Source organism: Oryza glaberrima, chromosome 6, assembly GCF_000147395.1.
Source record: "Oryza glaberrima chromosome 6, OglaRS2, whole genome shotgun sequence".
NCBI lineage: Eukaryota > Viridiplantae > Streptophyta > Magnoliopsida > Poales > Poaceae > Oryza > Oryza glaberrima.
This window is the reverse complement of record NC_068331.1, coordinates 8,807,578-8,879,192: the sequence shown is the minus strand read 5'-3', so window position 1 is coordinate 8,879,192 and position 71,615 is coordinate 8,807,578. Positions and strand designations below refer to the sequence as shown.

General features: G+C 40.4%; 5 protein-coding genes, 2 long non-coding RNA genes and 1 pseudogene across 8 annotated transcripts in view; 5 read left to right on the top strand and 3 right to left on the bottom strand.

The window, feature by feature from the left end:
- LOC127776205 (aluminum-activated malate transporter 9-like) overlaps window positions 1-343 on the top strand; it is a 4,954-nt gene extending 4,611 nt beyond the window's left edge. Inside the window, exon 6 of the mRNA XM_052302564.1 lies at window positions 1-343. This exon is cut by the window's left edge and continues 483 nt beyond it. Coding sequence (XP_052158524.1) covers window positions 1-192 — 192 coding nt within the window. The 3' untranslated portion in view covers window positions 193-343.
- A 368-nt stretch (window positions 344-711) lies between these two features.
- Window positions 712-4,594, bottom strand: LOC127776206 (aspartyl protease APCB1-like). Its single transcript, XM_052302565.1, has 9 exons — window positions 4,059-4,594; window positions 3,264-3,381; window positions 2,872-3,095; window positions 2,537-2,773; window positions 1,888-2,041; window positions 1,726-1,808; window positions 1,479-1,593; window positions 1,257-1,329; window positions 712-1,160 (listed from the first exon to the last, which is right to left on the bottom strand). The coding sequence occupies exons 1-9, from the start codon at window positions 4,511-4,513 to the stop codon at window positions 1,018-1,020; spliced, it is 1,602 nt and encodes a 533-aa protein (XP_052158525.1). The 5' UTR covers window positions 4,514-4,594; the 3' UTR covers window positions 712-1,017.
- Window positions 4,595-18,174: 13,580 nt separating this feature from the next.
- Window positions 18,175-22,675, bottom strand: LOC127775731 (uncharacterized). Its single transcript, XR_008018029.1, has 4 exons — window positions 22,430-22,675; window positions 21,516-21,608; window positions 20,066-20,173; window positions 18,175-19,224 (listed from the first exon to the last, which is right to left on the bottom strand). It is a non-coding gene; the product is annotated as an uncharacterized LOC127775731 (long non-coding RNA).
- Window positions 22,676-22,951: 276 nt separating this feature from the next.
- LOC127776391 (putative disease resistance protein RGA3) lies at window positions 22,952-25,057 on the top strand. Its single transcript, XM_052302744.1, has 3 exons — window positions 22,952-23,218; window positions 23,410-24,969; window positions 25,046-25,057. Exons 1-3 carry the CDS (start codon window positions 22,952-22,954, stop codon window positions 25,055-25,057), a joined length of 1,839 nt encoding a protein of 612 aa, XP_052158704.1.
- A 116-nt stretch (window positions 25,058-25,173) lies between these two features.
- On the top strand, window positions 25,174-26,195 carry LOC127776390 (disease resistance protein RGA2-like; annotated as a pseudogene).
- Window positions 26,196-30,376: 4,181 nt separating this feature from the next.
- Window positions 30,377-33,717, top strand: LOC127777781 (uncharacterized). Its single transcript, XR_008018368.1, has 5 exons — window positions 30,377-30,645; window positions 31,539-31,639; window positions 32,462-32,541; window positions 33,095-33,237; window positions 33,423-33,717. It is a non-coding gene; the product is annotated as an uncharacterized LOC127777781 (long non-coding RNA).
- Window positions 33,718-42,294: 8,577 nt separating this feature from the next.
- Window positions 42,295-47,146, top strand: LOC127775908 (uncharacterized). Of its 2 annotated transcripts, none has more exons than XM_052302220.1 (2): window positions 42,295-42,710; window positions 46,706-47,146. In XM_052302220.1, exons 1-2 carry the CDS (start codon window positions 42,443-42,445, stop codon window positions 46,711-46,713), a joined length of 276 nt encoding a protein of 91 aa, XP_052158180.1. In that variant the 5' UTR covers window positions 42,295-42,442; the 3' UTR covers window positions 46,714-47,146. The 2 variants fall into 2 exon arrangements, 1 of the variants encoding a protein (XP_052158180.1); XR_008018072.1 differs by lacking the exon at window positions 42,295-42,710 and adding an exon at window positions 44,641-46,597.
- Window positions 47,147-57,400: 10,254 nt separating this feature from the next.
- Window positions 57,401-70,621, bottom strand: LOC127775418 (autophagy-related protein 2). The gene is made up of 13 exons (XM_052301663.1): window positions 69,328-70,621; window positions 67,434-68,470; window positions 66,844-66,992; window positions 65,740-65,993; window positions 62,625-65,645; window positions 62,423-62,535; window positions 61,260-61,449; window positions 60,912-61,025; window positions 60,726-60,833; window positions 60,353-60,485; window positions 60,018-60,220; window positions 59,604-59,800; window positions 57,401-57,998 (listed from the first exon to the last, which is right to left on the bottom strand). Exons 1-13 carry the CDS (start codon window positions 69,511-69,513, stop codon window positions 57,938-57,940), a joined length of 5,766 nt encoding a protein of 1,921 aa, XP_052157623.1. The 5' UTR covers window positions 69,514-70,621; the 3' UTR covers window positions 57,401-57,937.
- Between the last annotated feature and the right edge of the window lie 994 nt (window positions 70,622-71,615).

Sequence of the window (71,615 nt, the reverse complement as noted above, 5' to 3'; positions counted from 1 at the left end):
GCTCTGTCCTTGGCCACATTTGCCTCCCTTCTAATCGAATTTGTTGCCCGACTACAGAATGTTGTTAATGCATTTCAAGAGTTGAGTGATAAGGCTAACTTCAAAGAGCCTGTGCAGGAGCCTGTTGCAGTTAGTACTAGTGATGGCGGCTTTCTCCATAACATATGCAAATTCGTCGGAATCAAGAGTTAACATCGCAAATGACCCTACTAGTTTCATCTGAAACCTTGTTATTCTGTTTTTTTTTCAGTACAGTTTTGTTTAAGAATTACGAACCACGAAATGTGTATAAATTCTAAACTTGTGTATATGCAATGAGAATATTGCGAGCTTTATTTTTGAATGGAGCTCCAGTTTGCTACCACTAAAGTGATCCATCATGGTAAAAATGGCCATTGTACTACTAATGTGTTTAATCAACCTGCTAATAATTTGTTGCTCCTGGCTATAGATGCATGGACCGCTCAAGTACATTTGGTACAGTGTTTCTTGACCTACTCCACTGAGGAAGTTATAGTGTGTTCACAAGTCCTCTTCATCCTTTTGTTGTACTTTGCCCAAAGTTGAGATCTTTTTTTCACTTATTGATTGCTCTATTGCCCTTTGCTAAGTTTTGCTGTTGCCTGCAATATATTGTTGTGTGTTTTTTATGCTCCCTATGTACCATTCTCACTGTATTCCATCAGATAGCAATCACAATATAAACAGGAGTTATGAACGAGAAATGCCATGGCTTCACTGATATATGCTTCACCACTTAGTCTTACAAGTGGATGAGATATACTCTTCTACAAAATACATATACATAATTCTGCTTCTTTGTGTATACAGAAGAGACAAATTACTAAGTACAACATACTTACTGGCTATGTCTACTTACATCTTTCTTTTACCCTATGTCCTGTTTAATTACTTTCACTGATATTGATTATGGCAGCTTTGAACGTAGAATTTGCACGTCCAAAAGTAAAGCATGGTCAGTCGAGCTGGTGGTAAATTTCAATTTCTATGTGACATTTACAAAAGTTGATTTTGCAGCACTCTTTTAAAGAGGAAAGGAAATCCACTTTGTTTCTGTGGCTTGGAACAGTCTGACTGAACCCATCCTATCTGCTTCTCATCATTGTTATACACAACTAGCTTTCCTCGAAGGGAAACATCTGAAAAACATAGACAGCAAGAAAATGGAAGTTCAGAAACTACAGTGAGTGAGTGTGGCAACAGAAATGTGCCAAAGAAAAATGTCAGATGGATACCTCCGATTACTATCGCTGAGTCATGACCAATCTCTGTTCCATCCAATACTCCTAGGCAGATATTGTTCTTATCCTGTAAAAAGATTCCAGAGAAAAACATGATGAATGACTTATGGTATGGCTTTGCTCCCCTTGTTGAAAATTTTCGAGGGAATATTGCTGTAGATGTCCAAAATTGAATTGGACGTTTGATAAATATGAAAGTTGATCATGGAAACTTACACTGATGATTAAGTAGTCCTCAGGAGGGATAACGAATGTCCTTGGCAAGATGAACAATCTTTTTTTGAATACCAGACTCAAGGGTTTGAACAGGTGTTTCACATCATCCATAGACCTGAAAAATGCAGAGGACTGTTTAAGAACTGTGTTTATTTATCTGGAACTGGACAGTGGAAATTTGCCCGCTTTAGCACATCAGTAGTTTCAACACTTATTTTATTTTGGGCGTATAGTTTCAACACGTTACCTCACTGGAAAATCGGGTTTCATGCAGAACGGTAGTGTTCGATCCGACTCATCTTGTAAAAGGCTTGGAGAGAGACTTTTAAGCTGTTAAAATTACAAGTAAACATGAGTAAGATGAGATTGAATTGGCTCCATATGTAAGGGAATTAATAGAGGCACTCACTGAAGCAATCAGGTTTGCGTAGTCCTCATGTGGTAAATACGTATATGAACTCCCACTGTCAAAGATCACTTGAGTTAACTTCCCTGCCTTTCGTCGCACATTAAGCTGCTGATCTCCATAGTTCACTTTCTGGACTTCTGTGCTGTATAGGTTCCTGACAGAATGAAAAGGGGCAAGTTTCAGTTACATAGATCATATCAATGCTAAAAGGAAATACCAGCCTCGTATGGCATCATTTCTTTATTTTTGCTGGAACTTATGCTAATTTTCTGACATCTGAACATATAGGCTCGCCCCATCTTTTACAGCAAAAAGAGGTGAATTATAAGAGTGATAAGATGCAGAGCATTTTGCCAGTTTCATGACATTTATTGGAAGTATGATCGAATCATCAATGCGATTACTATTACTAGTGTAAAAAAAAAATCTATATGTAGCATCAGTGCAAAACTGCAAAAGTTAAAAATATTATATCAAAGAGCAGTTGGGCAAAATTTCCCCTGTACTTTCAGTCTTGAGGGTGACAGGAGTTGGTTAGGATTTCTCAAGATCTTTTGCAGACAGAGCATATTATATCTATAGTAAAAATGATGCATAGTATCCAAGGGAAAAGTAATGGAACTTTCACAAACAAAAGGATGGGACTTACTCTGGACCATTTCTGATAGGCATCCATGTCATTCCCCATCTAGGAACGTAATCGTCACCAAGAAACATATATCCACCATTGCTGGGATCTGCCGCGATGCAATGGCCAAAAACATTGGAAATTATCCCTTGGCTGGCTAGCTGGGTAGGAAGGCTTATTGCTGCATTGCTCAAGCCCAGGATCCCATCAGTGTTTGCTGGTGATGACAAAAGATTTCCTTGCTGATCATATCCACACCTGCAGATGGTACACAGATGGCAGATGGTTACTATTCAGAAAAGAGCATCCCATCTTCACAAATTTCAGAGAATTAGTTATCTGAAATCAAGTCTTACCCAAACACAAAATCCAAATTTTCCCTTTCACCATCTGCAGTGATCAGTTGCATGTTGTCCCGTGCAAGGATTCCCATAGAGGAGCTCCGATCGGCATAAGTGATCTCATAATCACATTGCTTGCTAGTATCACCATAGTTCTGGTTGCCCTGCAGTTCTTGACAATATGAGTCTCTCGGAGGAACCACATTTGGTTTCTCAGGCTTATACAGAGGATGAGGTCCCTGCAACAACGTTGGATGATCATTACACAAACACGATGAAATTGGGAAAATTAGACTCATAATAAGATGTTGAAATAAGATATATCCATGCTAAACTCATTCTAATAAAGCTGAAAAGCCAAATCAAAAACAGGACAAAAAAAGAAAGTGATTGAATTTGGAGCATACCTTTGCACAGTTTGTGCAGGGTGCATCACACTGTATCCATGTCAAGTCGCTTCCGGTATCAACATCAAGAAAATAAGGTCTTGGAGGATTCCCAATGTACATAGCAGTGTAATATTGCCTGCAGATTAAAAGCAGAATACCCAGAAGGGCAGAAATTCCATGTTAGTATTTGCAATTCACCGCATTCTGGTAGGTAACATCAATGAACACGAACTGCCAAAGATTAAACACATCATACAAAGAGAAAAGAGGAATATGAACATCAAACGTTGACCCATGAGCCAGCACATTAGAAGCCTTCCTACTTCAACTTAAACTAATCACAAATAAATACTAGTATAAACAGATAATTTGTATAGTCAAGACTTGTATGCAATTTGATATGACAGTCAAAACATCCCAATCAAAGTGACAGGACAGAGATGTAGGAAAGCAGGAATGTTTCCAAATTTATTTAAAAATTTCAACTGTTTCATGTGAAATCATTGTTGTAAAAGAACAGGTAATAAATCAAACCATCAACTTTTCCAATAAATCAAACCATCAACTTTTCCAATAAACTCGAGTCACTGTAGTTCTACCTTCTCCAAAGCCCAAGCAGGTTAAACCAAAAAAATCCACTTCAAATCAAACTCAAAAGAATCCGAAATTCTACATAAAGCAACAATAGATGAATAACCCCGCCCAATAAAAAAGAATCAAACTCCAATAATTTGTTCTTCGAAAGAGAGAAAGGATCAAAACTCTGCTGTTTCATACGAAATGGAATCGAGTTCTTGCACCGGCTGCACGCACCCGTCGGGGAACACATTGCCTCTGATCGGGAGCACCGCCGAAGAATTCTCCCTCGTCTCCGCGCCGGCGCTGTCTGGCTTGACGCCACCGGCCGACTCCCCCGCCGCGCCGGCGCCGGCTCCGCCGCCGCCGGACTTCGGGTACAGCGGCAGCAAGAACGACGACCTCACCTCCTCCCGCGAGAACGCCGCCGGGTCGTGGTACAGGCAGTAGTGCCCCGCCACCGCGAGCGCCGCGACCACCAGCAGCGCCCCCGCCACGCGCCACAGCGACGCCACCCGCCTCTCCCTCCACCTCACCTCCCCCTCCTCCTCCTCTTCCACCCCGAACCCCGCCTCGTCCCCGAAGGCGGCGGCGGCGAGACGCCACCCCTTCTTGCCGCTGTCGTCGTGGTGTTCCGGGGCGACCGCGATCACCACCACGCCATGGGCGCGCGGCGAGGAGGCGTGCTCCATCTCCGGCGAGGCGGTGGACTCGGACTCCGACTCCGACGAAGTCGAAGAGATGATCGAAAGGTTTGCGAGTAGCGGCGGCGAGGATGAGGGGGGTGGATTTGGTATATTTACGGGCGCGGGTTTGGGCTTTTTTTCGCGAATGGGCCCCGCCCGGTTTGACTTCTGCGATAGGGATGCCATAAGTGATATGCAAAAGGTAGAAAAATACTCAAAGAAATACTCCTAACTCCGTTTCTAAATATAAGTGATATGCTATTTCTTTCACCTCGAGAATAGGTGAAACTATCCATCTTCAAATTTTAACCACTCGGGTATTTTACAAAAAAGATATTTTAAACAAGCATATTACTGTATCGCTGCCAAAATATAAGAATCTATAACTGACTGAGACGTTTCCTATTACAACGTATCTAGACAGACTCATTGTCCAGATACATTCTACTAGAAAATGTCTCATTTAGTTTTAGATTTTCTTTTATATTTTGGGATGGAAGTAGTACCAAATTATATTGCATCTTAAATACATAAAAGTATCATGCAGTGGTGCTATACTTTTTGGCACAGAAATACTCAAATACTTCACATTCCTTTCTAAATACAAGGTAAACTATTTTTACTAAAGAAATAATAAGTGAAACTATTCATCTTCAAATTTTAGCCACTCGTGTTTTTTTAAGATCGATGCCACTTATTTTTTTAAAAAAAGTTTTCAATTATTCAGAGAAATACCATATTCTCATATTTTATAAGCTTGAATCTTTGTTTATCTTAATACAACCATGTAAGAAATTTTTAGTGGTGAAAACGAAATTAAAAATTGTCCAGCCGAATGCATGTCATCTTCATATCTTCTACTCCTTGGTGTTTAATATTTTCACAAATGGAGTAAGATACTACGTCGCACAATTTTGGAATCGGTTGTTGGAAATAATTTATTCTATTTTGGATGGCATTACCTTAATACTACCTCTATTTTTTAATAGATGACGCCGTTAACTTTTTCTCATATGTTTGACCATTCATCTTATTCAAAAAATTTACGTAATTATAATTTATTTTGTTATGAGTTGTTTTATCACTCATAGTATTTTAAGTGTGATTTATATCTTATACATTTGCAAAAAAAAATTTGAATAAAACGAATGGTCAAACATGTGAGAAAAAGTCAACGGCGTCATCTATTAAAAAACTGAGAGAGTACTTACATACTTTTATTGTAGAATTTACTAGTATATGATTTCTTTTTGATATTTCAGCTGGTTATCATTTGAGGGGATGGGGGAATTTATCCCATGTGACCTTAATTCCCCCCCCCCCCCCCCCCTAAATTTTTATAACTTATCGGCTGTCTTTTATATACCACAGATATGAATCAGTTTTCATCATTATTAAAAAAAATCAAGACAATTATTTTAAAACAATATATAGCGCGGAGATTCGTGCTGGGCCGTCCACGTATGCAGCATGGGTGTCGCTGTGGGGGGTTTGGTGATTGCTGGTCGTTGTCGTTTCGTGGCCGGTTGCAGTTTGTAGCCAAGGGTGGTGGCATCTGATATCTGGCCAGCCACACCACACACTTCGGTTATGGAATGCTGGTGATCAACCGGTGGGTGATTGGTTTGGGGGGTGTACACGCCTACACATCACCTATAATATACTAGTAATATATTTGGTCCCTTTGAAAATGAAACTTTTTTTATTGCCTTCCAACCTTTCACCACCTAGCTGTAACGTGGGTTGACATGTCTGGTGAGTTATTCTAAGAGACATAATAAAATGCTCGACCCAGATATTTAAAGTGGAATTTGTTCTTTTTTTTAATGTTGGTTTAAAGATACGTGTATCATTTTATAAGAGCAATGTCAATAATGCAGCTAACAACGGACGATAAAACGGCGCATGTCAGATAGTGCAGCTAATACTAAGAGCGAGTACAACGGTACAAGCTGGACTGACGATAGGAGAAACACGTCAGCTACAGTGTTGAGCTGGATGAGTGAGAAGAGGAGAGAGAGTGAGAGTGGGCGACAATTTTATCGCCGGCTCTAGCACCAGCTTCGAGAGAAAAGTGGTGAAAAGTGGTGAGCGCAGAGGTTGTGAGCTGCATGTGTGAGAGGAAGCTTAAGTTATTTTATTATGATGTGAAGTTGATGGGCCCAGCGTTGCAGGTCACTTATTGTATTCACAAGGTGCAAAGAGAGCTACTAGCTGAGTTGGATGGAATTAACGCCGGCTGCCTACGCTACTATTAACCTTGCTCTTAGCTAGTATGTACAGCAGTAGGCTGCACTCTATTTGTGCATAACTTCCGGTGTTAGTTTTTCATTTTCTAATCGTACTTTACTAGATCAGTCCATCACGTGATTGGGTGGTATTAGGTTGGCCCCATAAAATGTGTGAAAAGCTGCACTATAGCCGGGCGGTAAAATAAGCGTCGGCTTATTTCTCTCCTGAGTTCTCTCTCCTCCACATAGGAATTAAATCACGTGGCATATTTTGGAGCCTACCTAGTCAGCTTATTGTACCTGCTCTAAGGTGATCTTCTTGCATTCTAAAAAAATACATGTATTTAATTTGTAACATAATATTAAGATTTATAATCGTCATGTATCTATAGTTAGAGAAGCGTATAGTCCGACGGTCATTAGAGGTTTTTTTTTCTTATATGGGTTATGAGCTAGTATGAGTTGTTTGTTTTTCTCAATGACTGTCATGATCAGTGGGGAAAAAAAAGCTTTGGTCGGCTTTTTTATCGAGCTTTCTTCAAATTACTTTTATATAATTTATTATTTTTTACCTTATCAGTTCAGCATATATTTATTCTTAACGAGCTAAGGAGAGCCATTGTAAAAACTACTTTCATTCAAAATTGAATAATTTTTATCCAAATCAATCAGGGCAATTTTAAACTGTTCCACTGAGCCAGCTAAGAGCATCTCCAACAACCTCTCTAAAACGGACTCTCTAAACACCTATATAGCCAACTCTCCAATTGATTTGGCAAGCCAAACTCATTCCTCACTCCAACAGTCTCTCCATCTACCCTCTCCATTACGAGCCTATGACAATTAGGACCCACATGTCAGCTTCTACTATCTATTCTTCTTCCTCTTTCTCCCCTTCTTCTCTTCTCCCACTGCAACCATCCCGATGATGTCCACACGATGCGCGGTGGCCGGCGTCTCGTCGATGCGCGGTGGCCGGCGTCGGTGGCAGCGGAACGTCCGCTGCAGAGGAGGGAGGTTGGGCGGAGCTTGCAGCGGAGGGAGGGAGGGAGGAGGCGCCGGCGTCGCCGCGGGCCTCCTCCGCGCCGTCGTCGCCGCGGGCCTCCGCGCCGTTGTCGCCGCCGGCGGACTCCACGTTGTCGTCGCTGGGGGACTCCGCGCCATCGTCGCCGCGGGCCTCCTCGCCGTCATCGCCACGGGCCTCCGCGCCGTCCTCCGCGCTGTCGTCGCCGGGGGACTCCGCGTCGTCGTTGCCCCGACCCCACCCTACCGCCATCGCCTTGAGGTCGGTGGCGCAGAATGCGTCGATGGAGACGGCATTGTGCGGGCGGAGGGCCAGCTCGTCGTCGCCGTTGCCGTCGTCGCCCCGCTCCAGATCCCGGAGGGTCGGGGGAAGACGAAGGGATGCGCCATCTCGCCGCGGATGACGGTGGCGGTGGAGCCAAAAGGACAACGAAGGCGGCGGCTCCGAGAGGACGACGGCGACAGCTCTGGGCAGAAGGATGCGGCGGACAGGGAGGGAGCTGGGATGGGATGGGGAAAGGGGGAGAGAGAGGAGAGAGGGGGTGGGACCCACACCAGATAGCCAGCCGTCCTGGCTGGCCAACTTTGGCTAGTGATGTGGGGAATTTAGCTAGCTGGATAGCTTGGAGAGCCATTTAGCTAGTCAGTTGGAGTAGATTTTTTTATCCAAGTTAACCAAATTTTAGCTTGGAGAGCTATTTGGCTAGTCTCTTAGAGATGCTCTCAATTAGCTCCCCCCCCCCCCCCCACCCCTAGTCAGGATTAAGATGTTCACCGATTTATTAGTTAGCTTTGTTTCCTAGGAGTACTTGTGATCATCCATCATATACTTTTTTATTATTGTTTTCTGGCTATATGTACAAAGTCCGGAGGTGTAAATTAATTCTCCGTTCTAAAAAGCAAATTTAAGTTTTGTTTGCCATGCATGATGCATGTACCTTCTCCTGCCCTATTTTGTCCCACATTTGTTGTGTGCTGGAATTTGGTTTTGCTGTTATTATGCCACTTGAGTTTGAATGAATATAGGCTGGCCGTCTTGCCTCCTGCTCCTCTTATTCCCATCAGATAAATTAGTATTTGTTATATTCCACCATCTTTGTCTCTATTATATCCCGTTTGTCATTTTTTTTCAACAATTAATTAGTAGTACTCTCAATTTGTACCAGCTATGACCATAAATGCACGATATAATTGCCATCATCTTTACATTTGCATTCTCGCAAGAACACAACGCAAGTACTTTCCAACCAAAACGGAAAACAACCACACACCTACAAGAAAACTAAATGACATGTACTGAATAAATGCTATAAAAAAGCTGGAGGTAATCCCTTTATTCAAAAAAAGTACTGTAGCACCAGTTGAGTTTTCTTGCTTTATGTAAAAGGACAGACAAATGATTTGCTATTTCAACTTTTCCGGAAATTAATTCGCTGTCAATTCGACCTGACTTTTTGTGAATAACATTATATGGTGGATGGCATTTTCATTTTCTTCGAAATTCTTTTCCGTCTTTTTCGTCTATCTCTTTTTTTCCTCCCTTTCACACTATATATAGACACATGATGAGCTCTCTTCAAGCAGAATTTAATTGGAAAATTACGACAAGAAAAAAAAAGCATTTTTCTTTCTCCAAATTAAGATGACACGGAAAAACTTGCTACTCTCTCATGACTAGCTCGTTGTTCTCTTATTATTACGATGTCTCTGCCTGTCCTTATCATTTGTGTCTCGTGGCGGCTTGTATCTTGGCCGTAATTGGGTTTGTGGCATGAGAGTTAGTAGCACAGGGTTGCGTGATGATGGCGTTTTGTCAGTTTTAAGCATGTAATTTATTCACAAAATGGTGGAATTAATACTCCCTCTGTCCCATAATATAAGAGATTTTGAGTTTTTGTTTGTATTGTTTGACTACTCGTCTTATTAAAAAAATTTGTGCAAATATAAAAAACGAAAAGTTGTGTTTAAAGTACTTTAGATAATAAAGTAAGTCAAAAAAAATAATTCTAAAATTTTTTTAATAAGACAAGTGGTTAAACAGTACAAGCAAAAACTCAAAATCCCTTATATTATGAGACGGAGGGAGTATATAATATGTCCATTTTCTTGACGAGCATATATGCATAGCCCTGTGCGTGGCCATGGATCTGTGATGCATTGAATATATCCATGGTTATTTCAGAGTACATCGTCGAAATTTTGGATTTTTCTTTGGGGGGGGGGGGGGGGGGGTGTGGGGATTCAGAAATCTACTAATATTTTTCAAGTTTTGGACAAATTTTGATAAATTTGAATTTTTTTTTGTTAAAATGAAAAAACATTCTATTTTTTTGGATGGTATAGAACATCCTCCCGGGATCCACCGAGGATTTCAAATGTTCTAATTTTTTTTCGAGAAGGCGGAAGTTTTGTTCTAATTGTTAATCAACCGGCTTTGTAATCGTACATTATTTCGGGTTGAGAGTCAATGTCAGAGAGAAATTCAACAAAAGTTTGCTATATTGGATTCCTTTGTTATTCCTTTTATTAAAAACTAGTCACCTAAAGCGAGTTGAACGCATAATCCAAAACGGGCTTGATTGCATGATTAGATGGTCTTTCTTGATGACATCGGTAGAGCAGAAGAAGCCAATGCAAATAATTAAAAGCTAACCTTTAGTTTCTAAGATAACTAAGCTAAATAAGCTTTTTGTAGAGGTCGCTAGCCGGCCGCCTAGCTATCGCGTTTGCCTGAGATTTGCATCCTAAGCAAGATGCAATCAACACATATCATTGTTAATTAATTCACTAAAATTTGTAGTTGCTCTATCTGACGGATATGTGTATATATAGTTAGCTATAGGCTTAGCTGACGGCGTTCTTAGCTGCTAGCTCTTGTCCTACCATTGTGTAGTTCTCCAGTTTTCATCCATCATCCACATAATGTATTGACCGTCGTCTAATAACTATGACACCTTTTAGGCTTTTAGGCTTTTTATACATCTACCTTTTCATAAGTTGATAAAAATATTTGGGGAATACACCTGATCTATCGATCGTTTTTTTACTGCTGACGGTAAGGAGTCGCCTGACCATGCAGTCGGAAGCAATTTTTTTAGCCGCGTCAATCCATGGTTTTGTATATCACTAAATTACTGATAATTTAGTAACGGGCATGTGTTACTCTGTGGGTATCTCTTGACCCGCCTTAGTCTCTGTTTTTTTATGGGTTGAAAACTAATCTCTGGTAAGTAAAACAGAGCGACTTATTAGCACATAATTAAATAAGTATTAGCTATTTTTTAAAAAGATTAATATGACATTTTTTTTAAAAAATACATCGTTTATAGTTTGAAAAAACATATACACGAAAAATGAGAGAAATGAGTTGGGAAAGTAAACAACCAAACTCAGCCTTTAGTTGAGTTAAACAAAGTGTGTGACCAATAAATGTCAAAGTCAGTTTTACTCACTATCAGTGGTAAGAATCTCGTGCATTTATGGTTGTCAAAATCTTGATTTTATTGTGTGACTATGATTTTACGATCCAACTCGATTGTAGGATTGTTTCTATGATTCTAGTCAAAAGAATCTACATGATTTTACGATTCAATAGTTAAGATCCTATCGTAAGCTTTCCGATCCGATTTAGAATCTGCGATTTTAACAACCTTGCATACATCATTGCACATTTTTTTATCTAAGAATAATTATTTGCACTCCAAATTGAGATCCTATAGTGCATTTATTTAGATCCTGCAGTACATTTTGTCTAAACAATATCCGAAAGTTGCAACGCACAAACGATGCTAGCTGAACTATAAGATCCTCGGACAGGATGCCTGCTGACAAAACGGTAGGATACAAGCACCAGAGAAAAGATACCGAGACAGTGACGATTCAGCATCAAACTCCACTGCCCATCTCTCTTTTTTTGTTTGAACGATCCATTGCCCATCTCCAAATTGAGATTCTCTAACTTACTCCCTCTGATCTAAAATACCCTCTGTTCCAAAATATAAAGTATTTTAGTTGGATGTGACACATTCTAATATTATGAATATGGACTAAAAGCCTGTCCAGATTCATAGTATTAGGATATGTCCCATTCAGCCCAAATCTCTTATATTTTGGTACGTTGAGAGTAAATCATATGACATACATATATGTTCTCTTTGCTATGAACCCACATACCATTGACTTAAAGTCGCATGTCTTAAGGTAGAGGGATAGCTGCAATCTGCAAGCATGTATCCATGGCGGCTGCACCGTCGGTTTCACCGTCGTTGCCTCTCCCCTTTGAGTGTTCCAGAATCAACTCGATTAGGAGACGCATGAACACAACAAAAGCACACCAAAAAAAAGTCACTCAAATGCTGACGCTTAAACCTCTCTCACACCTAATAAAGCTCAGCAGATCATAAAAAGTGTTCTGAAGATTTTTGATCTGCGCATTCGATTCAAGAAAATAAAAATAAGTTGGTTGAAAAAAAGTTTGTGCTGATTTTTTGGGTGTCTGGCAGTGGCACCAAGCGGTAGCTACCTGCCTGCTGATTCAGAATCGTTGTTGTGCAGTCAGTTTCAGTTTTTGTTTCAGTTTCAGTGTCTGCTTTTCCCCTCTTTTCCCAGTGCATTATTTGAGGTCCTGCGTGATTTGCATCATGGAGTCTAATTGCCTCCCTTAAGGTTAACCGCACTAGAAAATGTGTGATTTTGATGTAATCTAATACTAGTAGTAATCTAGTATCACTGTATCTTTGTCAGTCAAGGAATTATTCCTGGTACATGCTTCTCTGCTAGAGTAGTATTACAGGAACTGACTGAGATTGCTGAAGAATTCTATGGGACTACTCAAACCAGCATCGATGTCAGTAGTTGTGCAACTGTAGATAACCAAGGATGCTACATTGCTGCTGTTATCCATCTGTGTCAAAAAAGAAACAAACAAAAAGAGAAGAATCATTCAGAGATGCAGTGGTCTATAGACTTATTTTTTTCAGAGTGCAGTGCCTGAATATGTTTTTAAATGAAATTGGGTAACCATAAACAAGGTTTTGTTCGTCCTACATGCATTGGAGAATTGTTGAGATACAAGACAACATGACTCAATCATTCAAGGAAGAAAGCGCTGTCTCGTTGCCTGTTTTCAGGCTTGCGTAATTGGAAGGCGACAATTGCAGTTATTTATTCAGAAGACTTTGGCTGTTAATGGATGTTGACACCTTCTTCAGAGTTGAGACAGGTAGAACAGCAATCTGCTCATGGCCTGAACGTCGAGTATGCCGGTAGCTATGGACCTATGGCTTTGACTTCATACTTCTCAACCAAACAAGATTTGTATAGTGTCAAATGCCAAAGATACCAGATACATCTTTATCACTTTATGTAGAGGCTGGATTGATTTTAATTGTCAAAAAAAATAAGAATCAATGTAATATTCAAAGTACTGCAAAGTTATCATAAGAATCATACGTGCGCGTTCTCTCTCTCTCTCTCTCTGATAATGGGAGCTTTATTGAACTCAGCTAATTACATCAAGGTGAAACAACCATACCAAGAACAATCCCAGCCTACGAATCATCCTCTAAATATTCAGTACCAAATGATTTATAGTACCTTAGCAAGGAGCGTGTAAAATGCTCTGATTGCAAGGAAAAATATATGCTGATTTGGGTAATAGGACCAAACAGTAGATTTATACCTGCCGACTCCTATGAATCTGTTGTGAGGTCAGCCTCAGGTTTCAGTGTCTGCCTGCCTTTTCTGTAAGTGCACCTGCATTTGTGTTATATGATGTCAGAGTGTGGCATATGAACTGTCGGCGTAATGGCCGCGCAAGATTTTCAGTTTGATGTATGCAACTATTGAAGTTGTTGAGATGATTCCGGGAGAAAAAGAAAAAATATGGAAAAAGAAGTTGTTGACATGAATGTCAAAATCTTTAGCTGCAGAAAATGTTACTGCCAGAAGTCAAGAGCAAGATCAAATTCAACGTTTTGCGACCGGCACTTTTTCTAGACAACAGAATATTTATGTATCCCAGCCTCTACATCATGTGATGCACACAACCGTTTCGAGACCACCCATTTTCCACACTTTTTCATATTGACTTAAGTCAGCGAATTACCCGCGGCGAGGAGAGATTAGAACTCTTGGATTGAAAAACTTTTTCTTCTCCTTGCTAATTGCCTACTCAACACTTGAACATTGGTGTGTTTCACATTCAACTCTAGACATAGGTGTACTCCACCATTTTGGAGATGAAAAGGTTGGTAAAAACCGAGTAAGTGTACTACTAAGAATAATATGGTCTTAATCTCCTAGAGCAGGTAGCCAGCAAATGCCTCTGCATTTCTAAATTGGTACTTGAGGAAGATTCGAGACAGTCCTATATTCTAACTCTGTGTGACATTATTAGGAACATCTATGTAAAGTCGTGAACGGAAGCTAGGAAGTTTCATGCTCACTTTTGGTGAAGGCAGCGAGTGAAGCTAGCTTAGCACTTACTGTTCTTTCAGTATACCATACATCAGTCAGAGATGATTATGATCCAAGGTTCCAAAAGGAAGAGATGGTAATGATCTGATTGCAACTTGCCCAGAAGCTAAAGCAAAAGTGACAGCTTCAATTACGCTGAAAGAAAGACGCCCCTGGCAATGTGGCCACTACAACATGTCATTTTATATGTTGACACGATCTTCGACTTGCAAATTTGACCGTTAATTTCGGTAGTAAAATAGTTGAAATATCTAATACTTGAAGTTACCAAGTTTTACTTAAAAACAATATGATACCTTCCGTTACATTCAGAATGGTAAAAATACCCCCGATGAAGTTATATGGGGGAACTACTAATATGATTTTTTATTCATAAAATCTAGATGTTTAAAAACATTCTGATATTTAAACGGCTTCGGTTGCAGAAAATTATGTGAACCACCGTATCTCAGTAGAAGAGTGGCTGGCAGCATACAATTGGTCAGTGAGAAAGCCGGTAGAATCTGTTTTTAGTTCCAACTCATCACTCATCTTGTCAAGATAAGGTAGGTACCACCATACAAAGTTATCATGCATATGGTTCGGTCCATAGCCAAAACAAAAAATACAATTACAAGAGCAGGTAGCTAGAGATTAGAGCCGAACTTATATATTAATCGATGACGTATATCTAGAGATTTCTTAAATTCAGATTAGGAAACATATGCTAGATTATAGCAATACACTATATATATGTCCAGTTTGCAATGTGGATAAGTGCAAAATTAAGATACACAGTAGTTACTTCAAATTAAATTAAAAAAACTACTCCTAAATCCTAATAACCAAATAGGGAACATATTAAAGCAGCATATATGCTCCCATCATGGCAGGGAAGCAGAAAAGGACTATATGCATTTTCAGTATTTCACCTCTCCTTGCTCGTTTTCAGACAACGTATGCAGAAGGCGACAAGTGCATATACTCGCTCTATTTTATATTAAGTTGTTGTGATTTTTTTCTAATCAAACTTTTAAAGTTGATCAAATTTATAAAAAAATATAGTAGCACTTTCAATAAAAAAGCCAAACATATTAAATAATATATTCAATGTTACTAATTTAGTGTTATAGATAAAATCTTAGTCAAATATAAAGAAAATTGACTAGAAAAAAAATCAAAATGACTTATAATATGAAACGGGTGGAATATTAATACTCCCTCTCTCCGAAAATATAAAGACTTAGAATCGGATGAAATATTTTCTATTACTACAAATCTGAATATGTATTTTCTATAAAATGTCTTATATGATTTTAGACTTTTATATTTTAGAACAGAAGCAGTAACAAGCAGAGAAAATAACTCCTGCCTTTTCAGCAAGCAGATAAAAGGAGGTAAGGTTGACGCAGATGTGTGCGTGCCCTGAACGAGCCGAGGTCCAAAGCTAGCAGGCACACGGCTTGAGCTGTCGTGAAAGCGGCCACTGCATCGCTATTTCGCTACGAGTAGTAGCGAGTGAGTACAATTTGCGTTGAAGAAATGGCCGGGTCGTCGTCCGTGTGCTGCCGGCTCACCAACCCTGATGATTCCTACTCTATCAATATACGAGGCAAAGCTCTTACCTTCCTTTTAAAAGAAGAAAAAACCTGCTGATTGTTCATATCGTTCCTAGCTAGTTAGCTAGCTAGCTGTAACTTGCAGCAGATTGCAATCCTTTTGGACTGCTTGGTAGTAGTATGGACCATGGCCTTGAGTTGATTGCTGATATGGGAGTAGTATGGTCTGTTTTGTTTTTTCTTTGTTGATGGATGATGGATGAAACCGAGTTTATGATAATTATTTAAGGAGAGAATTAAATATTAGAAAGCAAGTTAAAATGCTGATTTAAAAAAGTTCTCTAAGAAATGCCAATGGATAAGTTTTTCTAAAAGAATCGTACAATTTAGGAGCTTGGAAAGTGTGTTTCTGCGATAATCTATATCATGTAAGCTAAAGAAAAGGGGTATGGGTATGAGGTTTTTGAAGAAATAGAACTAGGACTGCACTGTTAGACGGTTACAAGTTTTAGACTTTTTAAGAAGGATGGGTGGCAAATATCCTTGTGGCACAGGATATGGGAGATAAATCACATGCTACAGCAAATTTTCTTTTTTTCCCCTCTTTTTGGTTTAGAAAGACTAAGCAATCATGAGGTGGAAAAAAACTAGTTGCAAGGGCTGCGTGTACCAAATAAAACAAAGAACATAATTTATCCGTGTTTTGCCATGTTTTTGAAGTACCTAAAACAAGTTGGTATTGGGGGCAAAAATAAAGAATTTACTCATCGGGATTTCGTAGTATAACAAAAACTCATAGTTTCTAAAATTTCATCAATCCTATAAGGCCAAAATACCTGGGATTCCCTCGTGCTAATGCGCATCTAAATTTACAACTTACAAGATGGGTGTTGTTACAGGATTACACAAGTAACACGACTCTTGCTTTTGTTCAGCTCAAGAGAATCCCTAGTTTGTCATTGTTGTATTTGTCCAGACCTCCAGAAAAAGGAGAGAATCAGAGGCAGCCAAAAACATTGTGACTTTGTGGGGGGGGGGGGGGGGGGGGGGGTTTGAAGAGGGGAAAATGTTACTTCCTCCGTTTCACAATGTAAGTCATTCTAGCATTTCCCATATTCATATTGATGTTAATGAATTTAGATAGAGTATGTTCTTTGAGTTAGTTCATCGTACACAAGAACGGGCCTATGTTGTGTTCTTCTAATCTGTGTCAAACCTATCAAAATTAGTTATGATGTGCAATTTTGGTTTTGGGTCATACGCACTATCAAATTCATGCTTTGCAAATTTATGTACATGATTGCATCCATATAGTAAGTTCATGTAACGCCCATACAATTTGCTTTAAAAAAGGATTTTCTCATCGTATACAGAGATAAACGACCAACCAGAAAGAATATCCAGCGCATGCAGGTGCCTTTGAGGCTCACCCGTAATCTCCACTTGCTACTAAAGCGACCATCAAAATAACTACAAATAATTAATAAATTCTCATATGTACGTGGGAGGAATTAAGAAATTAAAGCCCACAATTATTTGTAACAGCGTGAGATTAAGCCCACAACTGCTTGATCTTAGCCAGAAAATAGGCCATCTAAACATTTAAGATGGAATGATATTTTCATGGAACAAGTCTATTTTGCCTCTCTCATTCTATTGATCCTAATTGAATCACAATTCTCAACCAAAAAACCAGATATAACGCTTCTCCATCTTCGGAAGCCTGTACAAATTGACTCCCTCTTCCTCTCTTTCACCTTCCAGCAGGGGTAGAGCCTGGGAGGGCAACGGTGGTGGCGAGCTAGATCTGGGGAGGGCAGCAGTGGTGGTGAGCCAAAGACGAGGAAGACGGTCCCCCGAAGCAGTTGAGCTTTCCAATGGGTTGCCTCCTCCCATTGAGTCCACTCATCTTTGGTCATGCTCGTCGGAGGCGAATCGGTGCAGCGTGTCCGCGACGTGGTGCAGCGCGTAGTCGCCACTGTCCTCCTAATTGCACGACAATAGGTCGAGGTCGAGCAGGCATGACATGGATGATAGCAAGGTGATATGAAGATGCCACCATGGAAGCACCACCATGCGTCCACGGATTAGATTCAGATTTCGATGGACGTGTTGCTGGGGATCGTGGCATGGTTGGACGTCGTCACCATTGTCTATTGCGTCGCCACCTCCAAGCTCCTCCGCCGCCACATCATCCATTTGGCGTGTCTACAGAAAACCAAATTGCAGCATGCCCTCGTGCCTCCTCGGCTTCCTCCACAAGTGAGGAGGGTGCGGACAGCCACTCACCTTCACGCTTGACCACCGAGCAACACTCACTGCAAGTCCTTTGCCGGTAGCCACCTAACACCCTTCCTATCATGCGACGCAGCCAGTTGCCTAGCCCGATACAAACCCCTAACAACGCATGGCTCCGGCTCGCCTCTACCACCGCCTTCCTTAGGTCTGGCTCACCATTGTCACCACCCTCCTGACGGCTACTGTTGATGGAAGGTGCTGTTGATGGAAGGTGAGAGAGAGGAAGAGGGAAGAGAGGAAAGAGAGAACAGGGAGAGGTGAGCAAAAGGATGATATAAGGAGAAAGTCATTGGCATGTATGTCCCACCTAGGCACCTACTGACTTAACAAGTCAACTGTGATCAACCTACTACGTCCACAGAAACTGCTCTCCGCTCTGGTTTTTGAAAAGGAGAAAGCATTATACGCGGTTTTGAAATTGAGGGAGACGATTCAATAAGCAGTTAAAAGATGAGGGAGGCACCTAACACCCTTCCTATCATGCCAATTTTAGTCAGGCAAATAGACTCATTCCTATTTTAGTCCACGTGCCAACAGATGGTCAAATATGAGCCAAATTTTGGCCTACAGTCAATAGTAGCTGCAAGGAAATTTGGCCCACAACTAATTTTGAATGAACCGCACGAAGCCCACTCGAGAAATTAGACCGAATCGGGCCAGCTTATGCGCACCTTTGGACCAATGTACACATATTTGGGCCGAATGTATCCATTACCATTTACTGTACCAAGTAATAGACGCGTGCAACAAAAAACTATTTAGAGAGTTTTCACATAACACATGTTTCAACATTACTGATCCAAATGACAGACATCTCAAAAAAAAAAAAAAAGAAGAAGAAGAAGAGGAGGCGGCCAAAAAAAACCCTTCCTCCCAAAATAAACCAATTCCTCTTGGAGGAAGAGAAAACCTATGTTTGAACAATTAACACTAAGATTCATACATGTACCTCTGATGTACCTCTGAGGTGCCAAATGACGTTCACATCATTTGGTCACCACTTCACTTGCCAGTCCTGTCTCATCATCTTCCACCGTACGCTGACGATCAAAAGTGCATAACCAGTTGTGGATGTATGCACAGTTGCACACAGCCATGATCAAACAAAACACAGAACACCATCATCGGGGGATCAGTCCAGCCAGAACATCTAGCATAATATTTAAATGCCTAAGTTAAATGTTCATAGGCATGCTACGCTTGGTTCTGTTTCGACAGTTAGCACACACATGGCTTTGAGAATAAGAAAGTTCGAATTCTTGTGAAAATTTGGCATAGTAGTGGAAATAGTACATCTGCCAGACGATGTGGTAGTATTTAGTAAATCCTAAATTATTCGGCACTAGGCAAACATGTTTTAAATTTCTAGCCCGTACAGGTGCATGGGTTGATAACTACTAGCAATTACACCATAAAACAATAATACTAACGTACAATACAGGTCACAAGCTGACCTGAAACAAGCGGGTCATGTTAATTTTTTTCCCAAGAAAACAGTCAATGGTAATCATGTGTTCATAAGATAAAAATCTTAGGAGGATCAAAAGCTACTTATAATTTATCGAGGACATAGTAGGTGTTCCATGTAGTCATACTCATATTACATAGAATATATACTGTGAATAAGATCATGATTCAAATAAGGAGAATGAAGATCCCAAAATATATCGCACTCTTAATGTGAATTCGATAGTTTTATACTGCACGTATCCAATTGAAAAAGGTGTCACGAAGAGGAAAATACAAAAGATAGATCTATTGTTAGCTTCCTTAAGGAATGGACATGGTACGTAACAAACTATAACAGCAAGCAATAAATAGTAATGCAGTATTAGGCTCTACTCAAAGCACCAGTAATGATCGTGTTTAAACATGACGTTTAAAAAAGACTATCGATCCCCATGAACACAAAATTAGTATTCATTCCTTAAGAAATCATTACTACATTAATTGTCAACATTGAATTTACTGTTCAAGATAAAAAAAAAAACCTGATTGAACTTCCTAGCTTAGTTGCAGTTCTGACAGACGGAGGCAGCAAGCTTGAGGCAACAACTGCACAACTTGCAAGAAAGTCATAGTATGATGACCCATTGATTCTGCAAAGAGTTAAATCACAGGTCAATAACGAAGCTAATGCTTTTTCAAGTCAATTATATTTTTTCAGGCAATAGCAAAATCATGTAAGAACTGTATGAAACAAAAGTGTAAAGATAAATACGTTCAGGTCAGGAATGAATCGTTTTATATGTAAATGAAATATTCTGCAATGGAAAGTGAAGCAGCTTCTCTTCCATAATATTAGTAAGTTAGTGAGAAAGAATACATTTATAAGAAATCAAATTGTGACAATTTTTCTCAGAATGTTAAATCAACTCCGTCCTGTGTTTATTGACAAATATGGACAGGAGCTTGCTGGCCTAAATGCAAGAGATCTCTGGAATTTAGAGAACCAACTCAAAATGAGCGTATGTGATGTCAATAGTCACATCTCAGATGAAGGTCACCTTAGCATGTGCTTCATTAATATCTGCAACTTTGTTTTAATTCCATTTAGATTGAAGCAATCAATCTTCTGCCATAGGACCACCTTTGACACAAGGAATTGAAGAACTAAGTAGGAAGGTTCAACCTGCTGATGGTGCGCTTTGACCATACCAACATAATTTTATATAATGAGACTGCCCGCTGCCTTGGGTGTACCTATCAATGGAAAAGGGGCTCTATGCAGTCCTTAACATGGAAACTTATTCACAAGAAAAGTTTTGAGCTCTTGAGAGGAGGAATATACTCCCTCTGATCTTGAACAGAGCCAACCCCAACATAGCTCCAGAAAAGGAGAAAGTCATCTTTTCCTTAATTTAGAAGATATACCATTCCACTCACAAAGGCAATGGTATAGCAATAGGCCATGCTTTGCTTGCAGCAAAACTACATCTGCTTAATGCAGATGTGCTGCAAGCTGGGTTCTGTACACAATTATCTTGTTTATCCATCAGACCATGAAACATTTACACACAAAGAGGTTCACTTATCTATCACAGCATACTGAAATATGATAGCCTGAAAAGTTGGAAACTTATGGTGGCAAAAAACAGGGTCATTTTCTGAATATTAACAACAGACATCATATAGTATGTATTAGACTGCTAGTACAGCACAACATATATCTGGAAAGGTGATTATAAGCAGAATAGCATATCACTGTTACTTCTATGCAAACTTTCCATCTCCATTTGCAGGACAGATGCCCATTTATCTTAAGTCACAAAAAGATACTCTTTAACCAGAGTTCACATATGACAATGTATGGTTGTTCATTGGTGAGTTGTTGTTAAAGACAACATCAATGATCATGTAAGTTCATTTTATTTAAAAAAAATAAAACTATTCACTGTCGCAAAATCATGGGAAAATAAACTGGGAATAAAAAAATCTTACATCCATTGTAATAACATGTGTTTCTTGTGACTTGTGATTCCCTTGCAAGTAATGCAGTTGTAACCTCATGCTTGGTGCCACCATATGCAATAACTGGTTGAAAACATTGCAATGATCAGAATATGCAAAGCAATAGTTGTAAACAAGGCACCTCGATTGAAATCACTCGTTAATGCCCTATGAGCTATTTTAGAGATGGTGAATGCACAATTTTCAAAATATGACAACAACAACAAAGATAAACATCACATAAGGGGACGTCAGTCTAAACCTTTAACAACTTAGTTTGGCTTAAACACAGTACAATTCACCAACGGCAAAGAAAAACTAGTCTTGCAACTAGGCTGAATGGTTCTTTATTTTCCTTTCAGCCTAATAGACTACAAATTAAATGTTCAGTTTAACCAAACAACATCTCATGACCTCCTGTGTGTATCCTAATCCTCAAATAAGCAACCAAGTAATTAACTCACACTGTCACACGGGCTACTCCACAGTTTCCAACTGCATTGCACAACAAGCGCATTCCATTGATCCAGGTTAGCAAGACTTCGGCACACAAACATCACCCCTACCGCCCTCCTAGAATTAGATTAAACCATAGAAGCTTCTTGCTACGGAAACTGTTGGAAGCCGTTCATCTAATGCATATAAAGCCCCTCCTTCTATGAACTCGTCGTCGACCTATCCATGAAATCTCCACCGAAACAAGCCTATCGTCACAAAGCACAGCGAACTCAAATCCATCTCTAATGGCGGATCCACATTTGACACTCACGGAGAAACTTCATACCACCACAAGAACTAGAAGGTTCTAGAAGCAAAACCGCGACGCGCCCGCAGAGGCAAATTAAGCCAACCGCAGCGAGATAGAAAGGAAAAAGGAGGGTAAGGTTCCAGAAGCTTCCACTCACCTCGATGGCTTCGCACCTCCGCCGGCAGCTCGGTCGGTGGCGTGGGGGGGCGGGGGAGGTGGCGCTTAAAATGAGGAGCAGGAGAAGGATCCAGAAGCGGCGGCGGGTTCCACTGGAAGGATCTAGAAGTCTCGAGACGGCGCAATATAATACGCGAGCGAATCGGAAGGTGGGGGAGGCGAGGCGAGGCGAGTGGAATTGGAATTTCGACGAGAGGGAGAGGGAGAGATTAGTGGGGTCGTTAGCTGTGTTAGTGTTAAGTATATTTATTAATTGATTGATTAATTAATTCGGGGTGTTAGGGAGAGCTCGTGGCTGTCAAGGTGGCCACGTCACCTTGTGGAGTTGGTGGATTCTACAGGAAGTCCATAACCGAGGAGGTCCATTGACTTGACCTAGTTGCTCCTACTTCTCCACCCCATAATCTCCTTGTGATCTCAATCGATACGCTCGTTCGATCTCATCGAAGTAGCGAGGGCAAGATCAAATCCGGAGAAGTAATCGAGGACTACGGCAGCAGCGATGGACGCCGTGGAAACGATCATCTCAACCGGGATCAACATCCATGAAGCGACCCAGCTGAGAAATGAACTGTCCCGCCTCCAGGCCACCTTGCCCAAGGCTCGCTTCCTCATCAATCGTGGCGAGTGGGGCAGGTTCAAGAACAAGGACATGGCGATCCTTCTATCACAGCTCAAGGACACCACCTACGACGCCAAGGATCTTCTCCGCGAGTCCGATGATCAGGCGCTGCGGCAAAAGATGGAGGATGCTAACGGAACTGGTTCGGTAAACGCTATTCTTCCATTCTAAATCTTGCAAAAAGTTTGATCCGTGGTAGCAAAACAAAAATAAAGGAGGCCCGGGAGAAGCTCGACAAGGCTGTGGCTGATTTAGAAGGAGTGCTTAATTCAGTGGGTGTTAGTATCGAGGCAGTTCAACACATGCCAGAGACAAGTTTAGTCATATGTGTGTCTCAGGTGTTTGGCCGTGACAAAGAACGAGATCTAGTGATTGAGAAGCTGGGTGTGTGTTCGATGATTGGACGTGACAGTCAACGAGATCATGTGATTGAGTTACTGGGTGTGCCACTGATCACCAGAAGTGGTGTTGCACGAGCACGGGCTAAAGGAAAGAGAGCAGCAGCCCCGGTCATTGGCAACACATCAGCATCATCCAGAGCGAAGCAACTGAAGAGAGATAGTAGGGCAAGACCCAGACTTGCTGAGGCCAAATGCATCGACAATGTTCCCGTCTTGCCGATTTTTGGCATTGGTGGGGTGGGGAAGACTACCCTAGCTCAGTTCATCTACAATGATCCAAGGGTGCAAGCTTACTTTGGCAATAGGAGGGTATGGGTCTGTGTTTCAGACCTCTTTGACAAGAAAAGAGTAACAAAAGAGATCATTGAGTCTTTCAATAGGGAAGAGTATAAGCCACTTTGCGGTTTAGATGCTCTTCAGGTGGAATTGATGGAGCAGCTGGAGAGGCAAAAGTTCCTTTTGGTGTTGGATGACATTTGGCAAGAAGCTATTGATGAGTGGGAGTCATTTTATGCACCATTCAAGAACGGACCTAAAGGCAGTATGATCATAGTAACTACAAGATTTACAACTGTTGCTGATCGTGTTGCCACCAACAATTGTAAGCCTATCCAACTCGAAGGCTTGGATAGAGATATATTTTGGGAGTTCTTTAGCAAGTGTGCATTCGGAGAAGAGTGTCCAGAATCATATCCTCAATTGCAAGATATTGGTCAGAGCATTGCCTCTAGGTTATGTGGGTCTCCTTTAGCTGCCAAAACTACTGGACGTTTGTTGAATATGAAGCTGACTGTGCAACATTGGGAGACTGTTCAGAACAGTGAATTGTGGGAGCTGCCACATCGAGACAATGAGATATTACCGGCCCTCCAGCTGAGCTACTTATATCTCCCACAAGAACTTAAGAGATGCTTTGCATTTTGCTCCATGTTTCCAAAAGATTATAGCTTTGAACGAGATGAGATCGTTGACATTTGGGTGGCCGAGGGCTTTGTTGCGTCAGGAGGAATCACGCGTCTTGAAGATATGGGGATTAGGTATTTGGATGATTTGAGGAGCAAGTTTCTTTTTCAAACCGATCCCATGTACCCTGATCAAACTAGATATGTAATGCATGACTTGATCCATGATATGGCACAATCCGGTTATGTGGATGAATGCCTGTTGATGCAAGATTTGAGGTCTCGGAATGAGAGGAGAATGCTACATGTAGTTCGCCATATGTCCGTGAAGGTGGCTGATGAATCCCTGAAGAACGGAATGAGAGGCATTCAGGATTTGAACAAATTGCATTCACTTAGGTTTGGAATCAAACTCAATGTTGAGATTACCTGGTTCAATCAGCTCTCCAACATCCTATATTTGAGCCTAAAGGGTTGTAAGCTGGTCAAGCTACCTGAGAGCATAGGCGAGTTGAACAGTCTCCGTTATCTTGATATTTCTCGTAGCGGTGTACAAGAATTGCCGAAGAAATTCTGTAGCCTTTACAGCCTACAGGTTGTTGATGCAAGTCGTTCTAGTCTGAAAGCAATTAGTCTGGATGTCATAAAGCTAATCAACTTGCGTTGTCTAGCATTGCCAGTGAGTTGCTCTCCAAAGTTATCAGAGATAAGTAGGCTTGGAAATTTGTCTCGTCTACGGAACTTAAAACATTTTAGAGTTGGAAAAGGGGATGGGCGAAAGATTGGTGAGCTGAGGGGCATGAATCAGCTCAGTGGAACGCTAACTATCAGTTTATTCGTAATGTTAAGAATGATAAAGAAGCCGCTGAGGCTAGCCTTGTTGAAAAACAATACCTCCAGGAACTAGTTCTACTCTGGCGAGGGCATGGCAAAGAGATAGGGAAGAGCAGTGAGAATGGAGTGGTCGAAGCCTTGCGTCCTCCACCAAGAATTGAACGCCTTAAAGTCCAAGGTTTTGGGGATGATAGCTTTTCTCCTAGTTGGTTTAGACCAGAATGCCTGTTGAATTTAAGGAGTCTAGAGCTTTCCAAGTGTGATGGCTTGAAAAATCTATCGATCGCATCGTTACCTTCTCTCGAACGGCTAATGCTAGAAGCAAATTTACGGATGGAAGCAATAACAATTCTTGGTGGTTCAACTGGTGGTGAAAAGACGAAGCATGCAAGCAGCAGTAGCAGCAACTGCACTGCATGCCTTAGAGGACTCACTACTATACGTCTTGTCAACTGTTATCAGCTACAGAATCTTGATGGGTGCTTGTCCCCGGAATACTTGCCATCCATCGAGTGCATAGAGATCAACAAATCCAGCCATCTAGGACTGTCAATACATGTCGATAGTTTCGTGGGATTCGAACACCTACAAGAGATGAAAATATGGCGCTGCAAATTGGTGTGCCCGCAGGGAATGGTTTTGCCACCCTCACTCCGACGACTCTCTATTGTGAATTGCCGTAAGCTTGACTTCCCGGCCTGCCTACAGAGCCTCACCTCTCTCGACATCCTGCATTTCCGTGCCTGTAACAACATGGAGTCCATTCCGCTAGGCACAAATCTTCGGGTCAAATGCCTGATTCTCAAGTCGTGCTCGGAGCTGTCATCCATCGGTGGATCGCACGCTCTTTCATCCATGCAGGTCGTGAGCATATCGGACTGCCCGAAGCTGCACGAAGTAGAGCAGCCCTTTACAAAGGGCCTGCTGACTAAGGAGGAGAAGGTGGAACTGTTGAAATTTACTAGTTCCATGTATGAATTAATGTAACATAGCAGCTGATTCCTAAAGACTTCCGTGGTATTTTTCTTCACGCTACGGCACCCACAGCCTTTTGTTTGTAATTGAGCGTTGGCTGGTTTGGGTGAGCCATCGATGTGTGCCTTGAGATTGAAACGGCCAAGAACAAAGAGAAGTTCACACCATGTATAGAGTTGGAGTGTGAGGGGGGATGTGGTTTTTGATGTTAGAAATGAGTGCGAAAGCGGGAGTAGGTTTGGGGTCAGCCATGGCAGGATCTGCCGCGGTGGAAGAGCAGATGATAGCTGGATCAATGGGTATCTCATACCATGAAGACATTTTCTTCTGTTCAGCGGGTAGCCCGGTACCAAATCTTAGCCCTTCATTCTGTCTGATCGGACAATTGGCAAGGTGCGGTACCTCCAGATACATATTTGCCCATGAGGTGGTACCGACAGTGTTGAGAGGGGTGGAAAGATAATACTATATTTGTAGGTACTACTTGAATCCCCTCTGTCCGATGAGTGGTAACGGCGATGGTTGGTCCGTGGGCGAACGTGGCAGCGACCGTGATGACGAGGTGGTGTTGGCGGCAGCGGCAGCTGGTGCGTGGGTGACCATGGCGGCTGCGGTGTGTGGTGTCGAGGTGGTCATGGAGTCGTCGGAGCCGGCGATATGGCGGCAGCGGCAGGGGCTTTGGCGGTTGCAGTGACGAGGTGGTCATGGAGCGAGGTGCTACTGGGCATGGTGTCGAGGTGGTCGTGGAGTCGTCGGAGCCGACGATGTGGCGGCGACGGCGGGGACTTTGGTAGCTGTAGCGGCGAGGTGGTCCTGGAGTCGTCAATGCTGTGGCTGGGGCGTTGGCGGCCATGGCGGTGTAGTAGCGGTGCTCCAGTTGTCCTCCGAAGCTGTAGGACTCTCCGTTTGCTGTTGCAGCGATGCCGGTGGTCGAGGAGATTGCCGATGTGCAGTGGTGTTACATAAGTTTTTCGTTGAAGTTTCATTCCAAGCATATGTCATTTTTAGTGGTAATTTAGTATAGGTAAATTTTCTTTTATTTTAGTCATGCATGTCAATATAACAGTCCTGTTTTTTTAGGAGGATGAGTAATGCGACACTCTGATTTGAGTAGATCCAGAGTGGCATCCAAGAGTATAAAAGACGTTCGAGCAGTTTTGGCATTTGCTGGAACGTGCCAATCTGGGTAGGCTACGTATTGAGTGGACCTGTTATGTTGAAAAAACAAAGGCGGAACAAGAGAGGACGAAGCTAAAGCAGGAAATGGCTAAAAGACGACCGTCTTTTAGAAGAAGTCGTCCAAGCAGAAAAAGGAGACTGATGATATTAGAAATTGGTTTAGAATTAATTGGGTCATTGGAACAATAGTTCTAGTTGTGCTCCTTCTCATGAAATTATTTGAATCATATTGGAATCTTATTTCTAGATATCATTTAGCCATGCTAACTCACAATATATTCCCCAACTTACAATATCAATATCCATTTTTAACTCGATGCATAAAGTTGCCATCGCAACAGGAGACAAGTTTGTTGATTTCGGCTGCTGGCTGCTCATCTCGTGCTCCTCAGGGCCAAGCCTGATTGTACTATGTGGTACCATAAGCCTTGCAAGATAGGTTCCAGGTTCGCTAGAAAACAAATTTGTTAACCTTCAAACAAGTTCAGGTGCACATATCCAAATTTTCCAGAACAAACACACAAACAGACATAAAGATGACAGAAGATCATGCTCTGTCCAAAATAAGCTCAAATTTTCCCATTCAACAACAAAATGTGTCCATCATAAGCTTGTGCTCTTTTCACAAATTCAATACAAGAAGCATGGTTGATTGAGTAGTTCATTCGAAAATAACTAGACCATACAAAAGCACTGCACCAGCATAAGTGTCTACAGGACACACGCTCATAAGTCTCATAGTCTGATAGAGGCAAACAATATATAATTGACTGTCCAACAACACAACTTCCCACACATGGAAATCAAACATTAAAATTCTACTTCCACAAATGCAAAGAACTCCTGATTCAACTTCCACCGGTGCAAAGAAACACTTCTTAGGTCTCATACATTGTCTTCTACTTTGCTGAAAATAAATTAAATTCACTTCATAAGTCTCATACATATGATAGAAATCATCGTTTTGTACTCCTCTTGTTCTTCTAAGTTGTCTCACATTTCATCACCCATACCAAATCTATCAAAATAAAGACACACAAAATACTCATAAATCATCTAAAATCAAACAAACTGCTATGAGATTTGGTATGATTTCTGAGTATTTTGTGTGCTAGAAAATCACATACATCTTGAGCACCACTTGGGAGGAAACCCTAAACTGGTTGGGGGCCTAGGCAGTGCCGACGGCAGCTCCATTGCTCGTGCACCAAGGGAGGGAGAGCAGCAGGGCAGGTACTTGCTGGAGCCATCGAGGGGGGATAAGGGACTCAGACTGCCGTGCTGATGGCATCATTGATCCTGCGCTGAGGGATGGGGATTGTTGGGTGAGGGAGAAAAAAAAGCGCCAAGGAGATTGGGCCCTGCGCGATGCGCTCGTGACGTTTCCCGATCCTACCCCCTCACGATGGATGGATGGATTTGATTCAACACCCGTCGGTATTACGTGCTGGACGGAAGCACCGCTCTACCATGAAAGAGTGAAAGCAACAATGATAATTCATGTTTTGATGGTTTTTGAACTTTTTTGTTCCGGTGAAAAACATCGCACCCATGTGTGTGCTAATATCGGTCAATATTGACATTAAATGACAAAAGTTTGCTGCACGAGTCACAAAGAGATTTTTCAAAACGAACACACCCAACCCACTTCAATATGTCCAAAACTCATATTTATGTGATTTTTGAAATTTTTCTTTCTAGTGAAAAAGGTAGCACCCACATAAGCTAGTATCGGTCAATATTGGCATTAGTGTTGTACTTACAGGTTGTTTGTCAATGGTAGAAGCTAGGAGTTGTTACAACAGAACTAGTAACAACTAGAGCTAAACTAGTGCCTGATAGATTACAGCGACGTGCCAGATAGAGTGCAGTGACCGCCAGAGGAGTCCGGCTCAGGTGCAGGGAGCACTCGTTCTACTCTTATCTTACAGCTTTGTTTGGTTACTTCCTATATATAGAAAAAAGGATTGAAGAGAAACGAAGGAATTACTTCCATGTTCCGTGCATCAACTATGGTCATTGTTGGCGACGGCGTTTCATGCCTTCTTTATCGGGCAGCCGTCCTTCCTTTGCACGAACCAACTCGGTGGGCCAATCAAAAGCAAGCTCTTTCTTTGATTGGCATTAATTGAAACACCGCCACTGGACGGCTAACAGGATGATCCTTCTTCGCATGGACAGCCGTATCTACCCTATAATTCATCAACTCACTCTTACACCTATCTACCCTATAATTCATCAACTCACTCTTACACCTACATTACTCATTCATCAAATCCAACGGTCCAGATCATCCAACGCGTCAGATCAAACGAACCAGAGCTCTCCCACCTTCCACCGCGCACCACTCACACCTCTCGCGGAATCACCGTATTCCCCATCCCACGGAAACCGCATCCGCCATCATCGCCGTCCTTTCATGATATCGAGTCCACCGTCGTCCACCTCCGCATTCTGCCCCTCCCTCTCCCCGCGTCACGCCGACTCCAAACCCTAGCATCCTCCGCCCCGCAGATCCCTCTATCGCTGACCGCTCCCTCCGCCAGCATCCCCACCCATCGCGGCCCTTCCATCCCGCATCCATTCCTCCGGCTTCCCCCTACCTTGCTCACCCGCCAACGGCAGCATCTCCACCTGCGCCGCCGCCAAGTCGACGGGAGCCGCCGACCTCGCCACACAACGCCGCGCCCACCTGCGCCGCCGCCGAATCGACGGGATCTGCCGACCTCGCCGCACCCCCATCCTGTCAGCCGTCGGGTCACCCGCGTGTTTGTCACGGCGGCGGCAACACCTCAGATAGCAAGAGGTTCAGACCAGGAGAACTTGCGCTGCACCAAGGAGCGGCCCGTTTGACTCCGTCAGCCCAGCAAGCGTTTCCCTGTGAGTGAGTGGACTCAGTAGAGATTGGCTGGGTCCACAGAAAGAGAGAGAGGCTTTTTGGCGCATTGCTATAAAGCCGGCAGCGAGAGGGAGATTACGTACTTTTGTAATACACAAACAGAAATCAATTCAAATCTCTCTGCTGCTTCTATCGTCTTCCTCCTCTGTTCGTTCTTTCCCTTTTGCTCTTCTCTCTCGAATCCAATTCTCTCCTCAAATCTATCTCCGATTCTGATTAGCTAGCAATTCCTCGTGAAGAAGTTAGGATCGTGACAGTGTTCACCGTCAACTGTGGTTGCACCGGCGGATTCCGCTGCCGTGGCTGCGATTGCGATGGCATGGAGGCAAAATACCATACGGGTGTGCAGACGCGGGCATGGCGGCATGCAGCTGACCCTGGCTGGTAAGGAGTTCTTGCTCTCGTTCTCTGCCACAGTCAATCTATTTTTTGATATATGTAAGTTTTATTTGTTCTAGAGAGGGCACAACAGCTGCAGTTAACCCTGATAGCATGATGCTTGGTTTTACCCTGTACTCTTACCTTCAAATACAGCTATACTGCCTGCGAATCCAAAGTTCCTCTGATTACTGTGGCCAACCTTGGAAATACATGCCATTTTGTGTATAATGTATTGCTGAAACTGAGTGTGATTCAATTATATCCATCTACTATCGGAATCACCATTAGCTGGGATCATGTGAAGCCACATCATCAGAAATATAACAGCCGTTGGATTGTTGTGCATCTTAAATGTCAGCCGTCGATACAATAAAAATGCTTTACTGATTACTTTAACTGCTGTCTCACCATGGCATCACCTCCATGGCAACCCTGACCCTTATCAACTATTTTCCCCCATTGCTTTATAGAATCAACAGTAGCCTAAATTGCATGGCCTAACCTTTCTATTTATATGTGCTACGAGTCAATCCAAGTAAGGTATAAAATTTTAATTATCGTTGTCCAATTCTGGTTCTGCCTTGAATTTTGGGAGAAAGGTACTACCGATGTGCTGACCATGTCTTCTCTACATTGTAGATGAGATCATTATGGTAGTGTCCAGACTTGTGAAATTACAAGTGAAAATATCCAAACTGAATGAAGTTTGTTTTGCTATAAGTGTTCATGCTGCATTTAGGAGGTCAGCGGTATTTTTTTTTTTTTGCTCTCGCTGAATTGGTTTTCATTTAGGTGGATACTGTGCTAAATTTATTCCATAGCAAAATTCTACCTTTTGTATGCTTGCAACAGATTACTACAAATTGGATCATTGATATATTAATTTATATTTGCAGACTGATCTTTTGTCTGCTCACCAGCTTCACAATTGATTGATCAAGATCAGCGGGATGCCTCACCCGGCCCCCGTAGTCCATCAATCCTGCCCACAGGCAAGGTAAGTTGCTCTCAATATTGTTCCTCCATTGATCGCATATATTAATAAGCTAATTCTACAACAGCCATCTACATTTCTAGATGTCAACCATCTGTAGTGTGTATTCTTATCTTTAGTGCTATTTGTTGTAACCAAGCCAAAAGGCATGGTGTCTATTTTATTCATGTTACCTTCAAAATCCTAGGTCACATTCAGTTACATGTATGTTTTCAGATTGAACAAATTTGACCAAACATCAGTACATATATACTACTTGAGAATGGCATGCTCATGTTCCTATAATTTTCAACTGCCATCCCTAAGAGAAAATACAACTTTTCTTGTCACAACTGTTCAGTAATTTGCAGCAATACTGTAACAGCGAAGAGAATGGACAAAATGGATCGATGGTATCAGCGGTACTAAAGCTGTGTAGTAATAAACTATTTTTTTTTGGTTAAGTCCATAGTAAATGAATCTAATCTTCCTAACTATTCATTTTTTCTCACCTAGACTGAAGAATGCATTTCTCTTTTACCTATGTGTATTCAGAAATATATATGAGGTGAGATATGCAGATATGCTTCTTCTGCTTTAGAAATTTGTGGAATACAAATAATGAAATATGGCAGGTTAAACTATCCGTGCATATACAGTATGTCATCAAGCCTTAGATTTTTTTCGAGATTATCAGAAAATGTTCTTGGAGAACAAGATTACTAGAAAATGGAAGTGTCATAAACATGTCTACTTGTTTTCTTTTGTCAAACAGACCGCTTTTTTGGATTTTATTTTAAAACTTTGTGATGGTTAATAAATCTTGTTTTTTTTTGACCCATCAAGCTGGAGAACCTGATGGTTAGTTCCTGATTCCATTCAACAGGGAGTCTGGCCTGCTGCATCGGTCACTGACACAGCATGCGGTTTGCCTTCCTCACACCCAAGCTCCCCCAATCTCCTTAGGATTTCCTCTTTCTTTTTTTTTCTTCTGTGTTTTCTCCTATCCTCCTATGGGTTGTTGTGGAATCAGGGGGGCCTATGCTATAAGGCCCTGTTTGATTCAGCTTAGGATTATTATAATCTAGCTTATTAGGAGTAAGCTGAAACAAACAAGTAGATTATTATAGCAGATTATTATAATCTATAAGCTAGATTATTATAATCTAATAAGCTGCTTTAAAAGAGCTTTTTTCAGATTATTGAGTGGCTAAAGACCCACTACCCTTACATATTTGAGAAAAATTACCCATCTATGCCATCAACCGAATAGATAGCTGAGGGCATTATAGACTTTAGCCTTTCAAACCCAATAATCCATGCCTCCAATAATCCAAACAAACAAACAACTCACAGCTTATTTTATATCAGCTTATTATAATCCAGCTTATAGCAATCTGGTTTAATAATTTAGATTATAATAATCATAAGCTGAAACAAACATGGCCTAAGTCTGATGTTCACGTGATTTTGTAACAGGTAGCTTCTGGTGTCTAAATTTGGACTATCTCACAACTGATTTGCACTAGGAGCTAAGCGGAGTTGAATTTTTCATTTCATTCCTACCCCCCGAAGGTAGAAACTGTGGCATGGAAGATGTGTACCTTTGACCAAAGAAAGAGGTAGACCCTATAGGGAAAAGCACTAGGAATATTGTGTATAAAGATGTCTTGGACTGGTTAACAACGCTAGGTACCTAGGCTAATATGTATGGCATGTAAAAAAGGTGCATTTCAATATTTGTGATATAGAGGATAATAAAATGCTAATCAGAATGTTACTTACCGTTGTCCTTTGGTTTTTACAGCATGCCGCAACCATTTGGGTGGAATATTGCGTGATTGGAACTGACATACTACCTTGTGCTACATCATGATTTTTTTAGTAAAATAAATGCATGTGCAGGAAGGTGACTAGCTAAGACAACAAAATTTGCTGTATCCATTGACGTACAAATAGAATGTGGCGCATAAGACATTCTTAAGTGTATCGCAAATATTCAAAGTTAGGATTAGTTGATTAGTTGCATAGTATATTCTATATTGTATCAAATGTTTTATTTTTGTACTTGTTTATGCCCGCAACAAGGTAATGGAATAACTCTCGATTATTCCTTTTTGGGTAGACTTATATCGCCCTCATATATTTACGTTGAGATATTGTATATTGAAGTGATAATATATAATTTTTGATGGTTATGAATTATTATTTTCACGCAATATGATATTGTTGTTCTTTGTCTAAATATATTTATATATGATATATGACTTGAATCAAATTAAAGCTCAATTGGACAGATTATATGAACATTATTCACTAACATGACAAATTTTCATAGTATTTTCTTTTTCAAAAATATAATGGCTCCGTAGCGTTAGCACGGGTATATTACTAGTTGTGTATAATTCTTCTCCTCGAACGTCCGAAGCAAGGAGAAAAATCGGACAGCATCCTCTGACACACATACACATATCCAAGCCTATATCTCTATCTCTAACCATATAACATGCACCTTTAACGATATTTAAAATGAATTTTCTCTTAAATTACTTATTTAATCTACAATCCGATCACACCGTTATATTCGTTGTAATTAAATCTTTACAACAAGATGTCGCATGATTATATTCTGATAAAAAATAATCATATATTTCAATACGTTAACACTTTTTGTTTTATACATGATAGGGACATGTTTCAATATGTGTCTTTAGCGTGTTTCATAAAATTCACAGAACTAACTGTTACTACTATTTCTCCTCTCTCTCTCTCCACCTCATGCACGCATGCATGCATTTTAGCTAGTTTCAAAACGATTTTTCTCTTAAACTAATTATCCAATCTACGATCCGATCACACCGTTGTATTCTTTGTAATTAAATCTTTACAACAAGATATCACATGATTATATTTTGATGAAAGAAAAGCATATGTTTCAATCCATTAACATTGGTTGTTTCATATGTGATAGCGATATGTTTCAACATGTATTTTTATCATGTTTCATAAATTTTTTTAAATATTTTAGTTGCTGATTTTTTTTGTTTCACCCTATATAACTTTATGTTTTACTTATTAGTTAACTGGAATATCTAACTGACTGGTTCTTTTTTCATGCTGCATACGTAGGCGGTCCTCAACTCCGGTGACGAGTTCGCCGGCGTTCAGGGTCACGACACACAGGTGCCAGACGAGCGTCGGAGAAGAAGCTCCGTGAAAAAAAAAGGGACAACACGCCCTATGCTTCACCATCTCCATCTCCTCAGGCGAATATGATGTCCTCCACCGCTCGCCATAGTCACCATCTTGTATGCGTGTGGAGCAGGTGCAGGATGTGGGTGATGCCCTGGATCAGCGGCAAAGACGAGGTGCTCGATGATGAAGCAGTGCAGCGGTCTCCGGGCTCCGACTGCTCCGGCAGTCACCGGCGGAGGTCGGAGACGGAAACGATGCAGAGAAGCTCGTGGCAGCGCGACGCTAGATCCGGACCGGTGAGAGGGATTCCTACCGGCGCAAATGTGTGCTGTGCTGGCGCCACCGGCGGGCGGCGGCGAGGCCTCCTCCTCCGACCAGCACAAGAAGCTTTGGAAAAAAAGATGTCTATTCATGTGTTGGGGCCAACACCAACCAATCCACTAGCCCTTCCTCTGCATTAGTGCTTTTTTTTTACAAAACTTTTGGCGACTTACATATTTTAAACCATATATTATTATTTTTAAATCCGCTTGAACCATCACACTTCACTCAAAATATATATGACAAAATGAGTCTAATATTGAATATGTTTAAACATCTAAAAGTAATTTACTTAAACCCCATAAAAGTTGGATTAAATTTTAGATACTCATGGTATGCTTTTCAAACTGCTAAACAGTGCGTTTCGTGCGAAAACTTTCTATATGAAAGTTGTTCTAAAATATCATATTAATCTATTTTTCAAATTTGGAATAATTAAAATTCAATTAATCACATATTATTACAACCTTGTTTTGCGTGAAACACTTAATCTTCGGTCCTGTTTGGAGGAGCTTTAGATTCTAAGAAGCAGCTGTTTGGTAGCCAGCTTCTGAGAATCTGGAAAAGCTCTAAAACCCAGCTTCTTCTTAGTCCATTTTTCAGAATATGTAACTATAAATTCTCAGAAGCTGTGTATTGTTTGGGGCAGCTTCTAGCAGAAGCAGCTTTTGGGAAAACTTGCAGCTGGGACAAGCTCCCCCAAACAGGGCCTTCATCTTCATCTTCAGCACATTCAAACACCACCTAAGTTTATAATAGAAGTAACTTTTCGATGCAATGAAAGTAAACATAGTTGATGATGTTGAAATAAGAAACTGTGTGAAGTAAAATGTATAGAAGACAGTAAAGAAAAGTGTAGAATATTCACGAGTAAATAAAATTATTTTCTATATTTTTGAGGCAATCACTATATTATTTTTTTAAAAAAATAGTTATTTTCATCGTATAGGAAGTAGAGAATAGAAGGAAACCTTGACGATTAGAACTATACAGTAAGGGAAAAATAACTCCAAAAATAATTACATTATTTTTTTCGCGGGAACGGGTAGGGAGCTCCTGCAATTTCACAATAGAAGAAGAAGAGAGTTATCCAATTTATAAAGAAAACTGGACCCAAAATCCTTACTACGGCCCGGTTAATTTATGGAAAACCGGCGAAAACCCCGGCATTGACGGAGTGAACCTAAAAACTAAGTACAACCGTCCAGCAAGGGAAAAGCTCCTAAAACGAAGACTTCGAGAAGAACACGTCGACAGAACGACGACATCACCCGATCCTAACGAATCTATGGTTTTCACCCAGAGAAATCCCTTGATATGGAGTTGAACAAGGGCTCCAATAGCAATGCCCTCGAGAAGGTGAACGGCGCCAAGGGCATCATGCTGCTAGGATTGGCAAGCCGAGCAAGGCTTTCACCTCGGAGTCCCATCCAAACATAGCGTCTGCAACGAAAGCCATCGAATGCCACCTGCACACTGGACTCGCTTGAAAAAAAATGTACTTATGAATTATCTGATTTATATGATAGCTATTTGAGGGTATAAACGAATGAATTGATTTCTAAAAAGTTAAATGTTGTTTAAAAAAGACACCATTTAGAAACATGGAAAGCGTGCAAACAAAAACCCAAACTACGGAATCGGGGAAAAAAGAGGGTTAAACTCCCTTATAACACCCTTGTCTTAGTAAAAGTTCTATATTCGTTAATATTGTGCTCACATTTATAACATAATGATTTCTTTCACCTGTACGAATAAATAGTACAAAATCCAAATATGAAATGACACAGTACATTATAATTATTCTGGAATCAACTCTCGGTTTCAGCTTAGACAGAGCTAAGTGTGAAAAAATACAACCCACGGTGCTTAATTCTTCTCTCACGGCATCACACCTTTAATTTTCCTTTCATGATATTAACAAAATTAATCATCTCCATATATGACTTGATATGTGGCAAAGCGGTAGCGCTGCGGCGGTCGTGATCACCTTAGATGCCTCAGACACGACGCTTTGTCACGCGTGCAAAAGGCAAAGGTACAGACGTGCATTGTGTAGCGGGCCAAGAAAGAGAACTTTGAACGCTTTATTTATTAGCAAACAATAGATCCGATGATTTAAGTAATGGGTCCATCGGTTCTAGTGTAAGTGTAAATTAGTTAATATAGGTTTTAAATTGTTAATTCAATGGGTACACAATATAATGGTGTAGACTTTATTTTGAAACAGTGCATTATTTGAGAATAATAGTCCAATATAATAAAAAATAAATACGATGATTTAAACAATGGGTCCATTGGTTTAAGTGCATGTATAAATTAGTTAATATAGATCTTAAATTGTTTATTTGATAGGTACACAGTATAATGGTGTAAAATTTATTTTAAAATAGTGCATTATTTGAAAATAATAGTAAAAAGTAATGAGTACACCGGTTTAATTGGAAATTATCTTACACTATTAATTTTATGAGTAACATATAATGGTGTAAATTTTATGTTAAAAATTATAGAGCTAATTTAGTTACCTGTGAGTTGTATGATGGTAGTTTCTTTGTTTGTAAAATTATGATTATTTAAAAAAATGTATCCATTATATAAATGGAAAAATGAAGAAAAAAAGAAAAAGAAAAAAGGAAAGAAGATGTACTTACGTATATATATCTAGGGAGAAGGAGAAGAGGTGGGACCTCATAGCATTTGGTTTGTTTTAAGATCAACTAGCTAGGTGGCCCGCGCAATTACGCGGCTAGCACTTATACAAAATTATCTATTATTTAATATGAATTTACTAAAAAATTGTTAAATAGCTATTTTGTTGTATCAAGACTTTGAAAGGTCAAACCTTATCATCTACGTGTTTCTAATTTTATAGTTTTTAAAAGTCACGCTAGTTGCTACCCTTATTTCTTAGGCACCCTTCGATGTACCACTTCCTCGATATACCTTGTAGTTTTTAAAATTTATTGTCTCATCGGGTTTCGTTTTTATAATTTTTAGAAGTCTCGTCCACTGCCTCCTCTTTTTATTATCATTGGGATTTTCAAAATCAAACAAAATTATCGTTCGGGTTCATTTTTTTTACTTTCTAGAAGTTCCGCCAAACAGCCAGCGGCTTTGCCCCATACTTCTCTATGACCTGCCCGTTGCCTCCCCTCTTCATTGTCATTGGGATTTTAAAAATCAAATGCAATACCTTATAGTTTTAAAATTTATTGTCTCATCGGATTTCGTTTTTATAATTTTTAGAAGTCTCGTCCACTGCCTCCTCTCTTTTTATTGTCATTGGGATTTTCAAAATCGAACAAAATTATCGTTTGTATTCATATTTTTACTTTCTAGAAGTCCCGCCAAACAGCCAATGGCTTTGCCCCGTCCTTCTCTATGACCTGCCCATTGCCTCCCCTCTTCATTGTCATTGGGATTTTAAAAATCAAATGTAATTATGATTGGGGTTCATTTGGCTTTGCCCCGTACTTCTCTATGACCTGCCCGCTGTCTGCCCTCTTCATTGGCATTGGGATTTTAAAAAACAAATGTAATACCTTGTAGTTTTTAAAATTTATTGTCTCATTGGATTTCGTTTTTTTTTACTTTTTAGAAGTATCTCCAACTGCTGTAATAGTGCTATTTAACGGCCCGCCCGTCCCTCATCTTAATCGTCGTTGGATTCTATTTGAGATTTTGTTTATTTGAGATTTTGTTTATAGTTTATAGATGACCCATCAACCGTCACCGCTCTACTTTTTTACGGACATGTTGTTTTCCCCTTTTTATTATCATTTATCATCGTTATATTCTAGATGGATTTATTTTTGAAAATTCAATATTTTTCATTCCGATGTTTTGTTATTTATAAATTGTATCCCTACTTTAACTCTTATAATTATTTTATATTTTACGAATTTATTTTTTTTTATTTTGAATTTCAATTTATCTCGTGATGGGTTTTAGATGATCTTTTCTTTCAATAGTATTTATGTTTTATTTCGAAATTTGGTTATTTTTAAATTGTATTCCTAATTGAACTCTTATTTCAGTTTTTCTAAGTTCTCAATATGTGCTACTACTATGTGCTTAATTTGGTCTGGTCATAAGGTGCATGGTGCTGACGGTGGCCCAGTGGCTTGCATGTTATTGTATTTTATATACCTTTGTTTAGTTCAAAAAATTCAATTGTATTACATATATTAATATTTATGTTATCAATCTTCACCGTTATAATTTGGTTCTACCACAATCTAATGGCTTCGATTTTTTTTCTTCGATTAACATGATAACTTATAGTAGAAAAAATATAGGACGACTAAGCCGTTGTCTTAATAATAAATATTTCAACTACTATGATGGTTTTCTAAGTTATCTTAATAATATAGATAGATAAAAAGGAATATCTGGCAAAGACGATTTACATATTTATTATTGGGATTATATTTTTATTCCAAATATTATTTTTATGTTTATTTTGGAATCTATAATTTTAAAGAAAAACTTTTTAATTGTATTGCTTAAGGTGCACCTAGCTTGCTGTCGTGCACATGCTATATGTCGTGCCTTCTGGTTGCTGCCGTGCATCACCGAGTCTGGCTCATCGCGCAGCCGCACGGTTGACCCACTGCTGCGGATTTCCGTCGCTCACTGCTAGTGTCTATCTTCAGATCAACAAAATACATCTAAAAATTGGGATCTACAGTGCTTTGTTGCTTGCTGCTTTTTATTTCTTGCCTAATTCATTTAGGTCCTAAATCTAACCGGTTAGTTTAGGAAATCGTACAACTCTTTTGAGTCCGTTTGCATGTTGGTCCCAGTTATAGATTGATTCTAATTCAGCACATGTAGGGTGCTCCGTATCTCTTACTTAACATGTTAGATTTATGTTAAATCTCATACGTTAAAATACATACCTAACAATCTAACAGTGTAAATAATTCATATTTTCCTGATTAATGTGAGAATTTCTAGCCTCTACGGTGAACGTGGTGCCTTCTTTTAAGGTTGTTTTAATAATATAATAGATAGATTTCATCTAACGATGTATAATATTGGACCCACCAATTTAAGTGAAAATCAAGGGGTATATGTTTTGCTTTTTTTCTTAGAATTTATAGGATTTTCTTTAATTTATTATAGCGCCACGTGGCGACTTGAAAGTGTTTGTAGGAAGTTTAATGTACTTTTATTATATATTTAGTATATAATAGATATATATATATAGATAGCATTGTTAGTTGATGGACTTATGTAGCTACGTAGGCTTTGAATAGAACCCAATCAACAAAACTAAAAGAGAGTAGCTATATTTATGGCGCCATATTTTTCACCAAAAGTTAGTTGGCATGTATTTATATTGTAAGTCACTAAATTACATATGTAATTTTAGTGTATTTACAATGTAAGTCCTAAAATTACATATGTAAGTACTAAAATTACATATGTAAGTCACAAAATTACATACTAATTACATATGTAAGTGGTGTGTAAATAGGGTGTAACTACTGTCTAAATATACTACTAATATATACTAATTACTATTTATACTTTAATTACATATGTGTTTCGCTGGTCGGTACAAATACTCATACTTGATTGAGTGCATGCAGTGAAGAAAAAAATAGTAGCAAAGTTCTCCAGTAGACCGCCAATTAGCGACCTGTAACCTATGAAGCACAACAACTAGTTACGTGTAATTAAGTATGCTAGCACGAATCCTATGACCGATCCAATGGCTCAACAAGCGACTGTAATCAACCAGAAAATGTGTCGCTAAAAATTTAGCAAAACCGAACTAAAATTAAAGGCATATATATATATATATATATATATATATATATATATATATATATATATATATATATATATATATATATATATATATATATATCACGTGAGGTAATCCTAGCCCACAAAATTAAGATTAAAGGCATAATATCACTTGAAGACCTACGGTTAACGTGGGAGCTCTACGATATCACTACGGATGACGATGTGGATGAAAAAAAAAAGCTACGATAATCAAAATCCGTCGTAAGTTTTTTTTTAAGAAAAAACATTCAAATGTAATTGTAATACAATTATAATAAAATTATACTATAACTACTGTTACTATAGTGTAACAACATGCAACTATGAGATAACTACACTTTAACTGTAATTTATATATACATTGCTTGTAGGAGCAAGTATAATAGTAGGCTATAAGACTAAATGCTGAGGTGGAGGAGAGAAGAGAGGAGAGAGAGGAGAAGCGAGCTATAAACTTACAGCCGGCTTGGATATAAGAACAAAGAAACTCTGTGAGAGAGACAGGTGGGTCATATATTAATTGTAAAGAGCTAACTATTATATAAATGAGCTGAGAGAAGGCTACCAAAAACCTTATAGCCAATAAGTCGGTTGTATTATTACCCTTACTCTAACCAAGAGAAAACTTTGATAGCTCGGTTGTCCATGGCATATGCGCGTGGTGTGAGCGGGAAGTTCTGGGTTCCTCTTCCCCACACGGCTAGCTAATTCTTTCTCAGCTCAGCACAAATCTTCAAGTGCATTGAATGGTTAAAAAAGTCGAAAGTTTTCAACCACAAAAACTGCCGCCAGTTTTTTTAGCAAAACGGTAGTAGTAGATAACGTGCACATCTTAAGGCCGAGGATAAGATATAACGGGTAGAGTTTTTTTTTTTCTTTAGCAAAACCGTAATAGATATGCACCTGTTAAGGCCGAGGATAAGATATAACAGGTGGAGTTTTTTCAGCAAAACCGTAATAGATATGCACCTATTAAGGTAGAGGATAAGATATAATAGGTGAAGTTTTTTTCACCAAAACCGTAAAAGATATGAACTTGTTAAGGCTAAGGATAAGATACTCCCTCCGTCCCAAAATATAAATGTTTTAGGACTTCAACACAGTCTTTAAATGCTACTTTGACCAACAATATCTATAAAAATAAAAAAAATTCAAATAAAAAGAGTTACATATTATGATAGCTTGATTATAAATCTAGTAAGATCAATTTTACACGATTGATCTTTTTTATTTTCTTGCTATTAGTAGTCAAAGTTAGAAATGATTGACTTGGCACTATTCTAAAAATGCTTATATTTTGGGACGGAGGGAGTATAACAGCTGGAGGAGTGCAGGTGAGTTGGTTTTGGTGCCATTCCGTTTCTCGTAAACTTGACTTATGTATATGCTGCTACATTTTTCGCTTTTGGACCACATAATCTCCTTGTAATCTTAATCGATCGCTCCTGTTTCTCATCAGAAGTAGCGAGAGGGCAAGATCCGGAGAAGTAATCAAGGACTACGGAAGTGATGGACGCCGTGGAAACGATCATCTCAACCGGGATCAACATCTATGAAGCGACCCAGCTGAGCGATGAACTGTCCCGCCTGCAGGCCACCTTGCCCAAGGCTCGCTTCCTCATCAATCGCGGCGAGTGGGGCAGGTTCAAGAACAAGGACATGGCGATCCTTCTGTCGCAGCTCAAGGTCACCACCTACGACGCCGAGGATCTTCTCCGCGAGTTCGATGACCAGGCGCTGCGGCAAAAGATGGAGGACGCTGACCGGAGCTGGGCAGGTCAACTCTTATCTTCCTCTCTAAATCATGCAAAAACTTTGATCCGTGGTAGCAAAACAAGGATAAAGTAGGCCCAGGAGAAGCTTGACAAGGCTGTGGCTGATTTAGAGGGAGCGATCAATTCAGTGGGTCTTAGTATCGAGGCAGTTCAACACATGCCGGAGACAAGTTCAGTCATAGGTGTGTCTCAAGTGTTTGGCCGTGATAAAGAACGAGATCTAGTGATTGAGAAGCTGGGTGTGCGTTCGATGATTGGACGTAATAGTCAACGAGATCAAGTGATTGAGTTACTGGGTGTGCCACTCACCAGGGGTGCTGCTGCACGGGCTAAAGAGAAGAGAGCAGTAGCCACTGTCACTGGCACGAAATCAGCATCCTGCAGAACGAAGAAACTGAAGGGAGAGAGCAGCAGGGCCCCTAGACTTGATGAGGCCAAATGCATCGGCAATGTTTCTGTCTTGCCGATTTTTGGCATTGGTGGGGTGGGGAAGTCTACCCTAGCTCAGTTCATCTACAATGATCCAAGGGTGCAAGCTCACTTTGGCAAGAGGAGGGTATGGGTCTGTGTTTCAGACCTCTTTGACAAGAGAAGAATAACAAAAGAAATCATTGAGTCTTTCACCAAGGAAGAGTATAAGTCACTTTTCAATTTAGATGCTCTTCAGGTGGAATTGATGGAGCAGCTGGGGAGACGAAAGTTCCTTTTGGTGTTGGATGACATTTGGCCAAATGCTAATGACGAGTGGGAGTCATTTTATGCACCATTCAAGAACGGACCTAAAGACAGTATGATCCTAGTAACTACAAGATCTCCAAATGTTGCTGATCTTGTTGCCACCAACAACTGTAAGCCTATCCAACTCGAAGGCTTGGATAGAGATATATTTTGGGAGTTCTTCAGCAAGTGTGCATTTGGAGAAGAGCGTCCAGAATCATATCCTCAATTGCAAGATATTGGTCACAACATTGCCTCTAGGTTATGTGGATCTCCTTTGGCTGCCAAAACTATTGGACGTTTGTTGAATATGGAGCTGACCGTGCAACATTGGGAGACAGTTCAGAACAGTGAATTGTGGGAGCTGCCACATCGAGAGAATGAGATATTACCGGCCCTCCAACTGAGCTACTTATATCTCCCACAAGAACTTAAGAGATGCTTTGCATTTTGCTGCATGTTTCCAAAAGATTACAGCTTTGAACGAGATGAGATCGTTGACATTTGGGTGGCCGAGGGCTTTGTTGTGTCAAGTGGAAGCACGCGTCTTGAAGATATGGGGATTAGGTATTTGGATGATTTGAGGAGCAGGTTTCTTTTTCAAACCGACCCCAAGTATCCTAATCGAACTAGATATGTCATGCATGACTTGATCCATGATATGGCGCAATCCGTTTCTGTGGATGAATGCCTCTTGATGCAAGATTTGAGGTCTCGGAATGAGAGGAGAATGCTATATGCAGTTCGCCATATGTCAGTCGAGGTCGCTGATGAATCCCTGAAGAGCGGAATGAGAGGCATTCAGGATTTGAACAAATTGCATTCACTTAGGTTTGGAATCAATTTCAATGTTGAGATTACCTGGTTCAATCAGCTCTCCAACATCCTATATTTGAGCCTAAAGGGTTGCACGGTGGTCAAGCTACCTGAGAGCATAGGCGAGTTGAACAGTCTCCGTTATCTTGATATTTCTTATAGCGGTGTACAAGAATTGCCGGAGAAATTCTAGTGCCTTTACAGCCTACAGGTTGTTGATGCAAATGGTTCGAGTCTAAAAGCAATTAGTCCGGATGTCATAAAGCTAATCAACTTGCGTCGTCTAGCATTGCCAACAGGTTGCTCTCCAAAGTTATCAGAGATAAGTAGGCTTGGAAATCTATCTCGTCTATGGAACTTGCAATATTTTACAGTTGGAACAGGGGATGGGCGGAAAATTGGTGAGTTGAGGGGCATGAATCAGCTCAGTGTAGCTCTACTTATTAGTTCTATTTGTAATGTTAAGAACGAGGAAGAGGCCGCTGAGGCTAGCCTTGTTGAAAAATGGTACCTCCAGAATCTAGTTCTACAATGGCGAAAGAAAGTCACAAGTTTAGTGAAGAGCAGTGAGAATGGAGTGCTCGAAGCCTTGCATCCTCCACCAAGAATTGAACACCTTACAGTCCAAGGTTTTGGGGGTGATAGCTTTTCTCCTAGTTGGTTTAGACTAGAAAGCCTGCTGACTTTAAGGAGCCTGGTGCTTTTCCATTGTGGCGTCTTGAAAATTCTGTCAATCCCATCGTTTCCTTCCCTCGAACTTCTAACGCTATCAGGAAATATTCGGCTGAAAACAGTAACAATTCTTGGTGGTTCGACTGGTGGTGAAACGATGCAGCATGCAAGCAGCAGTAGCAGTAGCAGCAATGGCACAGCATGTCTTAGTGGACTCACCTATATAGGTCTTTACAGTTGTGAGGACCTGCAGAATCTTGATCGGTGCTTGTCCCCGGAATACTTGCCATCCATCAAGTCCATAGAGATCGACAGCTCCAGCGATCTAGGACTGTCAATGCCTGTCGATAGTTTCGTGGGATTCAAATACCTACAAGATCTGAAAATCCACTGCAAATTGTTATGCCCGCAGGGAATGGTTTTGCCACCCTCACTCCGACGACTCTCTATTGTGTCTGGCCGTAAGGTTGACTTCCCGGCCTGCCTACAGAGCCTCACCTCTCTCAACATCCTGCATTTGTCTAGCTACGATGGCATGGAGTCCATTCCGCTGGGCACAAATCTTCAGGTCAAATGCCTGCTTCTCGAGCAGTGCTCGGAGCTGTCATCCATTGGAGGATCACACGTTCTTTCATCCATGCAGTTCGTGAGCATATCGATCTGCCCAAAGCTGCACGAAGTAGAGCAGCCCTTTAAAAAGTGCCTGCTGACTAATAAGGACAAGAAGGAACTGCTTCAATTTACCTATCACTTATATGGATAAAGCATAGCTGATTTCTAAAGACTTCTGGGGTATTTTTCTTCACGCTACGGCACCCACAGCCTTCTGTTGATAATTGAGCGTTGGCTGGTTTGGGTGAGCCGTCGACGTGTGCCTTGAGATTGAAATGGCCGAGAAGAACAAAGAAAAGTTCACACCATGTAGAGAGTTGGAGGGTGAGCGGTGGATGTGGTTTTTGATGTTAGAAACGAGTGCGAAAGCGGGAGCAGGTCTGGGGTTAGCCATGGCGGGATCTGCCGAGGTGCATGAGCAGACTTTCTTCTGATACCATGAAGAGATTTTCTTCTGTTCAGCAGGTAGCGCGGTAACAAATCTCTGCCCTTCGTTCTATCCGATCAGACGATTGGCAAGGTGTGGTACCTCCAGATACATATTTGCCCATGAGGTGGTACCGGCAGTGTTGAGAGAGGTGGAAGGTGCTTGAATCCCCTCTGTCCGATGAGTGGTAACAGCGATGGCTTGTCCATGGGCAACTGTGGCGGCGAGGTGGTGGCGGCCGTGGCGGTGAGGTGGTGTTGGCGGCGGCGGCGGCGGCTGGTGCGTGAGCGGCCGTGGCGGCGAGGTGGTGGTGGCCGCGGTGTTGAGGTGGTCATGGAGTCGTTAGAGCTGGCGATGTGGTGGCAGCGGCGGGGGCTTTGGCGGCTGCAGTGACGAGGTGGTCGTGGAGCGAGGTGGTGGTGGCCGCGATATCGTGGTAGTCATGGAGTCGTTGGAGCCGGTGATGTGGTGGCGGCGGTGGGGACTTTGGCAGCTGTCGGCGGCCACGGCGGCATAGTGGTGGTGCTCCAGTTGTCCTCTGAAGCTCTAGGACTTTTCGTTTGCTGTTGCTGCGATGCCGGTGATCAAGGATATTGCCGATGCGTAGTGGTATTACATAAGTTGTTCGCTGAAGTGTGTTGATAGGTAAGTTTCATTCCAAGCATATGTCATTTTTTTAGTGGTAATTCAGTATAGATAAATTTTCTTTTAATTTAGTCATGCATGTCAATATAACAGTCCTGTTTTTTTTAGGAGGATGACACTCTGATTGGAGTAGATCTGGCATCCAAGAGTACAAAAGACATTCAAGCAGCTTTGGCACTTGCTGGAACATGTCAATCTGGGTACACTGGTGGAGAAACCATCTTTGGTCTGTCGGCCGAAATCCACAATAGTCCCGGTTCCACTAAAAACCGGGACTAAAGATGATCTTTAGTATGAAGCTAGAGCTGGAAATGGCGGACCGTTTTTAGACATGAAAATTTCACTCAAGAAGTTGTCCAAGCAGGAAAAGGAGACCAATGACATTAGAAATTGGTTCATAGGAATAATAGTTCTAGCTGTGCTCCTTCTCATGAAATTATTTGATAATATGTACTATGACTACCGTTGTTGATTTTCTGGATGTTAAAATGGAAAAAAATTTAGTCATATTGCTAGATGTTATTAGCTATGCTAAATCACAACATATTCCCCAACTTACAATATCAATATCAATTTTTAACTCAATGCATAAAGCTGTTCTTGATGTCCTCCTGATAACTTAGGTGTACTCCAGTTTGTCAGTTTGTTTCATGTTCTTGTCACAGGAAGCAACTAGGACAGTTGCTTGTGTGGAAACTGAATGACACTAATTTTTTGTGTAGTCTGTTCAAACTTTTGTGTTCAGTTCTTCTCACCATTAGAAATTAAATAACAATATGAATGCAAGTACCTAATGACAATATGAATGGCTGTGAACTTCTTTGAATGACTGAAAAGCAAATTGGCAGCAATGATAAATTAATGAATTCCAATGGAATTGCATGTTAATAAGTGCCCATCCATCTGAAAACACCTGCAGGAAAATATTTACATTTATGGAATTGCAGTCAGAAGATCTCATGTGAATAGGAAAATATTGACATAACTGAAAGTTTCAGATGCAAATCAGCAAATGTGTCACCATATGGCTCGTGACGCCATGATCCATGCTAAATGGCGAACCAGAAAATTCGATTTGCCTGGCACCAAATTCTCCAATCCCAATACCTACTCAACAGGTTAGCTTGCATCTGAGATCTGACCATCTACTGAAAGTCTGAAACTAATACTCCATCCAACACTAGTCCTCACTCCTCAGTCGCACCCAATACATTGCACTAGGTATTTAGCAAATGATATAGGCGGAAACATAAACAGAGGATAAACAATCAAACCCATAATATGCAAACAATAAGAGGACAAATAATTGAAACATATAGACTTAAGAAACAGCAGATGCATCAAGTAAACAGATGCTGAAGCCTAAAGGTTCCCTGGCTACAGAAAGTGAAGTTGTGAATTCTTGCAGTGCATAACACAAGATTAAGTCAGGGCATACACAAAGCGCAGCTCATGAATGGTGTCATACGCTTAATGGCATTACATCACCCTGATGCCAGCTCGCACAATTTCAGAGTATTGACGAGTCTCGAAGAAATTGAATGCCAACAATCAAGCTTCAGGAAAGGTGAGACATGTCCGATGATGCCCCGTCGGCCCGTGCAGTTGCAGCGGAGAGGCGCACGTGGCTGCGACTGCCATCGACGGCCGGCTGCGTAGCCTCCGTGGATGTGGGCGACCATCCGCAGCCGCCGCACTACTCCACATCAGACCTCCGCCTGCCGTCGTCGGCCGGCTGCGTAGCGCCGGGGATGCGGACGGACTAATCCGAGCGCCGGTGAGGAAAAGAACAAAGGATAAGAGCGTCATTTTATAGCTTACTTATTTTTTACGGTTTTACTACGTGGGGAATGCTATAAGTCTTATATTATAAAACAGAGGGAGTACTTACGTATTTTTTTTACGGTTTTTTAGGCTTAAAAACTTTCAAATTGTAGACTGTTAGATCACATCAAAATTCGTGCAGATCGGATAATAAAAATTTGCGCAAAGTGCACAGGAGCAAAGAATCAAACCTACAACCTCTCGTTTATGACTGAACGGAGCTAGCCGATTGGGCGTATTTGGTTTTCGTTTAGATACATACCAGTTACATATTAATTAAATATTCCCTCCGTATTTTAATGTACGGTACTGTTGATTTTTTTAAAGAAACGTTTGACCATTTATTTTATTAAAAAATATATAATTATCATTTATTTTATTCTGACTTGATTTATCATCAAATATTCTTTAAGCATTACATAAATAATTTTATATTTGCAAAAAAACTTTTGAATAAAACGAATAGTTAAATGTTGATAAAAAGTCAATGGTGTCATACATTAAAATATGGAGGGAATACTAGTTACATATTAGTTACAATGGTAGTAACTCACTGTAACTATATTGTAACTACATTGTAATTCAGGTATAATATATATATATATATATATAAATATATAATAATTACATACAGTAGCGCTAAGGGAAAATTTCATCTATACCTACCGCCACCGCCACCACTACCGCCATGTTTAGGGTTTTGGAGAGGGAGAGACGAGTGCATGAATGAAAGGGATAAGCCTGAGGGGTAATACTGTCTATCGCACTATTTTCCGTGCCGCCTCGTTCCGCTCCCGTTCTACTGTGATATTGTTGGGAAGGTGGGAAGTTCTATGCTATTTTTTGGTACCGCTCAAAAGTTTGTGGTATAGATGAAATTTTCCCTAGCGCTAATCCACGCGTTGCATGCGGAATATTAGTTGGAGTGCCGCACAATGCTCCCTCCTTACGGTTTTCCGCTTTTTTACCACCACCTTTCCTCAATTTGTTTTTTTACCCCCACCTTTTTTTGTTTCTTTTTTCTCTTTTACATCTTATCCGTGCTTCATCGAAGCGCCCGCTAAAAAATTAACCATCCAGATTTTTCCGTTTTTGGTTCCTTCTCTTCAGTTTTTCTGTTTTCGTGTTTTAGTAAAATATTTACCATCTAGTTTTTCTTACCGAGTTTTCTGTTTTTCTAGTATCTCCTCACATTTCAAAAGTAACGAATTTACTCTATGAAGTTTTCCATTTACTCCCAGCCTCCCACATCTGCTCCTCCCAGCCTCCCACATCTGCTCCTTCAAAAGTAACAAATTTACTCGTATGAATGCCCCATTCAAAAGTAACAAATTTACTTACATGAATGCCCCCACATCGTATGGCACCATTCCTAGATGGTGGTAAAAGAACTACTACCGGCTTACAACGCTATTAATTTTTTTTACTAGTGTTGTAAATATTGTTTCAATTTCGTGGTCTGCGAGTAAAAGAATTACCACATTCCTCTCGATATAGCCCATGATCTCGTAGCAATCATGTAGTAATATGTTTACTAATGTGTTCAATACACAGTATAAGAGCAAAAACTGATACTAAGAGTATCGTTAATTTGTATCACAAAATAGCCGTATGAATAAAAAAAATTACAGGCTCAACCACACACTACAAAAGAAAAAAAAATGATTCAGCGAAAAATCCATCACGAAAATAGGATCCCGGTGGTTTTGCTAATGGAGAGGCTAGTCTGTCTTTGGAGAGGGTAACCGGGTGGCGAGCGGTAGTTTAACGATGGAATCATGGAAGGGTGTAGCAGTGTGGTATAGAGATGGGCTCGACGTAGCGCAGTAGCAGCCATCCATCATCTAGCAAGCACAAAAAAAATGTAAGAACATTTTCGTTCATGTCATAGAGATGACAAGCAAAAGAAAAATAGCAAACAACATCCATCACCGGCAAAAGAAAAATAGCAAACAACATCTATCACCGGCGGACTCCACCCTATCCTCTGCGGTCAGCCACATGGAGCACGATGTGCAAATGTAGGACCTGTGCGGCCCATCAATTCAGATCAAGTAATATTGGAGATTGCACGTTAATTTGATTTCTTTGAGAATATTCTTCATTCCTTGGTTTCTTGGAGACAATCCCTCAAGCGTGATCTCCTTCTTTTGTTATTTAGATTGAATGAGGGTGATAAAGATGTAGTCTTAAACTGGATTAGGTTGTTGTAATCTTTTTTTTCAATTATCAATTTAGATTTTTTTTTAACAGGGGCTTCCCTTTCTATGTTCCTTTCAGAAAAAAAAAAGAGAAGATTTTGCGAGGCATGCATGTGCCACCGGGAAATTGAGCACAAGACCATCCGTATGGAAAATGAAGGATGAAATCCCTGCATTCCTAGCATGAATACAGTGGGCATATGTGGCCCTATACAGCACCTATAAAGGCCGTTTAGATACTTCATGGTGCTCATTGATGCTTCCTCAAAATGGTCGCACGTGTGCCTGCTATCAAAACGAAACCATGACTTTGCAAAATTGATCTAGCAGATCATCCAAATTAAGAATAATTTTCTTGATCATCATGTGCAGTCCATTCAAATGGACAATGCTGCGAATTTATTTCAAAAGCATTTCATGAATATTTCATGGCAATGGGAATCAAAGCAGAGCACTCGATATGTCACGTCCATACGCAAAATGGACTTGCAGAAGCGTTGATTAAAAGAATTAAATTCATCACCAAGCCACTCTTGCAAGGTTGTAAATTGCCAAGCACGTGTTGGGGACATGCAGCCCTACACGTGTTAAATCTTATTAATTTCAGATCATCGGCCTACAACATCCATTTAAAAATGAAACTGGTGCAAGGGGTCACACCGAAATTGTCCCATCTGTTCAAATTTGGATGCCTAGTCTATATACCTATCCCACCACCTCAACGAACAGCAATGGGTCCACTCAGAAAGATTGGGATATACGTTGGTTATTAGACTGCATATATAACTAAGTATTTGGAACCCATGACGGGCGACACGCATACAGTCCATTTAGCTGACTGCATCTTCGATGAGAATCATTTCCCCTTTTTATGGGGAGGAAATCAACCCTTGGATGAGAAAATTTGGAAATCACATGGCCAGACATGGGGATCCATGCGCATGATCCACGCACCAATGAAGCAAATGGAGAGGTACTAAAAATAATTGATTTGCAAAGTTTAGTGAATCAACTGCCTAACCATTTTTGTAATTTGAATAGCGTAACCAAGTCGCATGTGCATGCACGCAATGCACCGGAGAGATTGAAATACCAAAGGAAATTGGTAACCCTCATCCAGTCTGGAGGCCTCAGAACAAAAGGACAAGAACTCCAGTCTCTCGATCCTCAAGTATCAAGAAACGTCTAGAGAAAAGGGGGACAGGGGGCTTGGTACAGCCAATTGCAAAAATATCCAAAGAAAAAAGAGGAGCCAGCGGAGATCTGGCACTAGTATGAAACCTATGAAAAGAGGCATACCAGACCTAAACCTTCCCACCGAGAGAGTTGTCAGTGACAATGTGTGTGCACACATAGAACCTAGCAAACTAAAGGAACTTTCCCCTGTAACAGAGAACAACAGGAAGCAAGTGGAAGCTTCAGAAGAAGTAGCTCATGAAGAAATGGCCATAAACACATCGGGAGAATCATTTGATAGAGCAACAGCAAATGTAGATATCTACTTTGCTAAGAAAATAGCCTCTGTCGTGAATCTCGACTGCGAGCCCATATCACTCACAGAATGCAAGAAAAGGTCGGATTGGGACGAATGGAAGAAAGCAATCACAATCGAGTTAATTTCTCTAAACAAAAGAGAGGTATTTGACCCTGTAAGCCGTATCCCTCCCCATATACGGGCATAAATGGTTATTTGTTCGAAAGAAAAAATCAGAATAACGAGTTAGTGAGATGTCACGCCCGGAATTTCTATCCAAAATTCCAAACGCTTACATGTGTGTTAAACCCTCGTCCAGGAATCAACCGAGGCACACAATAACAAATTGATAATAGAGTGCTAACAAACAACAAATTAATATTCGCTACAATAATAAACTATTACAGAGGTGGATAGTTCCTCTCAAAGAATAAAATTCTACGCAGCGGAAATAAAAACAAAACGGAACAGCTATGGCGACTCCACTCCACAAGCAACTCGACCCGAACAAAGCCTAATCCTCCAGATCATCACCTTCACTGAAGTACTCCTCCTCTGATGAATGAATATTGCAAGAATGAGCATATGACATACTCAACAAGCCACACAGCAAATATGCAAGTGCACAGGATAACAAAGGATGGCATAGTAAAGCTCATTTGCATAAACAACATTTAATAAACATTTTAGAGAATAATAAAACAGTTGAATAATTAATCAGTATTAAATAAACACTATACAACACACCCGTGCTGCATAGGCCCAACCTCATCTGAACAACCAACCCCGGTTGTACAAATCAAACCTCCATACCAGAAATATACCATTCCAAACCAGGAGTCAAATTAATTAACACAATATTATCATTAATGAATAGTGTGGGGCTAATCACGAAAAACATTGTTAAACTCACTCATAACCGCAGGCACGGCTATTCGAATAGTTTTACTCTGATCAGAGGTGTACCACTGTACCCACAAGACACAACTCCACAACATGTCACCATGCGCCTCAGTACGACCACGGTACCTTGGAAAGGAACTGTGACAATACCCCTCGCACAACACAACTCACCACAGTGCACCGTTCCTGGATCATGATCTCCCCCTCAAAACCAGAGGCAATGGACTCCCCAGCGACCCCCACGGACTTCTCGCCGCTTCACAGTCTGGCACACCATAATAAATCATGCTATACAAAAGATAAAGCCGTTGCCCACGCTGGCTTGTGGTTGGCACGGTAAATGTTTCACAACAGTAGCTCGTGAACCGGTCCTTAATTGTCATGAGCACAACCATCAAAACCATATGCTCACAACCCACCTTAATCAGGTTTTAGTTATCAATTAATTAACATAACACAATTAACCATTGTGAGCTACCATTAAATATAACCATAATTAATAATGTAGTATGATTCATCCTATTAATGAGCTAATGTTTCTAAGCATGGCTAAGCAATTATACATATAGCATCTAACTGAACCAATCCAATATATAAGGTCTAAGCTAATCAATTTATTACCCATAGGAAAATAAAGTCATCTTCGGCCATTAATTAATTGGGAAAGGCTCACCACCCGATGACATTCGAAAATAATGCATAAGTTGAAATAAAACATTAGCTTTAAACGGGTTCAACATGCTCAAAGGGTTGTTTGGGATCTGTATGACTTGCCTTGAGCTTCCGCAAATGCTTCCGAACCTTCCTCAACGAAAACGCTCTCCTCCGGAACGTCGGAAACTAAAGCAAAAGAACAAAATCAACCAAAACAGTACAAAAACAAGCATAAACAGTACATGTGGATATTTTTAACATGTAGATCTCGATTTTAGAAAAATTTAGCAACTTGAACCACTCGAATCTGAGTTACGATGATTTAGTTATGAATTTCCAAAGTTTAATCGATTTGCATCTAATAAAGAAAACCTAGAAAAAGGGATTTATGACATAATGATGACGTCATCACCGCCGGCCACGGCACGGGCAACATGACCACCGGCGCTAGAGGGGTCAGCCGGGCTATCTAAGGCCATCTACACGTAGAGAACGACGACGCGAACTCACCGGTGTAAGAAAACGCGACGGACGACGATGAACGACGGCCAGCGGCGAGGTCCTATGGCGGCGCGGCTCAAGTCGGCGGCGGCGACGGCACTACGGCGTCCGGCGACGGCGGCGAAGGGGCGGCCGAGCTTCCCCTCCTCCGTGCGCACTCGACAGCAGCGACGGGAAGCGGCGGCGACGGCGCTAGCGGCGGTGCGGCGCGACTGGAGGATCGCCGGCGACGGCGGCGGCTAGAGCAAAGCGGCGGCGGCACTACAAGCGACGAGGGAGCTCGGGAGTTGGGGAAAACGGAAGAGGACAACTAGGGGAAGCTATTTATAGGCTTAGATTAGGGAGATCGGACTCCAACCGAGAGGAATCGAAGCCGGAAAATCTTCGGGTTAGTTTGGAGAGATAAACTCAAAACGAACTCGATTTGGTTTATCCGGGCGAAATTGGTCTCCGAAACCTTAGGGGAAAGGAAGAGGATAAGGAGGAGATGATTTCCCCTCAACTAATCGGACTCGGGGGCGACCGATAGAGGCAGATTTGGCGGAGGGAGACGGCGGCTCAGGCTCGGCTTGGGCGACCAGCCGGCTGGAGGTAGGGGATGGCCCCACATGTCGGCGGCTAGGGGAGAGGAGGGGCAAGCGGGTCGGCTGGGCTGGCTTGGGCCGCTCGGCGCGCGCGAGGAGAGAGGGATGTTGGGCCGAATACGGCCCAACGGCTTAGAGGAGGATTTTTAAAACTTTTCCAATTAAAATAATTCGTGAAATGATGTTTCATTTATTAAAAATACTTCCCTTGCTCAAATAATTCCCAGAAAAATCTAGAAAATAGATAAACAAGCAAAGTATTTAATGAAATTTTATCTAGCTTAATTTTATGTTGAAATTTTTCCTAGATTATTAGAGTTTAACTTGTAGGCTTTTAAAGTAATTTCTAAAACTGATTTAAAATATGGATTATTAATTTAGGCGATTTTTAGGGCGTGACATGAGATATAAAGCAATGCTAGTAGCTCAAGGTTTCACCCAACGGCCAACAGTTGATTACAAAGAAACCTATTCTCCGTTCATGAGCAGAATTACCTTTAGATGCGTAATCTCTATGGTAGTAAATTTGAATTTGGAAATGAAATTTATGGATGTTGTAATTACCTATCTCTATGGAACTTGGACACGGACATTCACATGAAGGTATTAGGAGGTTTCCATGTCCCAAACCAAGACAGAGCAAGCAGGAATCTGTATAGTGTGCAACTCAAGAAGTCACTATACATATTAAAACAGTCAGGAAGATTGTGATATAATCGGCTTAGCTATTTCTTAAGCAAAAAGGGCTACAACAACCATGAAGATTGCCCTTATGTGTTTATACGGAGATCCTAGGATGGAATTTGCATAATATCTGTATATGTCGATGATCTAAACATCATTGGGACACTCAAGGATATTGAAGAAGCAAGCTCATATCTGAAATCTGAATTTGAAATGAAATACTTGGGCAAAACTAAGTATTGCTTAGGCTTGTAACTTGAGCATACCCCCGAAGGGGTCTTAGTGCATCAGTCAATCTACACACAGAAAGTGTTAGAATGATTTGGCTTTGAAAAGACATATCCTTCTAAAACCCCTATGGTCCGAAGGTCACTCCAAGTAGACCAAGATCCGTATAGACCAAGAGAAGAAGGGAAGGAAGTCCTTGGATTAGAATATCCATACTTGAGTGCAATAGGAGTGCTCATGTACCTTGCAAATTGCACAAGACCGGATATAGCATTTGTCGTCAACTTACATGCAAGGTACAACATAGAGCCCACCAAGAGGCATTGGAAGGGCATCAAGGACATCCTCCATTATCTTCAAGAAAGTAAGGACATGAAATTGTTCTACAGAAAGAACCAGGACCTCACCTTGGTAGGATATGCAGATGCTGGGTACTCCCTCCGTCCCAAAATAAGTGCAACCATAAGTTTCAATGTCCAATTTTAATTATCCGTCTTATTTCATTTTTTTTTTGAAAAAAAATAAAAAACATAAGTCACGTATAAAGTACTATTCATGTTTTATAATCTAACAACGATAAAAATACTAATTATAAAAAAATTTCAAATAAGACAGATGATCAAAGTTGGACACAGAAACTCATGGCTGCACTTATTTTGGAATGGAGGAAGTACCTATCAAACCCACACACAGCCAAGTTGCAAACTAGTTATGTTTTCCTATATGGAGGAACAAAAATTTCCTAGAAATCGTCAAAGCAAAATCTAATAGCAACTTCGATGAACCACTTGAAAATCATCGCACTATACGAAACCTCTCATGAATATGCATGGTTTCATCGAATGATTCACCACATTTAGCAATCATGTGAATTAAACACCATCCAGACTCCTATAATTATCTATAAAGATAATGCAGCATGTGTCGCACAAGGACAAATGGGTTACGTGAAAAGCAATCTCACCAAGCATATATACCCCAAGTTTTTTTTATGCTCATGAACTGCATAAGACGAATGAAATTAAAGAATTGCATACAAGTCATGTGAAAATATCGTAGATTTATTCACTAAGTCATTACCAACATCCCCTTTTGAAAGGTGGATCCGAGGGATCGGGATGTTGAAACTTAGAGAAATGTAAAATTCAGGAGGAGAATTTCACTGACTCACTTGCCAAACTTAGTCCAGAATGATAAAGTACCCAATAAGAATAATTGGAGGGGTTGTACTCTTTTTCCCTTAGATAATTTTTCCCGTATTTCTTTATCAAGGTTTTTAATGAGGCAACCCGTGCAACACAAACCGTATGTTATGTACTTTTTCTCTATTTTTTTTCCACTGGCTTATTAAGGAGCTTTAATGAGGCATAAGCAATACATGGTGACGGCTCAGGGGAGTGTTGAAAAACTTGGCCAATGAACGCCCAATACACTAATCAGGCCTCACCCTACTTTACATGTATAAGAATTGGCTATATAAAGAAAGAAGAGGAGAGGCTGTGTACCATGTATAAGAATTGGCTATATAAAGGAAGGAGAGGAGAGGTTTTGTGTACAGTTGAAAGAATGTGAATGACAATACTGTACCCCTTCTCGTATCTCGTATCTCCAATTTTCTGTAGATTACATAACCCTCAATAACTACTTCAGGTAGCAGAAGCGTTGCGTAATAATTTGGACTTCCATCAGTTACTACAAAAGATCATCTCCAGACACGCACACGCGAAACAAGCGCTTATATCTCATTGCAGCAGCACAAAACCTGATGATATTTACACTTGTAGAGTGAGAGTTACAGTGAGCAGTTTCTCAAACCAACAAAAACGTAAATGTAAAACCGAGAAACAAGAGAGATATTTACATTTGCACTACTCAGTAATCACCACCAAATTTATGTACAAGAGCCACCGAGCCAAGCTCCCTGTGACCCTCTCTCTCTAGCCAAATCCTAAGCAAGGAGTCAACAAAACTTCCACCCGCTCCGGGTGGCCACGTTTGTGATTACAACCGTGATCGTGTGCTAGTAATTTACAGTATGAAGGTTTTCGACGTGGCATCTGAAACTGTACACCTGCAGAGGAGATGGATTATGAACTCCAACAAGAACATCGGAGATGGCACTGATTCACAAATGGTTGGATTGCTAGTGTGGAAATCTGACTTATCCTGTACAAGTTTGCCCACCACCCTTCGATGAGATTGCACACATGTGCTCTTGAACCAGTTCTTACAGGTAAATATGAGATCTCGCAAAAGAATGAACAGACCACCTCTTCTCAATGGAAGTCTACAATTGAGGAGGCCCGTGGTATTTGTACATAGATTCTTTCTTGCGTTCAGGATCAAGGCTGTGGATGTAGAAGAAAAGAAAATATTAGCAAACCAACATTAGCAGTCTGTGGTCATGCCAAAAATGAAGTATGCTCAAGAGTTGTAACATTCGCATAGGACAAATATGTATTTTCACCGATGCTGATCAAAAGAGAACTCAATTCCACTAATATTATATATCAAACCAAGATCACAATTAGATTTTTCTGTAGATTGTTCCATAGTTACCTAGTCAGTTGCCTAACCTAATTCATGCACATTATTATTTTTGCAATTCGTAAGAGCCTAGTTAAAAATCATTGGTTACAAGTTCTTCCAGATAAGTGAGCTTGTGTCAATGTAGGGAATGCCAAGCACCTTCTGACCCTCATAAGTCCTCAGTGTAAATAAACTGTTTTTGCTCAAACACATATTTTACCCAGAGTAACAAATAGTTTTATCAGTGCACAGACTGATAATATTTAGGACGATAAATCAACTATATTCTCATTCTTTTGCATAGATATACATTTTTCATTTGGGGCAAGTCAGTTACAGTTATTTAGCTCCGAAGTTTTATTGATTAATCCTAAGCTGTCCAGATCCATGAACTTTGTTACCTTCCGTTGCTAACTTCTTCCAGTTCCAACAGAAGACAAAAATATACTAATACAGTAAATTGCAAGTCAATATATTTCTATTTTCAAATCTTTTTAATATCTATTTGTATTACTCCCTCCAATCTCAAATAGAAAACTATTCAGAATTTGTGCAATCAGACCTTGAGATCTTGCTCACCATTATATGGGGGAAAAAGAGAGAGGAGATTTTATATTTTTATTTTTATTTTATAAATACTACCTCCGTTTCATCATATTATAAGTCGTTTTGATTTTTTTTTCCTAGTCAAACTTCTTAAAGTTTAACCAAGTTTATAGAAAAATTTAGCAACAACTACAACACACAATTAGTTTCATTAAAACTAACATTTAATATATTTTGATAATATGTTTATTATGGATTGAAAATATTTCTATCTTTTTTATAAACTTAAAAAGTTTGACTTAAAAAAAAGTCAAAACAACTTATAATATGAATCGGAGGAAGTATATGATTACAAAATGTAATAACTCCATTTTTTAATAGATGACGTCCTTGACATTTGGAATAACTTTTGACCATTTGTTTTATTAAAAAAAAATAGTGTAAATATGCTAAAGTATAAATCATACTTTCATGAGAAAACATGTCACAACAAGATAAATGATATTTATATAATTTTTTTGAATAGGACAAATGGTCAAAAGTCAACGGTGTCATCTATTAAAAAACAAAGGGAGCATTATCTAACATGTGCATGGAGACTTCGCTGATATATCATAAATAAACAAGTAAAAAAAGAAAACAAGTTAGATTAGAAAATACAAATTTTTATGCCATGTTTTGAGTCTAGCTGATGGTCTCATGTCACATGTGAAATGTGATCAGAAAAACTTAGTCCTGTTGCATCGAGTAAATGATAACAGAACAGACCGAGGAGTCAACAGTGAGTTGGGAATGGTCTGGACTGATTTAAGAATTCAAAATAACCGTAGAGCTTCACAATGTTTGCTGATTTGAGGTTTGAGGATGAGTGAAATCACCTATTCCTTATACCAAGAAGTGTATAATGTGCAGCACGAAAAGACGCTGATAATGGAGCCACTGCAGCACCTGGAGCTCCACAGATTGCAGTAGCCAAAGCTGATCCGGCACCAGCCCCACGATTATAAACTTTAATAGGATTTCCAATCAAAGCAGAGGCAGTCCTTCCAAACCCATCGGTCAAGCTTTCATATGCCTGAAAAATGTTCAGCATATATTGAATTATTGATAATTACACAGCAAATGAAACTTATACTGGCAGTACTTACCATATTGATATAGAAAGTAAACGCAAATCACAAACAAAAATAGAATTGCAAATAGTTAGGTTGAAGCAACATGTTATTAGCAGACAACAGATGAGTTCATCTCAGAAAAGATGAGTTCATGTGCAATTTGGATGAATTCAATACCTTCTTCAGCCCTTCTTGCGCACTTTCAGGCTGGTTAGCTCTTACATTGTCTTTGGTTCTTTTTGCTTCACGTGAGGCTAAAGGTGGTGGAATTGCTGTAAGGGCACTTTCTGTCTTTAGAAGCATATCATGAGCTCCTGCCGCCAAATGTACACCAAGCCCCACAGCTTCAATGGAAACACTTCTAATGAAAGCAACTGCACCTGTCAATCACCATCAAGTGTAATCAGGGATGCATGATATCAAGAATTTCACAATACCATCATATATTAACACATCAACAGAAATGTCAAACAAAATATTTCAGCATAGTAGTGCAGCTATATGTGGCTTACCTCTTTGCATTCCCTTGAGCAACTTCCGATCCTTCTTATAGCTCTTTATGGGTAAAGAGACCAATTTCTTAGTGCCTGAACTCACAGCAACTAATGATTTTATAGGTGGAAGCCCTTTTAACAATTTATGGACCTAAACAAGGAACAGATTGTCGATTTGGATGAGAATAGAAAATTTTTGAAACAAATGAGAATAGAAAATCATCTGTAAGACAGGAAGATATAAGATTCTCCTTTTTTGAAGAAATAGTGTATGCCAACATGCAAATTTTAAATTCTCTCTTATAGCATTGCATGTCCTGAATCGGTATTGGTGTACACAACAGCAGGCATCTTTAATATAAATGTAAGATATGTGTGGGAAGATTAGGACCTGATTTTTTGAGATGTCCTCTAACCATTCTGCAGCTACTATTTCACATATATTATTGAAACCATAAACACCCATGGCAGAAACCTGCTTCAGCTTTAAATCAATTCCCTGCACAGCAAATTTAGTATGAGGGTTGCCTACAAAGATACGACTGGCTATGATGTATAGTTCTGAACAATGAATTACCTTCCATGGAAAAATGTTGAGAAGTTCTGCATAATTTCCTTTGCTAAGTGCAACAGGATCAAAATGCCGAGGAATATAATTAATGTGCAGAACAAGAGGCTTCACATCAAATTTCTAGCATCAAAAGAAATAAATTAGACCATAATATTGTTTACTAAACAAAGAAGATCCATGCTGCTAATTAGTAGAAAAATTTTGAAAATAAAAAGAAACTAATAGTTGCTGTAAAAACAATTGTTAAAATATATCAGGTAAAGTAGGAGAAAAAAAATTAAAACCATATGTCCATCTCAAGTACCATGAGTGAGGAAAAAAAGAGGAAATAAAAACTGAAAAACTTCAAGATACCTGAAAGAAAGGAAGTAATGCCTCATCAGCAATTGTATCGCTTCGATACATTGTACTCTGCGCGTCAATATTCTCATTTTCGCAAGCCAAATTAGGGTTGTTGCACAAGTCATTCTGGAAGAAACTGATAAGGAAGTTAAGTTGCCCTTGATCAAGATGCAACTGTAGAGGCAAAATCTCAAGATGTAACCTGAAATATTTAGGATAGTGCAAGGAAATCAGTCATCATACTGAGTCTAAAATAAGTACCAAAAGTAGAGAGTAGAAAAAAGACACCAGTACTCAAACTCACTTATACTTCAGCATTCAGATATGGTATATGGACACAAAATGTGTGTGGAGCAAGGGCTAAAGGGCTAAAGGGCAAAAGGGTGAAATAATATCTGCCAAAAGAACCACGCATGCATGATTTTTTTTTTATTTGGATCTGCCATCTTCTATGCGTTTCTTTATTTTACATGCACTCAAGTTAAACTTGTTGACGAGTGGGGTGTATAGCCAACTCAGCTCAGTTTGTTAACCTTAGAGAACTAAAAGCCTAGCTTAGCTCGGCTCACAAGCTAGATCGTTAAGCTCGTTAACAAGCTCTATCTCATTTGTATCACCATTATAATTTTAAATTTACCATTTTATCATATACTAACATGATAACAAACACTAATTAATAAAGGACCTTCATGTTCTATCTGCTATTTTACATTACTCCTTGAATTGGACTTGAGGGTACAGAATTGCGATCAAAGTGCAGCGGTACACAAACACTGGATTTATATCGAATCCAGAAACATAAATTCATCATAAAAGAGCTAATTATTACATTCAGAAATGTGCCTCTATTGTTCAGCTCAGACTCATCATCTTGCATATTACCATGTGCTGAGGTAAAAAAAAAGTCAAATAGCTGGGTACACTAGAAATTATTCCTGCAATATGATCTGTAATGTGGAACCTAGTCCACTACATAGGTTTTTTCCTACATCTACCTGGGCAATGAGTGCCTTCATACATCGGGGGCACAAAAAGGTAGCCTTGTAGTTTCTTTTAACAATGCAAGCCCATTAAGTATGAGGCAAACACAATGTTCACTATGGATTAACAGAAACAAGCAAAATCACAAATGTTTTCTGATAGTTTAATTCAGTGTAAAGAAACACCGCATTTACCTGTAATCTTCCAAAGGAGCCTGTGGTTCAGGCCTTACAGACTCCAGTTCTAACATGAATGCACTAGAACAAGATTCTCTCGGGTAATCCTTTGAGTTGTAGCAACCAAGAACCTTTGATTCGAAAATGGATAGAGGATTTAGAAACCATTAGCCCAGTGGTAATAGTAAATTATAGATAATTTGGACAGAAAAATGCATACCATTTTCCATGGAGCATGTGTACTTTGGTCGCAAATATTGATGTCTTTGGCAGAGATGGATAGCTTAGAAACAAAAATATCCCCATCTGGATACATATTGAACTGGATATTGAGCGCAGACATAATAAACTCTAAATAAGACCTCTTGTCTCTGCCATTTGAGCACGGCCGGCTAATCGTATCTTTCTGAGCTAATTTCCAGTCATTTCCCTCGTACATCCGCCACTTGACATCTATATCATGAATAAGAACCTTTCCTTTCAGACTGCACGATTCATCAGAATTCAAGATGAAAATAGCAGGCTTCACTTTTTGTTGAAATATTTGCTCTTCTCGTGGTTTGTTCCTTTGAACATGGTTTTCATCTATTGTGGGAAAATTATTATACCATTCACCTTCGTCACACTCTACGGTTCTAGGAGCACAATTGCCCTGGTCTTCATTGTATAGAGTTGATGATGATGAAGGTGGCATATAATAAGATTCAATTATTAGATCATCACTAGTACTGGCTTCAGGGGTAACTAGTAATGATTCAAGTGAAATACAGGCATCATTTGCCTCTGGGATGGCCTTACTCAGGCCAAACTCTTCATCCATTTCGCTACCACTCAATGAGTAGCTTGCGAAGTCCTGGTCAGTGCAAAAGGCATTCTCAATTATATCATCAAGCAAACCATCTGACTTGCACTCCTCTGAATCTGTCAGATTATCAATGCTACTCTCTGACTTTTCTGACACATCAGTGCCCATATTTTGCTTGTTTGCCTGTTGGACACTATTCCATCTGGATTGTAGATGATCTAAAGCATCCCGCATATCTGGAGCATATAGCTGCTGAAGCTGGGAGCACAATCGAATAACACCATGTGTCGTATCGTGACAAGTACCAATATCGAATTGCGAGTCTGATAATTCGAGTTTCCAAAAGGAAGTATCAATTCTTAGAACAGCTTCAATGAATGTATTCTGCACAATCTTAGCATAGCCCATCCGACGGAGGTAATCTGCACCATAGCCACAACTGACATTTTTAAAACTAGAGGATCCACAAATGAGAACCCCGAGATCTCGCAGCTCGATATCAAAATCAGTAGCTGTAGAGTTTGATGCAGATTTGCTGTGAAGTTTAAACAATGATGCAGCTAAAAGGCATGAAAAGTATTTGCAGTCTGGAGCTTCAGCGCTGAGCGCAGAACTTCTGAAATGAGGTTCATAGCTCACAGCAACATCAACCAGCTCAAGAAAGAACAGTGATGAAAAAGGTTCACCACCCTGGGAATCGTTCATTGTGCTACTATTAGCTGGTTGTTCAGTTCCATCTGAAGCTGAACTAAACAGTAGGCAAATCGCGCTTATCCAATCCATGCGGCCACCAGGTGCAACGGCTGTCGCAGAACGAACATTGATAGAAGTATAATTCTTCTGAAACTTTGGGTTCATGATATGAGTCACAGAACAGCCCGCAGTTCCAAAAGACAAGATATTGCTACCTTCACCATCACCTCGTCTACTTGCCGAATCCTTGCAAACAACTAGAAGAACATCTTTGCTTTCTTCATAGCTTTTATCATCCATACCAGTAATAGAGCCCCAGAGCTCACCTTCACCATGATTGACCCAAAGAAAATTCGCATTGTTAACCCCGCCAACATTAGAAGAGGATAGCAGAGAAAATTTTGAAATTGACAATTTGAGACAGTTCCAGGAACCTTCTAGTTCAGTCTGCAATAAAGGACCAACTTCAACAGTTTCATCCAATTCAATGCAGATATCCAAGATGCTGCATTCAAAAATGACAGATGTTTGGCTAGCAGTATCATGGATTGGCATACAATTGTCACTGTCATTTTCAAAATTTCCAGTTGCTCCATCTGAAAGACCATCAAGGATGTTTTTTAGCAAATGGTTTAGTATCCCACAGTCCTTCTTACTGAGATGAACTGAGACACAAGAAAGTTTAATGTGCAACAAAAACTCTGTGCTCCGGAGGAGCTCCCTGCGTATACTGGAACTTGATTCCTCAAGATCTTCTGAGGTTGTAGAAGAGGAAACACCAACCCATTTACCATTTTTGTTCTGAGCAATCTTTTGCTCATGCAGGTTTGGCAAACTCCAAGTTTTGCTCACCATCTCAGGGTCTTTTAAAGGATACTTCTTCCAGAGCATCGTAATGCCAGTTTCATGACAATTGGATCCGGTAACAGAGAAAATCTTCAGAGAAGAGAAAGTTTGCCTACTCAGAGAACAGGTTCTAGCATTCAGTTCATCATTAACTGGTCTAACCAAATAGATGTCAAAGTTCCCTGTAGCCAAATGGACCAAAGTAGATGGTGTGATTGCATTGACATCATTAGGCATTTCATTTTGATGTGGAGATGAATCTGCTCCTGATTTCAGAGATGGTGTGTGGTCAATGACAAGGAACTTATCCAGCATGGATGGGCAGCTCAAATCCCATGATTCAGAAGGAAAGCAAAAGATGACTCTTGCAGGCGACAGGGCTATCTGAACCTTTTGGCTTCCTCCCGAAGAAACATTTGACTTCATAGACAAATTGACATTTTTTTCGTCATTCTTCCTATGAATTTTATCCTCCCCATGCAAAACATCAGACTCGATTTTACTGATAAAATTCAGTAGCATATATATTGTGTGAAAGTGCACCCAGCAAACCAAAGGAGCCAAACAGACTGATAGTGAAGTTGAGCTTACTGGGTTGCCATCTTGACCTGAGGAACTGACATCATAGTGGAATACGCACTCACCAAACGTGTTTAGCAATTCGACCTTAGTGAGGTCATTTGAATTGTTGGTATGACGGCGTGATGTTTCCTCATGGTAATCTTGATAAGCAAATACAGATTGAGGGAGAGAAGCTTGAACTTCTCTGCAAAAATTATTGTTCAAGAAAGCAGCACCAAGATTTGGATGATCTGAATCATTGTTCTTACTGCCATAGTATTCATCAAGCTTTATAGCAGCAATTGATCCCTTGAGACTTAGGTTTTCAGGATATGTCTGCAAACATCAAGAACATAACATTAGAATCAAGCTTCATAAAATTAGGAGATATAAACTACGAAAAAGTGCTATTGGTGGAAGCAGACCAGACCTCCAGGGAAAGATGAATGTTCTGACACTTGGCTTCAACGTGATGCATATTCAAGCTGGCAGCAGGAGCAGGAGATATCATTGATTGCTCAAAATGTGCAAAGGAAAGGCAGCTTGAAAACATTTCAGAATTTCTCATGTCATCGAATTGACTGATAGGAACACTGGAATTGCCAGCATCCATTTCATCACTGAACAAAAGAACAACAGATATCTCAGCAATGGAAGCCCGCAAGGTTTTCTCTATCGGCGGTTCTGTTAGGAAATGAAAAGGAAAAATAAGTAACAAAGTGATGCAATATATAAATGTTCTGATAATTTAGCCAGAAAAAGTAAAACACTGCAGATACTTGGTTCAATGCCAGAAATACATCCAACAGATATTTGGACATGCTTGATAGGTTTGCTAATAGCAAGAGAATGGAGAGAATTCATTACTCGTAAGTTGCATCTGTTGATACCAGACTGTTACTGTATCTTAGAACATATAACATCTGTCATTATTCATAAGCCAACATAACCTAGCATGTGTACCTTTTACCTGACCTTCATTCAAGAGATAACAGTAATTTTCGTTTTTCTGCATGTTTCAAGAATTCAGTTCATGCAGTATGGTTTTGTATAAGGTGGACTAGTCCAAGGTAGGGATGGTACAATAATAACTTTAAATTGTACCGTGCAGTTTCATTGGTGAGTATCAGTGCTATTCCCTGAGTATCACCAGTGTAATACCAACTAACAGGAGATGTTTTCAGTGGATCAATGTATTATTACTACACACCAGACAAAACTGTTATTTTAACCAGTGGTCTACAACATGTTCCTTTCAGTCTACTCAGGAGCTAACAGTCAAACATTGTCTTACATGGAAAGTGCAAAAGATCCTGCTTGATATGAATGATGTTCAAGAGTAAAAGAAAATTGAAGCTGAAGAACATTGTCCAAGAATACTCCACAGGAAAGAGTGTCAGGAGAAAAAAATATGTGGTAAACAAGCACAATAAGAACAATAAATAAATCCATATGATAAGGGTTCTGTATCCCTGCAAGAGAAGTGTATAATGTGGACAACCAATAGAAAATTGAAAGGTTTAAACCATAGTACCTTTAGGAATTTGATCTGATCCAGAAGCTAAAGTGGATACAAAGGTAATTGCATTGAACACTGAACATGTCCAATCCCATATGCCACTGTTTCCCAGATTAGTCTGGGAGTTCATCAGTTCCTCAAAACATTCAAAGAACTGGTCGATGCTGTCCAAGATAACAACATATTAGTAGTGTAGTTATGTATATTCTTTATTTGGTTTAAACAAAATGCTTCCCGTAAGAAATTTAAAGGCAAGTAACTTAGCAAGAAAATAGCTTGCACAAGCACCCAAAAATGTTTTTTTTTTTTTTGCACGGAAAGAAAAGGAGGATTTGTACATGGTCAACCTTCAAGAGTACATAGTATATAACGAAGATGGGGAGAAAATTTCTGTGTAATACATCTGGCCAAACCTATTCATGGAAATACAAATGGGAGGCAAATGCATTTCATTTCAAAAATTATTTATTTGACAACAGTTCTGTCAAAAGTATACCCTTGATGAAATGTCTATATGTAAAAAAGGATGGCAGATGCAAAGGTGCAGTGAATATCATTGTACTTTCATGAAAAGAAAGGAAGATGAAAAACAAAAAGGAACAAACCTTTCATCACAAACTGAATCAGGGTCACCGTGATCCTCATGGATAAGCACTGGAATCCAGTCCGGAATCAAGTATGGCATAGTCAGGGAAGGCTCTTGTGTTTTTTCTTGCCTGAGTTGAGAAAATGTGTCCTCTGTCAAATGTTCCCTGCTAGCTATCACAGAACCTGAACCTGATTTTGAAGAGCTTGATACATATGAACTGGCAGATCTAGATATGTCTGCGGTATTATGGGCATAACTCTGTTCATGTACTAGATTTCTTCTTTGGAGAGAATCCCACACATCCATGAGCCATTGGATACTGCTCAGTTGTAACCGCAATTCTAATGAATTAAGAGATATATCTGCATCAAGTTTCTTAAAGTTCAAGCCATTCCATGGGATGCTTAAGTTCAATTTCCCTGAGAATCCACCGATAGGACCTGTCAAGACCGCGGTAGTGCTATGACCTGATGAAATGTCTGCTGGTCCTCTATCCAAATCATCCTGAAGAAGTGCATGCGCATCGACATCATCCATCTTCAAAAACTCAATGACCGCCTCATGGAATGTCACAAAATTGTGAAGTTTGATTATACCATCTGTTGAAAGATTGGTTCCAAATTCTGTCTCTTTGATTCGGAAAACCAGTGATCGATTAAATTCTGGGACCTTGTTATCCAAAATGTTTTGAGGATCAAATACAACATAAGAGTTTTTTAACTTGATGTTAAAGTTGGTAAGAAAACATGTGACAGCATTAGCTATCCTCTGGACACCTTTGTCGACATCTCGAGATGCAGAGGTAGAACACTGATTGCCATCAGATTCATTTCTTTTGGCCTGGACTGATTTCTGTGTGTCGTCAGTATTACTACCAGAAACAGAGCATTCAGTATCACCAGAAGGATCTTCGCTAGAAACAGATGCAGCAAGCACAAGTTCCAAATCCTCCACGACAATCTCGCAACAGTCGCGCATGTTTAATAGTAGAGGAATTCTAACTAGCAGGGATTTTATCGATCCTTCCTTCATCATGATAGCAGATCCTGACAACTGGAAAGGGAAAAAAATAGAACTGTTTTAATAAAGTAACTGGAAAACCCAAAATCTAGTGGGTATCACAAGTTTTGCGGTATAAGTTTCTATTCAAGTATTCAACACTTGTGAATGAACAAATGTATCATATTGGGCTACCAGCAGCACCATGATCCTCATGCATCGCAAAATGTTGAAAATAGATGTGTCTTTAGTGGTGAATTCATGCACATATAAGAGGACTACTGTATGCTATTCACCACAAAAAATCAGGTTAGCAGAAAAGAACAATCACCTATTCCAGCTTTGATACTTTCTGTTAACTTTATTGTATTCTAGAAGCTTTGCATTCAACATAATTTACAAACATTACACTGTATCGGATTAGTCCCAACACTCCAACTGAAAAAGGTGAATTGCAAATAAGCTTTATAACCCCTTCTCCACTTCTCCTAAACCCTAATACTCTACCTGCGATCATGAGCTTTAGCCATGAAATGAACACAAATAACCCTGAACTGTACCCATACCCGAGGTTACTGATTGAAAGGAAAAAACCTTCCTTTTTTTTTCCTGCGAACATATTATTTCCTCTGCAACGAAAAATTCTAGACCAAAATTCAAGCCCACACTCTCATGCTAGCAACCAATCGAGATCAAAATCATACAGAGTTGAATCCACCAAGCAACTAAACAGGAAAATTCTTTTTTCTAACAAAAACAAAAAAAAACAAAATTCCCATCCCCAAACACCCAATTCCCATCTCTGCCACCAGAATTTCAACCTCGGGCAAATAGCACACTAATCACGACGGGCGGGTGCATCCTAATCGAACACACGGGTCGGGGCACGAGATAGAGAGAGAGGGGCTCACCTTGCGGTTGACGAAGTCGGCGTTGAGGGCGATGTCGGAGAGGTGGAGCGTGCCGCGGGTGAGCTGCAGGTCGAACTGGTCGAGGTCGAGGTCCCCCAGGATCAGATCCCCGAGCCGCTTCTTCAGCAGCGACTTGCACAGCCGCTTCATCATCGTCCTCACCCATACCCCCGAGAAGAAATTCATGTCTCGTCGCCTCGTTTGCTCCCACCCCAACCCCCACCCTTCCCACCACCTCTCTCTCTAGATGTACCGGCGGGACACGCCTCGTCGGCGTCGGCGTCGGCGGCGGCGGGAGGAGGAGGGGAGGGGGGTCGCCGGTGACGGCGGAGTTTGGGGGTTGGCTTCGTTTCGTGCGAGAAGGGTATTTTCCCCTTTTTTCGGATTAGACCTTGCGTGTTGTGAATATGTTGCGTCCCGATCCCCGGGAAGAAGGCCGTGCCGCGTTAACTTTGCGTGTGTTTTTATATATAAAAGCCGCCGCCAAGGTCGAGTCACTGTCCAGTGGGGCCTACTAATCGGAGGAGGACAGGAAGGTTATTTGGGCCGTGTTGTAATGCAAACGGTTTTTTATGTTTATTTGTCTTCATGATTTGAGTTTCTGTTTAATTAGAATACGGTTCTGTGCCTTTTAGTTAGGATGGAAATAGATCCGGGCTCTATCTATAGTTAGGGCATATCGGACCGAAGTATAAAGTACCAATATAAATTTCTTAATCTTAATAACTAACTAACTAAAAGATTCGTATTTTTCCGTTCGTCACATCGTCCGTACGCCAATTTTTCGTCCGTCGCAAACCCACCCAAAATCCCAATCGAAATTCAATCACACAAATAAAATTGGAGAAAGCATATACACAAAAGTATCTCCAAAAATTAGATCAAAGGGGAGGTCGCCACTGTCGCCGCCAAACCGCCGATGCCGTCGCCGCCGAACCGCCGGCGCTGTCGCAGGGAAGCCAAGCCTCCGCCGGCTCCCCTCCCGCTGGATCTGGCGGAGGGGAGGGCGCCGCCGCCGCTAGGACACCAGCGGGCCGCCGTCGCCTCCCCTCCGCTTGATCCGGCGGAGGGAAGGGTGCTACTGCCCCTATCCGCCGCCTTCCCTCCCGTCGGAAGGGAGGGCGCCACTGCCTGCCACCGCCCGCCACGGTCGAGCCCTCCCGCACCCCATGGCGAGGGAGAGGAGGCTAGGGGTGAAGAGGTGCCACTACCCATCGTCGCTCGTCGGCCGCTGCTCAACGCCGCCGCAGCCGGCCGCCGTGTGGGGGGAGGGGGCGCGAGGGGATCGGGGACGTGGGGAAGGGAGAATGAATTTTTAGGGTTAGGGTTTGCTGCATAGTTTTTATATAGGTTGGGGTCAATCTGAACCGTCCATTCGATCGGACGGCTCCGGCTTCTCCTGCATTGGGCCGCCGCACTATTTACCTCCAAATATACTTAAACCGCCTATTCGACCTACTGGGCTTGATGGCTTGTTGGTTCTACAGACCTATTAGCCTATTATGCCATAAAAGGGCCCATTATAATTGTTTATAACTGCTTATTAATTTATTAATTCTAACTAAATTGTTTTCCGCATGATATGGATTTATTTTCCGACTAAAAATGTAATTATTTATTTGTCATGATACAAAATTTAAATTTAGACTAAAATTAAATAATATTAATTTTTTTTAAATTCTATATGGACTCTATTCTTTTTTCAATATTCCTATTTGTTATTGTTTCTAATTATATTTCTATATATGGACTCTAAACTCTTCTTTCAATATTTTTTTATTTTTATTTTTATTTTTTTCTAAATTATATTCCTATATGCACTCTAGCATATTTTGGAGAATATAATATATTTCTCATCCAATATTATTTATTTTCTAATTTATAATTTATACTTTATATTAAGTTGTTTTATGTAGATATCTGATTGGGCAACGTGATTTTTTTAGAAAAAAATCAAAATGAAAGAGTCCTCGTCTACAATGATTCTCCTTAATTTTTAAAATGAGAATTTCTAACCATAAAAGCTCGTGTTTCTATTACTTTACTAAGTTAATAACGTTAGTTTTTCCTGTTGCAACGCACAGGTATTTTTTTTTCTAGTTATAAAGAAGTTACTAATGGGGATCATTTGTGTTGATTATGGCTATCTCACTAGGGATTATTTCTAAATAACTATATTGTGAATAATAAAAGTTTGTATTTATGGTGCCAAATAATTTCTCCGTTTCAGGTTATAAGATGTTTTGACTTTGCTCAAAGTCAAACTGCTTCAAGTTTGACAAAATGTT

Coding starts and splice junctions, on each gene's coding strand:
- LOC127776206 (XM_052302565.1), bottom strand. CDS start 4,513: ATGGAGCACGCCTCCTCGCCGCGCGCCCATGGCGTGGTGGTGATCGCG. Junction 2,774..2,871: donor AATTTGGATTTTGTGTTTGG/GTAAGACTTGAT, acceptor TACCATCTGCAG/GTGTGGATATGATCAGCAAG. Junction 2,042..2,536: donor CCTATCAGAAATGGTCCAGA/GTAAGTCCCATC, acceptor TCATTCTGTCAG/GAACCTATACAGCACAGAAG.
- LOC127776391 (XM_052302744.1), top strand. CDS start 22,952: ATGGACGCCGTGGAAACGATCATCTCAACCGGGATCAACATCCATGAA. Junction 23,219..23,409: donor ATGCTAACGGAACTGGTTCG/GTAAACGCTATT, acceptor TGTGTGTCTCAG/GTGTTTGGCCGTGACAAAGA.
- LOC127775908 (XM_052302220.1), top strand. CDS start 42,443: ATGGACGCCGTGGAAACGATCATCTCAACCGGGATCAACATCTATGAA.
- LOC127775418 (XM_052301663.1), bottom strand. CDS start 69,513: ATGAATTTCTTCTCGGGGGTATGGGTGAGGACGATGATGAAGCGGCTG. Junction 62,536..62,624: donor CACATGCTCCATGGAAAATG/GTATGCATTTTT, acceptor TTCGAATCAAAG/GTTCTTGGTTGCTACAACTC. Junction 61,450..62,422: donor GCTCCTTTGGAAGATTACAG/GTAAATGCGGTG, acceptor TAAATATTTCAG/GTTACATCTTGAGATTTTGC.